Here is a 67389-nt window from a genome sequence, read left to right on the forward strand (position 1 = left end):
TCTACCTCTTACTCTAAAAAATAAATAAAAATACTTTAAAAAGACAAAAAATAAAAAACCGGGTATGGTGGCACACACCTTTAATCCCAGCACTAAGGAGGCAGAGGAAGGAGGAATCTCTGTGAGCTTGAGGCCATCCTGAGACTACACAGTGAGTTCCAGGTCAGCCTAGTGTGAAATCCTACCCCAGAAAACCAAAAAATAAACAAACATAGGCAAATTAGACTTTATAATCCCTCTTGAGATCTTTACCTTTTGAAGTAGAAACAAGGTGAGACAAAGGACGTGGAAAACTCATGTATGCAGACTATGTGAAAGATGGGAATTCCAGCTACTGGTGTAGGATGATGAAGAAATTTTCAACATAGGACTGAGGTTGAGGTTCTTGGTGGCCTTGCTGTCATTCACTCTTCAGTATGCTTAAGGACTGAGCAGGAGCCTAAGCCGTAACCACATCCTGTGATCTGATTTGTGCTCACATCAGACCACCATGACCGAGTTTCACGTCTGATAATGTCATACCAGGTTCTGCCCAACGGCCACATGTTGCGCCAGTATTCAGTATTCAGATCCAATCCTGTGTCTTCACTTTCACCTCTCCATGACCCCTTGGCCACAGCCTGATATCCAGACCTATAGTGCACTGCATGTTGGGGTCCAGGTGCAGGAATTAGAGAGATGCTGCAAAAGTACCACAGACAGGCACCAAGAAGCAAAGCCTCAACCAACTAGCACAGTGCCAAGTCTGCAGCAGCAGGGACCCAACCCACCCAATACAAAGGTACCCATGATGAACCAGGCCATACAGAGTACCTCGCCAGGCATGGTAAAACCAGCCCTTGGGAGCCTCCCAACTTTTTTGGTTTTTCAAGGTAGGTAGGGTCTTGCTCTACCCCAGGCTGACCTGGAATTCACTCAGTAGTCTCAGGGTGGCATTGAACTCATGGCGATTCTCCTACCTCTGCCTCCCAAGTGCTGGGATTAAAGGTGTATACCACCATACCACCACACCCAGCTCCTGCTCTATATTCTTGAGGAATGCAGGTAGTGTTCAAACTAAAGCAGAGAGGCTTAAGATCAGGAAGAGGGTCCCCTCCCCGCAGCACCTTCCTATTCCAACAAGTCCTCTCTGATCAGCCCCAAGCTGCTCCAGTGCCTGTACCATTCACCTCGTGCTACTGGATTGACTTGCACCTTATTATGTGGGACACAGAAAGAGTGGGATGACAAGGCAGGAGACAAGCTCCAGAAAGCACGTAGTACTGGGAAGTTCAAAACCCAGAGGAAGCTGAGTGAGGTATCGCCCTCTGGAGGCAGAGGTAGGAGGAGCCCTGTGAGTTAGAGGCCAGTTTGGGACTACACAGTGAGTTATAGGTTAACTTGGACTAGAGTGAGATCCTACCTTGAAAAAAAACAAAAACAAAAACCAAAGCCGGGCATGGTGCCACACACCTTTAATCCCAGCACTTGGGAGGCAAAGGTAGAAGGACCGCAGTGAGTTCGAGGCTACCCTGAGATTACATAGTGAATTCCACGTCAGCCTGGGCTAGTGAGACCCGACTTCAGGAAGAAAACAAAACAAAACCCAGAGGTAAGAAGTTGTGATATTATTACCTCTCCTCAGACCAGAGTACTTTCTGGACGTCTATCACATACACACACGTGCTAGATGATGGAGAAGGGTGGGGAGGTAGCCACAGTATGTTGTGGGTCAGCCACTAAGTCTGCTTATTTATTATTTATTTTTAAAATATATTTAAACAGCAGCAATCACTTCCAAAATGCAAAAAAAAAAAACAATTACAATTCTTAGAATAAAATTATAACGTTTATAATGCAGGTGAGAAAGAACTGAAGGTACAATTGAGAATCAAACACGCAGCACTGGAGGCAGCTGGAAAGGCCCACTAGTCCAGGAACTAAGCTGACAAGAGGTCACAATTTGTGTAGTTCTCACCCCCAAATCATACCCTCCAACTTCCCATTGACCGAGCCAGTATCCTCTGGGTTAGAGAAGGAAAAGCAGCAGAGATGGCCCTCTGCAGGGGATCCCCCAAACCCAAGTCCCTCCATCAGCCAGGGACCTGCTAATCGACCTCCTCCATGTTGCTGTAGGTGGGGGCTGGGCGGTCCACAGGGGGGGCGAAGCGTTCAGGGGCTGTCCGCGTGGGGGCCACCTCGGGGGCCTGGCCAGGGCCTAGTCCCTGCAACAGAATATGAGGACAGGGGTTGGGGGCTGCCCACCATGCCTCCTGGCATCCCGGGGGTGCTGGCTCAGAGCCCCGGCACCCAAGGGAGGGCCCCAAGGCAGGCGCAGACAGCAGCGGCGTTGAGACAGAGAGACAAGGTCGGGCCTGAATACTTGCTTTATTAACGCTTTACATACAGGAAGTAGCTCCAGCAGAGCTGAGCCCCAGGCCAGGGGAAGAGCAGCAAGAGAACAGACAGCTGGATGGATACCCACACTGGGATGCTCTGCCCCTGCAGAGGACAGTCCCCCCCATCTCCCACCAGATGCATACACTGAGGCCCAAAACCCACAGCTGTTCCCCACCACACAGGCAGGCAGGTGGGCCAGCTCACAGCAGGTGCCTGCAGGTGAGCTCATCTCCAGCGACTCTGAGATACCAGAGGATAGAATACGTTGAGTACAAGGGCCACCAAAGCTGCCACAGTGCCCAGGACAAAGTACCGGAGGCAGCCCTCGTCTGGTGTGGTAGGGCCACGTGGCGGGGGGCCCACCCAGTCTTGGGGCCCCCAAGGACCCAGAGGCCCAGGCCCCTCAGGCACCAGCTCCTCCTCGGCCTCGAGCTCCTGCCAAATCCGGGAAGCCTACGGTATGCGGAAACGGCCATCAGCACCCAGAGGATGGGGAGGCCCCAGTGTCCTTGAGACCCCTAACCATGACAGTCCCACCAGGGTGACTGGGGCTAAGACCCTGAATTCTTTTGATCAAGCAGCAGAGAAGTAGGTAGGTGGCCAGTACCAGCGTTGTCTAAACTAAGAGCATCAAATTGTAAGAATCTTGACTTCCTTTGGCCTCAAGACAGCTTTGCATTCACACGTAGCTTCTCAAGGAGAGGAGTAGGAAGTTTCATGGTCAGTATTATCAGTCCAGAACTCCCACAGGAGGAGGAGAAGCCAACCAAACTCAACAAAATCTCCTCCTGAGGGACTGCCCATATCCAAATCTGACCACTGTGTTATGAAGTCTCTCTCTGAACCTGACCAAGGCCTCAAGGAGGCAGAGAGGGGAGAAAGGAGGCAGCTAGTCTGGAAAAGTGATGTGACTGTGCCCAGCACGTGAAGCTAATGGCACACCATGTCAGTAAAAGAGACAGAAGACCCTGAAGGCTCATTGAAGAGGGTTGCTCACCTCAGAGAGTGTGACAGCCACTCAAGACTGCATCCAACCTTGACAGGCCTATGTTGAGTACATACCATTAACATGGGGATGATCAAAAATGAGGCTGACATGAGGAACATGTAGGCCAAAGCTGGGAGAGGTTAAGAATAATCTGATCACAGCACAATGCCTGGTGAGGTTCAGAGTAGTTGCTTAACGTGTGCTTTTGTGCACATCAGTGGCAACATGTTGGTAATATGTATATCTCTGACAGTGTCCCCGGAGCTCCCAGGCCGCCCCTGGCTGTGGTTCTAATGTCAGGAAACCCTGAGTACAATTTCTATGAGTCCCAAGGCTTGAAGAGACTATGACTAGAGGAAAGAAAGCTGTGTGCTCCAATCTTACCCCCCATTAGTGTGCAAGATCTCCCCCATGCCTCACCTGGCTGGCAGCAGCCTCAGCTGCAGGGCCTAGGTCTGGGCGGTGCTCAGAGTGACTTGCCCTGGGGGGCCTCTCCACAGGAGAGTTCCTCCGGCGGTAGAAGAGTACATAGGCATAACGTGTCACGACCTGGCTCTCGTCTACCATTGTCACCGTGCTGTCATCAAACAAGCGCCAGCCTATAGCAGGGTGGGAAGAGTATGAACACAGCCTGTACCACCATCCCTACCACCTATCCTGCTGGCTGTGTGTGCCCTCACCCACGTCACTGCGCTGGCTGCTGCGATCATTGGGCAGGCGTGCACAGGCAGTATAGTGGCCGCCGATCATGCCTCCGTAGTGGTTGATGACAGCATACAAGTCATAGCTAGGCAGCTGCTCCTCTTTCTGACCAATGCAGAATTTGCTCAGGTCCAGGTTCCTACAGTCCCCGTCAGGGAAGGGGGAGGCAAGTCAGTCAACAGGAACCAGGGATGCCCCATGGCCCCCATACCCGGCCCACAGTCATCAGGGTCCACTGCTCACCGGACAGGGAACTCCACCAAGTCATTGATCTTGTCACGCCATATGAAACTACGAAAGGAGAAGCGCTTGAGCTGCACGATGAGCACATTTGGTAAGCGCCACAACAGCAGCTGCTTGGAGGCTTCACGGTGCTGCTTGCACTGCGGGCAGTACCTGGCAGGGGACAGAAGAGGGGTCAGGACCAGCAAGCTTTTCCTTCACCTTGCCCCTCTACTTGCCTGTTGCCCTGTCCTCACCAGGCCTCCTCAGGTGCCAGCACCTCAGGTCGTGTAAAGAGGTTGAGGCACTGGTCCAGGGTAAAGTGGCCAGCACGGGCAGCTTCACCAGCAGAGCCTGGGTCCTCAGCACATTCTAGCTCCTTGGAGGCTACCAACACAAACTCCTGCAGGCGCTCATTGTTCCGCCACACCAGAGCCAGCCTACAGTCATCACCCAGATCCAATGGGGTCTCCCCTAGAAATGAACAGGGGCAGTGGTGATACAGCTGTGGAGAGCAACCAGCCCAGCCCAAGCCAAGTCTTCCCACAGTCTCAGACACCTTTATCCTCAAGCCGCTGCTCTCGGTTAGATGCGTCAATTTTATAGATGAGAAACTGAGGCGTGTGGGCATTCAAGGCTTCACTTGGGTGTTGGTACCCAGGCACAGCAGCTAAGAAAAAAACAGTTAAAGCTTTCCTGCCCACCAAGGCCTACACAACATTCTCCAATCTCTCACCACAACCCCCAGAGCCATTCAGCATATCTTACCTTCAGGTCGGGACATCCTCTCACCAGTAGGCAAGGAGCCACCCTCAGCAGGCCCACTGGCCAGCAGCTCGGAAGAAATTCCACTGGTGCTGGGCACAGGGCCCCGATCAGGAGCTGTCCACACCCGAGGAGTGCCTGTGTCCCCCTCAGCCACAGGTGTTGCCAACTGGAACTCAGAAGGCTGAATAGGGTCCCTCTCACTATCCCCAGCCTCCAAGGAGCTAGTGGAAAGGAGTGTGGTACAGCCAGGGCTCTGGGACTCCAAGGTCATGCGGCCAGGCTGGAAGGGTGGCTGGAATACACTCACAGAGTACCTGGCAACAGACAGCAAGACAAGAAACGTTCTGACTGGTCCAGCACCTAAGCACTTATGCTTTCTACCCACCTCATCTAGTCCAACCTCTGAGCACCTACCGGGCATAACCCTCCAGCAGCTGAGTGAGACGAGCGTAAGTGAGGCGTGAGGCAGGTACACTGACCAGGAAGGGGTAGCCAATGTTCTCAGGGCGGCAGAGGCCCTTATGGTCAGGCCAGTGGGTTTTCTGACAAAACCTGTAGGGAAGGACAAGATGAGAACAAGATCTTAGCCCCACCTTCTAGGAATACACACTGGGGACTAGTCTGAGACCCTGGGAACCCCTGCTTCCCTCAGGGCCTGATAAACTCAGGTATCAGTGGAGGGGCTTAAAACATGTGCCTTTTGGGCTGGAGAGATGGTTTAGTGGTTAAGGCACTTGCCTGAAAAGCCTAAGGACCCAGGTTCAATTTCCTAGTACCCATGTAAAGCCAGATGTACAAGGTGGGTGGCACATGCATATGGAGTTTATTTGCAGGGGCTAAAGGCCCTGGCACACCCATTCTCTCTCTTTACCTGCCTCTTTCTTTCTCTCAAATAAATATATATATTTTTTTAATGTGCCTTTCTGTGCAGAGGAAAGTAGGATGGCAAGAGGAATAAATGGGAGGGAGAGCCATGGGGATTCTCACTGGTTGCAGTAGCCCACACGGTAGCAACGGGTACAGCGCTTCAGTTTTTCATCCTCTGACTGCTGCTTCCGCTGGCAGGCTGCACACTTGGAGATGGGGATGCTGGGTACCTGGGGGCGCTATGGTGGGTCGTCTCGTTCAGCAAAGCCAAGCAGGTGACCAGTCCCCACCAGGGCCCGATGGCATCAAATTGGCTCCCACTCACCTGTTGCACCTCTAGTACCACTACCCGCTCCTTAGCCAACTCTGGAGACAGCAACTCAAAGCATAGGAGCATGTCAGATGGGGACACGGTGTCCAGTGAATGAGAGGGCAGGAACACACGGTGGAAGCGATTCTTAATTACCTGGGACAAAAAAAAAAAAAAAACAGAAAGATGCCATGTGAGGGAGGATAAACCCTTTCACTGTCCCTAAGCACAGAGAGGCTTGGTCTCAAGGTCTATCTATGGGAACAAAACCAGGATTGTGGACCAAATGAGGAATATGCCTGTAGTGGGCCTGGCCTCAGTGCCCAATGGCAGAAGGTGCATCAGAGTGCCCCCAAGTCAAGTCCTGAGCATGTGTCAACCAGCCTTACATACTAAGATCCACTATACCATCTTAACTAGCAATGGCCTGTTAAGGCTTTAAGATGTTATCAGGAAGAAGCCACCTCCCTACCCTTGCCCTTGAGACAAATGACACTGCTGAGTTCAAGGCTAGGAACTTTCAGGGAAAGCTAACATGCAGATATGAGATGAAAACAGCCAACAGTAGGATGGAGGAAGAACAAGACCAAACTGTGACAGTCCTGCACCAAAAGCTCCTAATCCACAGAGGGGAGAAAGGCAGTTAGGATCCACCCTCAAAGTAGTAGTTTTAAACCCTGATATGGCTGAGAACTGAGATCACTGTGTTGCATAACCCAATGCCTGATTTTAATAATGTTTCAAATGAAAGCATAACAGCTGGGCTGGAGATGGCTTAGCCGTCAAAGGTGCTTACTTGCAATGTCTGACAACCTGGGTTCAATTCCCCAGGATCCACATAAAGCCAGATGCAGATGCACAAAGTAGCACATGCATTTGGAATTCCATATTCAGTGGCAAGAGGCCCTGGTGTGCCCATTCTCCCCCCCCCCAAAAAAAAACATTAAAAAAATATTTTGGGCTGGAGAGACGGCTTGGAAGTTAAGATGTTTGCATGAAAAGCCAAAGGACCCCTGTTCAATTCCCCAGGACCCAAATAAGCCAGATGCACAAGGGGACACATGCATCTGGAGTTCATATGCAGTGGCTGGATGCCCTAGCATGCCCATTTTCTCTCTCTCTCAAATAAATAATTAAAATATATTTTAAAAAACAGCTCCAGGGGGCTGGAGAGATGGCTTAACGGTTAAGCGCTTGCCTGTGAAGCCTAAGGACCCCGGTTCGAGGCTCGGTTCCCCAGGTCCCACGTTAGCCAGATGCACAAGGGGGCGCACGCGTCTGGAGTTCGTTAGCAGAGGCTGGAAGCCCTGGTGAGCCCATTCTCTCTCTCTCCCTCTATCTGTCTTTCTCTCTGTGTCTGTCTCTCTCAAACAAATAAATAAAAAATTAAAAAAAAAAAAAAAAAACAGCTCCAGGGCTGGAGAGATGGCTTAGTGATTAAGCGCTTGCCTGTGAAGCCTAAGGACCCTGGTTCAAGGCTCGATTCCCCAGGACCCACATTAGCCAGATGCACAAGGTGGCACACGCATCTGGAGTTCGTTTGCAGTGGCTGGAGGCCCTGGCTCGCCCATTCTCTCTCTCTCTCTGCCTCTGTCTGTCTCTCTCAAATAAATAAATAAACAAAAAAAATTAAAAAAAAAACAAAACAGCTCCAGGCCTGGTGGCACACACCTTTAACCCCAGTACTAGGGAGACAGAAGCACTTGAGGGACAGAGGTAGAAAGATCACCGTGAGTTTGAGGCCAGCCTGAGACTACACAGTGAATTCCAGGTCAGCCTGCATCACAGCATCTGTGTTTATGACGTTCCACTTGTATTTACATGTATGTGTACAGATGTCAATGGCTGTACATGTCTGCCTGTGTATAAGTAGAGACATGTGGCCACATATGTTAACAGCTTGGGAAAGATAACTATACCTCAGTTAAGCGCAGGTTCTCGGGCTTCACATGGACGCTCTGAGAGATAGAATCCAAAACTTCACTCGCACTGGAGTTCTCCTTGCTAACACTCACCAGGAACTGGGGCAACAAGGGAATCAAGTGAGTGGAGGATGTAAGCCAGGCTCTCTGAGACAGCCCAGAGGGGAGGGGCTTACTCCTCACCTTAATGGGCTTGCTGTGGGGTTCTCGGGCAAAATAAAAGACAGGGAGAACTTTTTGCTTTTGTGGCAAGGGCACTGGTAGATAAAGGAACGGGTCAAAAGTGATAGAGACCTGTGGATGCAGAGGAAGCACTAAGGTGATTGGTCACACAGGGACAAGATGCTCATGCCTGAAAACCTAATCATACCCTCTGATGGTTCTCAGGGCTTCACAGTCAATCAGTAAACACTAGATGAGAGGCTGAGGTAGGAGGGTCACTTTGAGTTCAAGGCCAGCCTGGGCCTAGAGTAAGAGTTCCAGGTCAGCCTAGATTAGAGACCCTACCTTAAAAAAAAAAAAAAAAAAGAAAACAGAGCTGGAGGGATTGCTTAGTGGTTAAGGCGTTTGCTTGCAAAGTCAAAGGAACCAGGTTCGACTCCCCAGGACCCACATAAGCCATTTGTACATGGTGGCACATACTTCTGGAGTCCATTTGCAGCGGCTGAAGGCCCTGGCACATCCATTCTCTCTCTATCTGCCTCTTTCTCTTTCTCTCAAAAAAAAAAAAAAAAAAGTTTAAAAATAACAAAACTGAAAACAAGGCAGGGCATGGTGGTAACACACCTTTAATCCTAGCACTCAGCAGGCAGAGGTAGGAGGATCACTGTGAGACTACATAATGAATTTCAGGTCAGCCTGGGCTAACATGAGACCCTGTCTCGAAAAACCAAAAAAAAAAAAAAAAAAAAAAAAAAGGAAAACAGAAAGAGAGAGATGGGTAGTGTGGTGTTGGTAGCACACACCTTTAATCCCAGCACTAGGGTGGTAGAGGTTGGTGGATCGCTGTGAGTTCGAGGCCACCCTGAGGCTACATAGTAAATTCTAGGTCACCCTGGGCTAGAGTGAGACCTTACTTGGAAAAATCAAAAGAGAAAAAAAGAAAACAGGTATGATGGCATATGCCTTTAATCCCAGCACTTGAGAGGCAGAGGTAGGAGGATCACCTTAAGTTTGGAGCCAGCCTAGAGCTACAGAGTGAGTTCCAGGTCAACCTGGGCTAGACTGAGTCCCTGCCTCAAAGAAAAAACAAAAAGAAAAGAAAGACAGAAATGAGTAAATAAAATAAATTGGGAGGCCTAGGTAGGAGGATCACCATGGTTTGGGTCACTCTGAAATTACAGAGTGAATTCCAGGTCAGTCTGGGCTAGAGCAAGATCCTACCTCAAAAAAAAAAAGAAGAAGAAGAAGGGCTGAAGAGATGGCTCAGCGGTTAAGGCACTTGCCTGCCTGCCTGCCTGTGAAGCCTAAGGACTCAGGTTCCATTCCCCAGTACCCACATAAAGCCAGATGCATAAAGTAGCACATTCATCTGGAGTTCACTTGCAGTGGCTGGAGGCCCTGGCCTCTGTCTGCCTCTCTTTTCTCTCTCTCTGTTTGCAAATAAATAAATAAAAATATAAAAAAAAGGAAAACAAAAAAACCAAAACCCACTAGATAGAACAGGAGGGCTCATCAGGAAAGAACAATCCCGTTTTCTGGCAGCTTAAACACTTTCCCAATTGTCCCTTCATCTGTATCCCACATGCCTTTCAATCTTACCTACAATGCTGACACAACCTTATCTTTGCCACACACCTGATTTCAGTCAGGAAGCTTAGTCTGCCTGACCTCCTCAGCCCACAGAGGAACCTAAGACCTCCCTGCCAGATTCCTTGTCCAAATTCTGTCCTGAAGTCTCTATAAATGCTCATTCTTCTAAATCTAAGCCAACAGGGGAACTCTTTCCAGGGGAGCCCACCATACCTTGGAACACACAGGGCACACCAGCTTTGATTTGTATTGGCCCTGAAAGAGGTCCACAATGAAAGAGTCGTTCCTCATCTTGTGCCGCTGCCAGGCCTCCTCAGCCACCACCTGAAAGAGAGAGTAGTGAGAACTGAGGAGACTAAGGGCTAGGACACGCAAGACCCCTACCTTATGCCCCTCACCTTCGACTAACCTCATCAGGCCGTCCGTCTGAGTCCACGGTCTCTGTGTAGGGTTTGTTCTGGATCCGATTTAGGTCTTCATGCAGCCCATCCAACAGGAATGCCATGAACTCCTGTGCGTCATGCTGTGCATAGCCTGTGAACTGGCTGGCCTTACTGGCCACAATGGCCTACATATAGGGGCCAAGTGTTAGTGAGAAATCTTAGCACCTACTGGACACTCAGTTGGCTGGCCCGCCCCACCCTCTCCAGGCAAGAGCGGGAATAGTCACAGATCACCTTCAACTTGGAAGGCTGAAAGGCATGGTGAGTGCCCTTCCACAGGGCCCGAAGCAACACAGCAAAGCCGATGGCCAGACGCCCACCAGTCCCCAACGGGTTATTGTAGTTGATTTCAGCCTCAAAGGATCGGTCTAGAAACAACAGCCAAGCAGAGGTGTGAGGGCAAAGGCATCCCTTCTGCCTATACCCCAGACTCCTGTCCCTAACCTCACCATGGAAGAAGTCCCGAAGTTCCCGAGTGTTGGACAGAGACTGTATGACACTGTTCATGAAGCAGGTGTTGCCTAAATTGACAAGGCCAGTGAAGCCTGGCAGACACACCTTCTTCTCTTCTTCCTCTTCCTCCTCCACACTGTCTCCACTCACAGGACTATGGGGCATTGGAGGTACCATACACGTGGGCTTGGGCTATGGGAGCAAAGGAAGCATGAGAGAGCAGTCCTTATACTCCAGCCTCCCATTCTTGGTCCTTCCCAATCCAGGATTCTCACTGAGGCCAGGTGTGGCTCTGGCTTCGGGGTTACATGTTCCAAGGGGGTGCGGGCCACTACACCATCCAAGCCTGTGTCCTCAGATCGGGCCTTAGGTTTTTCCTTCTCCACAGCCCTGGCTTCCTCTTGGCCTGAAAGGGGGTGGGGAGCACCTCCTGGAGGGGTTGAATCCAGAGGGGTTGGACCTGTCGGCACGGCAACCTTTGCACCACCCACTGCACCTTAAAAAGGGGGAACGAGAGGGCTGGTGGTTAGCAGCATGTGGCAAGGGCAGGGGTCCTGATCATGCAGGGCTCGGCAATGAAGGGAGCTCGTGTGCAGACCTCGTGTAGCTGGGGCCTCCAGGCCCCCCCAGCGCTGACTCTGCCGTTTCCTAAGGCAGATATCAATGCGGGAAGCCGTAAAACAGAAGGTGCACTGCTCTGGCTCAATCAGGTTCCTGTGGGAAAAAGCTGAGCTCAGGGCCTTAGGTAGAGGAGGTATCAGGCTCAACAGGCCACAGAGATGAAAACCCAGGTAGGACCAACACAGCGGTGGGGCCAGGCACCACCCACCTGAGCTTCACCTGCCAACGGAAGATGGTATGGGGCCCACAGCCCGGATGCAGCCTCAGAAAATTTCCATCCCTGCAAAGGCAGAGCAGGGAAGGAAGGACAAAAGAACATGAAAATACACATCCCATTTGAGGGAAACTGCCTGTCTCAGCCTCAGCCCACCCACCCACCTACCCACCTGGTCTGGAAGATGAGCGTGAAGTCCTGCTCACGGAAAAGTACTCGAGAGGTGTCCCTGCGGATCTCCTTCACATACACGTGCACCACCACTGAATCCGGCCCCTTCTCATATGAGTCATTCTTGACAAATGCCAGGTTCACCATGGACTCAGGTTCTATGTTGAGACCATGGATCAGTGCCACCCAGGACAGATTCCAACACATTGCTATGCTACTCCCTAACCTCCCATCACCCTATAATCCAACTAGTACTTTGCAAGGCCACCCGCAGTACCACCTTTACCATCCACCAGGGCTGCAGCATCTGCCCCCACTGCCATCTCCTCTTTAGCATGCTCGTCTTTCCCAGGGTCTCTATTCCGAATGATGGATGGGGAGACTGGATCATTCCTGGAGGACACTGCCTTCTCTCCTGTCAAAAGGGCTAAATTCTTCTCTGAACCCAAGAGACAGGTTTGGGTGTTCAATGGTGGTACACGGAGCTGTTCCTCAGCCTCAACCTATTCATGGTAAGATTGTGGGCAGAATCAGCCTGGTTCTGGCACCCACTCCAATCCACACCCCTCTCCCCATCTCCAAATACCCAGACATCTAGCTCTCACCTGGGTGGCAGAGTCAGTCAGGAAGGGTGGGGCATCGCCCTGGGGTCCAGGACCATCTCTGGACCCTTCCCCCTCTGGCCCTCTCCGGAGATGCACAGCCCTTTTGGCGCTGGGCCCTGCCTGGGCCCCAGGGCCAGCCCCTGAGCCTACCTCACCACGGCCCTGGGCCCGCTTCTGGTTCCGGGCCTCCTGCTTAGCTCTGCGGGGCTCAGGGCCTGGTTCCAGGGCAATGGGAGACAGCTCTTGCCCATTCTCCTGGCATCGCAACCCTGGCACCAGCTCTTGGTTCCCTAGAGGTTTCTTCTGCAAAAGACACAACAGTTAGGCCCTGTTGACTACACTCGATATTTTCCACCCTACCCTGTACTGAACTTACCAGAAGAGAGGGCCATGTGAGCAGAGGTACCTTCTTGGGCAATGACAACTGTAAAAGACCTCCTTTGCGGGACTGCACTTTGGTGCAAGAACTTTCTATTTCAGCATATAAGACTCCACCCCACTGCCGACCATCTAAAGAGAAAACAGCAGCAGCGGGCTGAAGTGGAGCATATAAGAGAATTCAAATGGAATGGCTGTGCTCTGTCTGATCAGCTGACCTACCTGGAAGCCTCACCACACAGTCTGTGTCTGTAAAAGCAGCGTCTACCTCCTCTGGCCGCAGAGCACCTGCTCCCACTCGTAGCTTGACGATCACCTCATCTGCACTCTGCCTCCAATCAAGCAACAATTCTACAGGGGGAGTGGCAAGGAGATGACAAGGGTCTGCTGATGGGGTTAAGCAGGTAAGAGAAACCCAGCCCTGCTGGTACTGTTCCATAGGGAAGATACATCCCTCATGTTCCTCCCCCTCCTTGGCACTTGAAGGCCCCATCAGTACTCACCCTCTTTGGTCTGTTCCTCTCGCGGAGTAGATGCTGACCCTGACAATAAAAGAAAGAACAGAGACAGGGACAATGATGGAGGACCAGCTTCTAAGACCTTACGACCTAAAACACTATCTTCTGGATCCCAGCCAAATAACCCAGGGCTCCAAATTGAGGCTCTGCCCAACCTGCCAGGGGTCTTTCTCTTAGCATCAGACCAAGACCCAGGGAGGAGGAAAGCAGTCATCTCCCAACCTCCAACCTGCATGCCCAGAAGGTGGGGAAGAGGAGGCCATGGGCACTCTGGAAATGCCACTCCCACCTCTCCTAGGATCTCCATCCTTGCTCTCCTGGTTTGCACGATCCTTCTGCTTCTTCTTACTAGTGGCCTCCTCCAGTCCTGGCGGCCCTCTCCTTGGGCCTGTGGTACTAGCCCCACCAGACATCTTGAGCCGCTTGGTCGACAGCCAGAGTGTCCCAGGGTCGGCAACAGTGTCTGGGTCAGGGCTGCGGCGCTTTCTTCCTGGCCCGGCTATCTTGGCAACTCTTTGTGACCAAATCCTCCAGTAAGGAACCAACAAGCCTATTGAGAAAGGGACCAACGATCACTTCCAAGACCCAACAGTTTGCTCCCTGGCTATTGACAGAGCTCAGCAACTCAGGACACACTTAACCCTAACGGGCACCATCTCTTCACCACCTCGAGTAGCTCTGAATACTCTGAGGCTATTCTGCAAAGGGAAAAAATAATTCATGCAGCAACAGCCACTTCAGGTGAAACCTTCAGTACACCTGTAATGCAGCCTCAAAGCTGGAAGCCTCACTAAGGAAGTGCCAAGCCAAGGCGGTGATGGCTTGGGCCCAGGATCCTCCTCTGGGTCGAAGCCATGACTCCAGCCCACAGGGCTGAAACTCTGAGCTGGGAGCTCCCTCTTCCTTCACTCTCGCTGGCTGCTTAGTCACCACCAGACAAGTGAAGGTGGAGGAGTAAAGCAGGAGAGGCGGTCCGTCAAGGAGCCCGAGAGCAGCCAGGCACTGTAGCTGAAAATAGGCCCAAGTCAGGGTGCTGCCACTGTTCAGAAAAGGTCCTTAGGTCCATCCCGCACGGTGATGGACATCCAGTTAAAAACTGGACCAGACATCATCATCACCCTCCTTCCCGGTCCCTTCCCTCATCAGCTCTGAGCCACACAGAGACCCTTCTACTCAGTTTCCCACAGCTGTGCCTGTGGATTACGGGTTTCGCCACCCAAAATGAAGTTCTCCAAAAAAAAAAAAAAAAAAAAAAAAACCAGACACAACGCTAAATCAAACTCAGCTTGGAACTGGGAGCGGAGGAGATATCGACTAGTCTGTGTTCCCCTGGGGAGGGGGGCGGGTGAGGGAAGCGGTAACATACGCTTCTACAGGTCAGATGTGGCACTGGTGGGCAAGATTATTTAACGTCGGCCTGTCTGCACGGCCGAGGAGAGAACATGGTTCTCCTCGCACCCGGGCACCTAATCGCCCGCAGGTCGCCTCCCTCCCTCCCCTCCACCCCATGTTCCCAGGACGATCAAGTGGCAAAGGGATTGTCTGTCTACACACACCCATCTGATCTGTGCAGAATTAGTGATCACAGACCAGCGGCCCAGCCGGGGCTGCTACCCGGCTCCAGCCACCCGATCCCAGGCCCGCCAACTCCTCCTCCAGGAAGCTCGCCGCTAGTCAGTCTTGAGAGAAAGGGAAAGAGAGAGAGAGGGAAGGAGGCCTGCCACGGCGGTAGCACAACCGCTCGGCCGGCATTAGGTGGGCCCAGCTCGCCGCGGGGGCTCGAGGTGTCGGGGCTGGGCACGGCCCGTGACCTTGAACAGGCCGCCCCGGGCCAGCGCCGAGGCCTTCCTGCAGCGGCTGAAAACCGGCGACTTACGGTCAGCCCCACTCACCGAGCGAGACCGCCGCCGCCGCCGGCCCTCTTCGGGCCCTGGCAACCCGCTCTCGATTCCGGTTCCGGCGTCAGGTCGGTTCCGGTTCCGGCGCGCCCCTCCCCCCCACCCGCCCCGGCCGCCGTCACCGCCGCCGCCGCCGCCGCCGCCGCTATCGCCGCTTGTTTTGTTTCGACTTCTAGTTACGGCCTGCGGGAGGCGGGGCGCCGAGCTCGTGACGCACTTCCGGCGGGAGCGGGGCCCACGGTTGATTGACAGCCGCGGGGGCGGGGCGGGCCGCAGCCAAAGGGAAGGGGGTAATATGGCTTTGATGGAGCCCCGCTGGAGACAATGTGGGAAGGTCGCCCGGTCCCAAATCAAAGTGCAGACGAGAGTGGAGGTTCACACTGGTTTTATTGGGAGCCTTTACAGGCCACGAACTTTTTAAATGTGCGGGCAGACATGCGTGCGGAGCAGTGCTGGGGATAACAGGGCCTTAGGCCCCTGGACTGGAGAGTGGTCACTGGCAGGTGTTGTAGATCTGGACCTGCAGGTTAATGGCCTGAAGCACACTGCGCATCCTGGCTTCCAGCCCATCGAGCTGGGCTGCCTTGCCCTCTAATGCACGTTCGTTCTCTTCATAGGTGCCCTCCAGTTCTAAGAGACGTAGAGAATCAGCTTAAGAGGTCTTTCTCTCACAGTCCCTCCTCTGGCTCCCCACCCACCACTCTCCTCACCCTGTAGCCTCTGCAGCTTGTCCTGTGCCGCCTGCAACAGGCGCCGCGCTTCATCCCGCAATTGTTCTGCCCTTTCTTGGGCAGCTAGCACACCCTGGGCCTTGCGCTCAGCCAAGGCCCTGACGGTTTGGTACTTGTCACCCACTGGTCCCTGCAGCAGCTGCAGATATAGAATGGGCAGGGGCAGTATGCTAGCCCAATGGGGGCCAAAATCACGCTACCCCAAGCATCTCCGTCCGGCTAGGCCCCAACCCACCTTCTCTGCCTCCCTGGCACGGCTCTGGGCACTGTCTGCTGTTTCTTCAGCTGTAGAAGCTGCCAAGCTGTTTCCTGCGCGTTTCAGTTTCAGAGCCTCCAGGAGAGCATCCAGTTGCTGAGCCCGCTCACCTGCAGAACTCAGTGCCTGCTCTGCACCTGCCATCCTCTCCTGTACCTGCCACAGGTGGGTCCAGAGTTAAACAAATCTCTGGTGCATATGCATAACCTTGCCTCACAGATGACCTCGGGAGAACACACCTGGTGCAGGGTCTTCTCTGTGTCCTGGGTATCCACCACCGCTCCCTGGATGGCACCTTGGGCAGCACCTTGTGCCCGCTGGGCCTCCTCTAGTGCCACCTGTACTGTCTCTGCCTTCTGTTTCTCACTCTCTGCCCGGCTCCTGGGGAAAAGTGGGGATCAGGGACTACAGCTATCATGACCAGGTTGTCAGGGATTGAGACCAAGGTTGGGGTCAGACCGTGCCCGCTGTGCATCCTGTAGAAGTTGTTCAGCTTGACGCACATCCCCCATAGTACGCGCCAGGATTGTGTCCACGTCTGCCAGGCTCCGGACCCGTTCTGCAATTGCACTTGCTAGATGCTGGATCTGCTCAGGTGAGGCTGGGATGGAAAGTTCTAGCACCCGTGTGGCCACCATCTCAATGCTATCAGGATCAGCTCCTTCCTCTATAGAGACACAGGCAAGTGTTTAAGGACAGATTCCCCAGCATGAGCATGGGGACATAATCTTGGGGTGTAGACTCTCAGATTGAACATGGAATAGGAGTTTGTTAATAGGCATAAGGATATAACCAAAGAACAGGGACTATAAAAGGGGCACAGACTCAGGCACACAGACCGGACAAGGACTCGGGGGCCAGACATAGGATCATAAACTCAAGTCTATTGCAGACCCTGAGAGCAAAGTACAAACCTAGGAAGACACAAAGACACGGGGGAAACAACCACATGGCTTGGGCCACATGGGAGGCTCACGGCTGAGGAAGTCCTTCACATTCTGGATAAGTTCTCGAAGCTCCTGATTGGCCTGTTCCACTTGTCCCCTAGAAGCATTAGCCTTGTCTAGGGCTGCCTGGGCCCGCTGCTGTGCCTCTTCTGCCTGCCGACGAGTCTCAGCCACTTGGCTGAGGATGCCACCACCTTCTACCAGTGCCCGTTGCAGCTCTGCCTGTGTGTGCCGGGCTCGGACCAACGCTAGGTCTGCTGTGGCTGCTGCCCCACTGCAACCGAGGCCACCACAACGAGGCTGCCCATCCTCATCCCGACAGCCGGCACCCCCACAAGGGCTGGTGGCACAGGGGGCGTCCCCAGGGGCCCCACACACCTGCCAGGCACAAAACAAGTCAGGACCTTGTGGGAAGAATATCGACACCCACCTGTCCCACCCCACACTTGCACCTCACCAGTTCATTTATGCCTGTCAGGCTCAGAGTGTGGGTATGTGCAGAGAGCTGGCCCAGTGCCTGCTGGTTAGCCAGGTGTTTGCGGTTGAAGTCTTCCCTCTGGGCATCCATCAGCATTTCTGTCCGATGTCGGGTATCTGCTGAATTGCTCACAAGGCTGGGCACTGCCAGAGTGGAGGTGTTGGCACGACGTTCTGCCTCTGCAGACTGGCTGTGGGCCTGGCGGATGCTATCATAGGCACCTAAGTTGGGCAGAGGCAGTGAGTCACCTGAAGATTGGCCCTAGCCCACCTGCCTCGTTAGCCAACTCACCCAGGAAATTGGAATGCTTGAGCAGGTCCAGATGCTGATCAAGCTGCCTCAGGGTGAGATTAAGCGCAAGGCCGTCTCGCTCCAGGCCACTGAGTGCATGGTTGGCATTGAAGTTCTCATCCTGCACATCTGTCAGCTGTGCCTCCAACTGAGTCAGGTGCTCAGTGGCCTTCCCAATGTCACGCCTATATCAACAGGGGGGGTGTGTTTAGGGAGAAGCTACAGTCTTGGTCCACTGGGCTTTTGCCCCATTCCACTATGTATCCCTTCCATACCTCAGGTCCTCTGTGGCCTCCACAAGCTTTGCAGTGGAGGCAGCTGAGGCATTGCGGGCACCCACAACGTTCTGCACCATGCCCAGCTTTTCCTGCAAGCGCCGAAAGTCACTCTCAAAAGCACCCAGCACACCCGTCTGCTGCAACTCCTGCGCCCACTGCTCCAGGCGCCGTGTACGGGCAGCCAAGTCCTGTACCACACGGTCCCAGTCCCCGAAGCACGCATGGCAGGGGTAGCAGGCGGGAAAGACGCCTGAGAAGCCACGGGCACACTGGTCACAGCGTACGCCAGACACGCCTGGGCGGCAGCTACAATGGCCCGTGTGGCGGTGACACTGAGGTGTGTCTATTCCTCGAGGGTCACAATCACAGGCTGCGGGAAAGGAAAGACCACAATGTTAGGGTCCCTGTGGGGCTTACTGAGAAGTCCTCCATCAACCCGATCCCTCGAGCTTTCTTACCACGGCACTGCAACCCAGGGTCTCCCCAGTGGAGCTCTTCACACTCAGAACAAGTCCGTCCACCGAAGCCAGCACGGCAGTAGCACTGCCCAGTGAACTGGGGCACAAACAGAGCGGGGCTCAGAGCCTCTACCAAAGGCCAAGCCCTTCAAGCAGCCAGCCTCGTTTACTCGGGGATCTCCAGGGGTTTCATACCTCATTGCAGGTAGGGCCCCTAGCCCGGCTTGGGTGGCAGGCACAAGGCTGGCAGCCACGACCACTGGTGAGATTCCAAAAGTTGGGGGCACAACGGTCACAACTAAGGCCTTGGACATTAGGGAGGCATGGGCACTGCCCGCTGCTTGGGTCACAGTGACACTGGTCAGTTGATGGGCACTGTTGGGGATCGGTTCCCAGAAGATTACAGGTGCAGCCTAGACCAGCCAGGAAGGACCAAAAATAAATAAATAAATAAATAAATAAATAAATAAATATAAAATAAAATGGAATCCAAGCAGTAGAGCCCACCCCAGCCATCTCCTCCAATAACCGTACTCACGGTGACAGCTTTGTCGGGCAGCTTGCCCATGGAAGCCAGGCTTGCAGTGGCCACAGTGGGGGCCCTCCGTGTGGTGTAAACAACGCAGACACTGCCCCGTGTGGGGATCACAGGCATTAGGGTCCGTGGGGTCAATGTTCCCACTGCATTCACACAGCTGGCACCTGCCACCTGGCTTTGATGGGTCCCCAAAGTGTCCAGGGGCACAAGCTTCACACCGCAGCCCTGCCCACAGTGAAGGGGATTTGATGAGTGCTTAAGTTCGCCCACTTCACTTGGACCCCAAACCTACCCCGTACCCACCCACCTGTGTAGCCTGCTCGGCAGTGACACACGATCTGCTGGGAGTACCCATCCCGATGGCAAGAAGTGGCAAAGTGTCGCTGGCTCCCAGGGCCTTCAGGACAGGGACAGGGCCGGCACTGGCCTCCGTAGGGCAGCCGTGGGTCTCCATGAAAACCAGCCATGCAACTGCAGGGAAGTGAAGGCAGACGTTTATCATGCCCTGGCAGCCTGGGCCGCCACTGCCCCCTCACACGCACCAACCCACCCACAGCTGTTCCAGCCTCACCTTTCGCAGTGCTCACCCCCTGTGTGATCCCGGCATCCCAGGCAAGCGCCACTGTGGGGGTCACATTCATCCGCACGCCCATTGCAGACACATGGCCGGCAGCTAGGGAATCCCCACTGGCCACGCTGACAGCGATCGCAGCGAAGCCCAAAGGCACCAGTTCGGCAGGGACACTGCCCACTAGTCCCCTCGCACAGACCGCTGAGTGACCCCTCAGGGCTACACTGGCAGGCTGGGGACAAGGTAGAGAGACTGAGCTGAAGGAGTCGCGGTCTGAGTGGGGTCAGGATGGGAAGGTCGGACAACGAAAGAGAACGGCAAGTGACCCCAGGGGTGAGACTATGAAGTCCAAGGCAGAGGGTGAAGCAGAACCAGGGGAAAATGTGGTGGAAAGAAAAAAAGAATAAGAGAAAGCAAGGGGTTCTTGCAAATACCTTGACAGCCTGCGGGTCCGAAGCCATAGTAGCCAGTGGCACAGCGATCACAGCGGCGTCCAACCACTCCAGGTTTGCAAAGGCACTGGCCACCGTGAGGGTTACACTCAGAGCTCAGCGAGCCTTGGGGATCACACTGACATGCTACGGGGAGAAGAGAAAGCCAACTCAGGCCGGGCTCCCGCCTGTGGCCCGCATGACAATCCACGTCACAAGTACTCACGCAAGGCACCATTGTAGATCACGGAGGACAGGCTGATGAGAAGAGGGGCACAGGCCTCGGATGGAGGGGTCTTACTGGGCATCAGACCTTCCTCATGGCAGCGATAGCGTTCAAAGGTGGCACGGCGCTCCAAAGAGGCAGCATCACCCCCACTAAACATCTCTAGCACCAGGACCCGGGGCAGTAACACCAGCTGGAGGGATGAACGAGAGGGCAGCTCACACAGGGGGCCCTGCCATGGGCCTGCCGTTTCTGCCTCAGGTCACTCTAACCACCATCCCCGTAGACTCCACCCCATAGGGCCTTGTCACATTGGCTGATGTGGACAGGAGAGACTTGTTCACCGAGTCAATGAGCAGTCCAGATCCAGTGTAGGGGGTCCCAGGCTGAGCACCTCCCCCTGTCCGCACCAGCTTCAGATGCAGCTGATAGGATAGGCCAGGCTCAAGGCAGACAGGTCTGGGAAATATCAAAAACCTGGGGGAACAGGGAACAAGTAGATGTCACCCAGGGACACTGTACCCACCATCCTGAGCCTTTCACATCTCATTCACAGCCACCAAATCACTAGCCAAGGCGTAGCAACAGCTGGGTCAGGCTGGGCTAAGGCGGAGGCGACAGGCTGGGTCAGGCCAGGTTTGGTAAAACCGATAGACAGCTGATGACAACCTGACAGAGAATCTGTACAGAAGATTCCAATAAATGTGGCTCTGTGGATTCATATACCATCAGACTAGTACCACTAGAATCATAGAGCCTCGGAACCCCATAGCATTTCTCTGGTGTTAGAACTTATCAGTTTTTCTTTTTATTTCTTTTTTTCTTTCATGGTAGGATCTCATTCTAGACCAGGCTGACCTGGAATTCACTATGTACTTTTAGGGTAGCCTTTTTTTTTTTTCCCCCGAGGTAGGGTCTTACTCTACCTTAGGCTGATCTGGAATTCATTATGTAATCTCAGGGTAGCCTTGAACTCACAGAGATCCTCCTACCTCTACCTCCCTGGTGCTGGGATTAAAGGTGTGCACTACCACACCGGCTGCTTTTTTTTTTTTTTAAGACAGGGTCTCATGTAGCCCAGGCTGACTCTGAACCTACTGTGTAGCTGAGGATGACCGTGATCTTCTGATCTTCTCAAGTACTGGGATTACAGGCATGTGCTACCACACCCAATTATAGGGTGCTATAGATTGAATCCAGGGTTGCTTTTTGTTTGTTTGTTTTGGGGTTTTTTTTGTTGTTTTTTGTTTCCTGTTTTTTTATTTTTCCAAAGTAAGGTCTTTTTTTGTTTTTTTGAGATAGGGTCTCACTTTAGCCCAGGCTGACCTGGAATTCACTATGTAGTCTCAAGGTAGCCTCAAACTCACAGCGATTCTCCTAACCTCTGCTTCCACAGTGCTGGCTGGGATTAAAGGCATACACAACCACACCTGGCTGGGGATTTTTGTTGTTGTTGTTGGGGGGGGTTGTTTTGTGTTTTGTGGGGGGTTTTTTTGTTGTTATTTACAAGGTAGGGTCTCACAGTAGCTCAGGCTGACCTGGAATTCACTATGTAATCTCAGGGTGGCCTTGAACTCATGGCAGTCCTCCTACCTCTGCCTCCTAAGTGCTGGGACTAAAGGTGTTTGCCACCACACCTGGCCTGAGTTTGGTTTTTTGAGATAGGGTCTCACTCTAGCCTAGGCTGACCTAGAACTCAAGATGTAGTCCCAGGCTGGCCTCAAAAGTTTGTATTTGAAGGAGGGTCAGTTTCATTGTAGCCCAGGCTGGTCTCAAACTCAACGGTGATTTTTTTTTTCTTTTTTTTTTTTTTGGTGGGGGTAGGGTCTCACTCTTCTAGGCTGACCTGGAATTCACTATGTAGTCTCAGGGTGGCCTCAAACTCATAAGGATCCTCCTACCTCTGCCTCTCAAGTGCTGGGATTAGGGCAGCACCATCATGCCCAGCTCACATGGTAATTCTTTTTATCTCAGCCTCCTCAGTGCTGGGGTTAAGGGTGTGCAAAACTATGTTCAGCTCCAAATTTTATTTATTTATTTATTTATTTTTTATTTTTATTTTTTTTTTTTTTTTGAGGTAAGGTCTCACTCTAGCCCAGGCTGACCTGGAATTCACAGTCTCAAGGTGGCCTCTTTAATCCTAGACCTTGGGGAGGTAGAGTTAGGAGGACTGCCATAAATTTGAGGCCACCAGCCAGGCGTGGTGGCGCACGCCTTTAATCCCAGCATTCGGGAGGCAGAGGTAGGAGGATTGCCGTGATTTCGAGGTCACCCTGAGACTTCATAGTGAATTCCAGTTCAGCCTGAGCTAGAGAGAGACCCTACCTCAAAAAAAAAAAAAAAGTTAAGGCCACCCTGAGACTACACAGTGAATTTAAGGTCAGCCTGGATTAGAGTGAGACTCTACCTCATAGGGAAAAAAAAAAGAGAGAGGGAGAGAGAGAGGGAGAGAACCGGCGTGGTGGTGTACGCCTTTAATCCCAGCACTCGGGAGGCAGAGGTAGGAGGATTGCTATGAGTCTGAGGACAGCCTGAGACTACATAGTGAATTCTAAGTCAGCATGGGCTACAACAAGACCCTACCTGGCGGGGGGTGGGGGATTATTTTACTTTACTGGGCCAAAGAGATGACTTAGCAATTAAGGTGCTTGCCTGAAAAGCCACGGGACCCAGGTTTGATTCCCCAGGACCCACATAAACTCAGGTGCATAAGATAGCAAAAATGTCTGGAATTTATTTGCAGTGGCTAAAGACCCTGGCATGACCATTCTCTCTCTATCTGCCTCTTTCTTTCTCTCTCAAAATCGGCAAAAAAAACAGAAAGAAATAACAGATGAATGAGCAGTGGAGTCTTCCAGACATCGTGCATCGTGCAGGGAATGTAGAGAGCTGGCCTCACCGCCTCCCACCATGCTGATGCTGCCGTCAGTATCCTCACCTGCTGTCTGATTGCAGCATTCCTTGGATTCGGTCATCCTTGGGCAGGACATGCCCACATGGACTGTGGGCAGACACAGGCCCTGGACGATGCACAGTCAGTTCCACCTCTGCCCATTGCTCAGGGACCTAGGGGAAGAGGATGATGGAGGAGGAGATGCTCCCATACCTGGAGAGGCCCCACCCTAGGCCAGCTGTCAGAGGGTCAAACCTGGGGCTCTAAGCGCAGTAGCAGGTCATAGTCCATGGCCTTTGGCAGAGAGGTCACCAGGAACTCCAGCTCCTGACCTTCCCGCAGCCGTACAAAGCCTGAACCAGTCCAGGATGAAGTCTCCCCAGTGGTTACCAGGCGCTCCACCACATCCAGCACCTGGGAGGCAATCCAGCCAGGGATGAGAACTCAGGTGAAGAACTGCCTCTTCTGCCACAGCCAGTCTCAAATATAATTTTTCCTACTAAGACCTAACCGAAGAATGTATAGCACCCCTACTCCTATAAAGCACTTCCCACAAACAAACCCTCCTCTCTAGCCATTCTACATACACACACACACACACACACACACACACACACACACACACACACACAATATTTGTTTTTGTTGTTGTTAACACATGTAATTTTGTTGTTGTTGTTTTTCCAAGATAGGATCTCACTGTAGCCCAGGCTGATCTGGAACTCACTCTGTAGTCCCCAGGCTGGCCTCAAACTCACAGTGATCCTCCTACCTCTGCTTCCCAACTGCTGGGATTAAAGGTATGTGCCACCACACCCGCCTCTACACATATATTTTGGGTGCTCCCACCTGCCCACGGGCATCCTCAGCCTCCCAAGTTAAATGGTCTAGAAAGGGCCGGAAGTAGCCAGGTTGCACTTGCTCACAGCGTCGCCCAACCATATGCTGGCGGCAGTGGCACTGACCCGTGGACTCGTCACACCTAAGGAATGTTGTGGTTACTCAAGGAAAACCACTTTTTTCTGCCCAAGACCTTTTCCTACCCCCCTCCCACCCCGAAACAACCTCTACAGCACTCACTGAGGGTCCAAGGCACCACCCACATCGCAGTCACAGGGACGGCAGCCCAGCAGGTCATGGCTCAGGCCCCAGTGGCCAGGCTAGGGAAAAGAGGTTGCTTGGAACTAGAAACAGCTCCCCCTTACCACCATCAGGGAACCCCCAATCACACTCCCAGCCTCCACCACCCACTGGTGAACACGTATATACCCTTGGCCTCTCAGACTATAGACTTCTCAGCCAGAATTGAACCCTAGGTTTTCAGCACCCACCCATGGGGGCATAAACCCCAACCATGGACTCTAAGGACAAGTTCAGGATCTCAAAACCCTAGCTCCCTCCAGTCGCACCAGGCAGCGGTCACAGCTCTGTCCAGTCACCAGACGCTTGCAGAAACAGGTTCCACTGTTGGAGTCACAGGGGGTGCCCCCAGGCACTGTGCCCCGGGAATTACACTGGCAACCTGCAGGAAAAGAGGTCCGTTAGCATTCTGGGGTGTGGAGGTGCCTAGATTCAGCTGTGGCAGGAGTAAGATGGTCAGCACAGGAGGTATGGTAGGAGGCACGTACGCCGGCATCCTAGAGGGTCACTGGCACTGAGCCCAAAGAAGCCATCACGGCACTGCTGGCAGCGAGCACCCATCACGTGTTCTTTGCAGCGACACTGGCCTGAAACCAGCCCCAGCACAGGGTCGTCATGGGAATCACAGCGGCCACCATCTTGGGAACCCATAGGGTCACAGTCACAGGCTGAAAGCAAGAAGAGACGCATAGTTACCCTAATCCACATGGCCTAGCCTTAACCCTTTCCTAAGCCTCCTCCCGTTCCTAGTGGGATTCCACCCCAACCACCATGTGAATTCCCTGCAACCTAGACCATAATCCGCCTCCCCACTTCCTGCCTCATGATCAGCTTTCCCTCCCACAAGCCCAATCCCAGCCTCACGGCGGCACACGGCTGGATCCCGCAAGTCCTTGGTTGGGTCACGGTAGAAGAAGGGCCGGCATAGCTCACAGTGGCGCCCAGCCGTGTTGTGCTGACATCCATCACACACGCCTCCACTCACGTTGCCGGATGCCAGGTACACAGCCATGTCGAAGTGACAGCTGTGAGTGTGCCCGTGACACTCGCACTCTGGGAAGAAAGTAAAGGCCACTTGAGGGACAAACTAGATCTTGAGGGTAAGGGACCCTAGTACTACCTTAGATCCATGCCACAGACCCAGAATGTGTGGGTGACAGCTTAAGGACTTCAAGGCCTCACCATCATATAGGACTGATGCCCAGAGCAGATTATAAAGGAGGGTTTTCTAAGAATGTGAGGGCAATCTGGCTGCCACATCTGTCACCCCGCTGATTGCCAGGGTTGATTTGGCTGATCTAGGCGGGTGTCCCCTTCCTCCCTCGCGGCTCCATGTGTGTACCTCCCAAAGCTGTGCACTTGGTCGAAGAGGACGACCTTCCCCAAATAGAGGAGGCTCAACGGTGTACCAGTAGCTGTGCTCCCCTGCTAGAACCTCCAAACAGGCTCTCAAGGAGGGGTGAAAGGGTCGCCAAGGATGTCAAAGCCTGGATACACTTTGGATATACAGCCTAGGTGTTAAGAGCTTGACCAACTAGTTCTTGGTTCTATTCAGGGCACAGCCAGGCTGCCACAAATTAAAAAAAAAAAAAAAAATTTCGAGGTAGGGTCTCACCCTAGCTCAGGCTGACCTGAAATTCACTGTATTGTCACTGTATTGTCTCAGGGTGGCCTCGAACTCACAGAGATCCTCCTGCCTCTACCTCCCAAGTGCTGGGATTAAAGGCATGCACCATCACGCCTGGCTTTGTTTTTTTTATTATTTTTAAAGATTTTATTTTTATTTATTTATTTATTGCAGACAGAGAGAGAGAGAGAGAGAGAGGGAGGGAGAGAGAGGGAGAATGGGCACGCCAGGGCCTCTAGCCACTGCAAATGAACTCCAGATGCGTACGCCATCATGTGCATCTGGCTTACATGGGACCTGGAGAATCGAACCAGGGTCCTTAAGCTTTGCAGATATGGGGCCTTAACTGCTTAGCCATCCCTCCAGCCCTGTCTCCCGCCCCCAGACTGCAAAATTTTGAAGCTACAGGGGGTCAAGGTCTCACTCACTCCGACAGGCATGACTGTGGCCATCCTCAGCTGGATGCCAGGGCAGGTCATGATAGAAATCTTGACACTGCTCACAGTTGAGGCCACGAGTGTTATGCTTGCAGATACAAGCCCCATGCACCTGTAGAAGAAGGCAGGCAGGTTGTCAGCACCGTCCAGCCACGCCCACCCCCGTTCCTAGCCCCAGCCCAGCTATGTGAAGTCTCTCACCATGCCCTCGGCGTGAGCTGGCGCCCCTGGGGCGGGGGCACATTGGGAGGCATGTCCATAGCAGAAGCAGTTGCCACGCACAACCAGCTCATAGAGGGCATAATAGTACTTTTCTCGGATCTCCCGCCGGGGGTCAAGCAGGTTGTCGCCCAGAGTGTGAAGCCGAGTCAGGTTCACCCGTAGGTTGGTGATCTTCAACAGGTCTGAGCGGGGCAGAAGCGGTGAGTCCCACTGGCAAGGCAAGCCCTCACTGTTCCATACCCACCCAGGGGCTGCAGCTGCCAAAGGTCACCTTGGGAGACCTCCCGTCTATCACTACCCGAGCTAAACTGGGCTTGGCATCTGCCCTAGGAAGCACCCAAAATAGTTACTGAGGCCCCAAATAGTCCCCATCCGGACACTTTGGGATTGTGCCAGGCTCAATGGGTGGAGCACTCACTCTGAATCCGTGAGCTGTAGGGGTCTGGGATGGGGATGGCAGGGTCCAGCACACGATAGATGACCTGGCAAGACAGAGAATCCATAAGACACTGGACCTTCTTGCCCCAGGCCCTTCATCCCACTCCCTTCCTCCACCCAGACCTCAGCCCTCACCTCGCCTTCAGTGGACGGCTCGATTTCCGAGTAGCGGGACTCACAGACTACATCGTCCCAGTGCCGTGGTGGGGCCAGGGGGACTCCCGGGAAGTCAGCCGCACAGTCATAGGAGAAGTATCGATACACGTGCCAGGTGCGGCCAAAGTCTGCAGACCGTTCCACCAGCATGGCCGCAGGACGAAATGTCTGAGTAGGGGAGGGGCAGGGACATGGCTAATCCACAGCCACCAAGACCTGCCCCCCCCAGACCAAGCGACTAAGAACCCCCCAATCAGCCTGAGATTGCAAACAGCTCACAGACAGATGGGAGTGACAGTGAAGGCCAGTCAATGTCCAGATCAGGGAGGGGGAGCCACCTCTAATGGGTCCACTCAAGTATGATGAGGCGTAGGGAGATAGCATCTGACCCAGACTGATGTTGGGGCAGCAGAAGAGCATATGTAAAGACCTAAACCAGGCATGGTGGGGCACGCCTTTAATCCCAGCACTTGGGAGGCAGAGGTAGAAGGATCTTAGTGAGTTTGAGGTCACCGGAGACTACATAGTGAATTGCAGGTCAGCCTGGGCTAGAGTGAGACCCTACCTCAAAAAAGGGGGGGGGGCAGCTGGAGAGATAGCTTAGCGGTTAAGGTGCTTGCCTGCAAAGCCAAAGGACCTAGGTTTGATTCCCCAGGACCCACGTAAGCCAGATGCACAAAGTAGTGCATGCATCTGGAGTTCACTTGCAGTGGCTGGAAGCCCTGGTGTGCCCATTCGCTCTCTCGCTCTCCCTCTCTCAAATAAATTAAGAAATATAGAGAAAGCCAGGTGTGGTGGCACACGCCTTTAATCCCAGCACTCGGGAGGCAGAGGTAGGAGGATCGCCATGAGTTCAAGGCTGCCCTGAGACTATGTAGTGAATTCCAGGTCAGCCTGGGCTAGAGTGAGGCCCTACCTCGAAAAACCAAAATAATAATAATAACAATAATTTTTTTTAAAGACAGAAAAGTGTACAGCAATGGAAGGCATAGGGGAGGGATAGAAGACGCACAACAGATAACTTGGAGAAGCTATCAAGAGCCAGGACCCTGTCCAGGGGCAATGGGGACCAAAACACAAAACAGGGCACTTCAGATGAGTTCTCAGACATGCTGGCACCTTGAAAGTCATAATGAGGTGGGTGAAATGGAATTCAGCTTCTAAATCCAGCTGGATGGTGACCTTGGAGATACCTGTGGTAGGAATCAGGGGTCAAGGACCAGAGGCCGCGGGTGGGCAGACCCTGCTCTCCCCATGACCCGCACTAACAGCCTCACCATTCTCCGACTGCCACCAGGCTGTCCGGCGCTGCGGCGCAAAGCTGGTGACTACGTTCTGGATGCGATGACTATTCGGGTTGTCTCGAGCAGAGAAGGGGCGCCGGGAGTCACACAAGAAGCACTTCTTCTCATCCTGGGTTCGGTAAAGGTTAGGCTCCGTGCCTCAACCAGTACCCACCCCACCCTGACCCAGCCTCCCTCCCTGGTCCCCAGCAGCACCTGCAGATGACTGACGATGCAGTACGGTTGGGGGCTGTGTAGGCCACAGGTAGATGAGGCAGTCAGTCTGTCAGCACGGCCCACCAACAGGTCACCTGTGGCTGGGTAGCAGCTTCCCCGAGAACAGCCAGGCACATCCAGGGTCAGGGCTTGAGCCAGTGTGACAGCCAGCACTGGGGGGGGCAGTGGATCAACCAGTTCTGCCAGGCTGCTAATAGGATGATCCTGACCGACCCATGTGCCCCCCCCACCACACACACACACCTTCTTGGACCTACCATCACATCCCACAACCCCGGGCCTCACCAGGCCCCCTCACCATTTAGAAGCAGGCCCAGCGGAAGATCCCAAGGCACAGGGTGTCCCTGCCAGCCCCTCCCTCGTTCCCTGGAGGCCAGCTCCATCCTGAAGAGACGGGAAAACAGAAATAAGAAGAGATGATGGGGCTCCAGGGGTTCCTCCCTTTGGGGTCTGTGCTGACCTTGACTGCATAGGTCCTTGGCTAGTTTCCCTCCAGGCCCTCAGTCCAACCCAGGGTCCCTGCACCAACTTAGTCTGCCGACTTTGAGCAAAGTTGGGAAGTGGGGCAGGAAGGAAAGCATGGAGCGGATCCTAGGCAGGAGTTCAACAAGATAAAGCCCACAATGCCACCCAACCCCTGCCCTCTGGAAACAAGGAACTAGACAGCTAGACACTGGTCACTTCACTCACAAATCTTTTTTTTTTTTTTCCTTGTTTAGTTTAGTTTTTCTAATTTTGAGGTAGAGTCTCATTGTAGCTCAGGCTGACCTGTAACTTACTCTGTTACCCCAAGTTAGTCTTTTTTTTTTTTTTTTTTTTTTTTTTTTTTGGTTTTTCAAGGTAGGGTCTCACTCTAGCCCAGGCTGACCTGGAATTCACTATGTAGTCTCAGGGTGGCCTCAGGCTCACAGAGATCTTCTTACCTCTTGCCTCCCAAATGCTGGGGTTAAAGGCATGTGCCACCATGCCTGGCCGCATTCACTTTATAATGCCCAGATTTATGCAGAGGCCAGGGGAAGATGAGAAGTTGGGGGAATAGCAGAAGCAAATGAGAGGTTTCTGATTTAAAATAATAATAATTTTATTTTTTGCAAGCAGAGAGTGAGAGAGTGATGATAATGGGTATGCCAAGACTAGTGCCACTACAAATGAACACATGTACTACTCTGTGCATCTGGCTTTATGTGAGCACTGGGGAATCAAACCCAGGCCTTGAGGCTTTGCAAGCAAATGCCTTTGACTGCTGAGCCATCTCTCCAGCAGCCTGGTTTCTGATTTTTAAGAACTGGAATGCAGACCCTAAGAAGCGTATAGCTTTTCTTTTTGAGGTAGGGTCTCACTCTAGCCCAGGTTGGCTTGGAATTCACTATGCAGCATTGGGATAGCCTTGAACTCATGGTGTTTCTCCTACCTCTGCCTCTCCAGTGCTGGGATTAAAAGCATGTGCCACCACACCCAGCTTAGTTTATACCTTTTGTCCCTGGCAAAACTCATCCATTCCAGGGTTCCAACATCACCAGGAAGATAGGCATGGTGAAAGCTGAGTCCATTGTGGGGGCTCACTTCTTTAATCTCAGCACTTGGGAGGTTGAGGTAGGAGTTCAAGGCTACAACAGAGTGAGTTCCAGGTCAGTTTAGGTCATAGTGAGACTCTTCCTCAAAAAAACAAAAGAAGAGCCAAGCCGGGCATGGTGGTGCATGCCTTTAATCCCAGCACTCGGGAGGCAGAGGTAGGAGGATCGCCATGAGTTTGAAACTACCCTGAGACTCCATAGTGAATTTCAGGTCAGCCTGGGCTAGAGTGAGACCCTACCTTGAAAAACAAACAAAAAAAAAAAAAGAAAAGAAAAGAAAAGAAAAGAAAAGAAAAGAAAAGAAAAGAAAAGAAAAGAAGAAATGAAGAATAGAGGAAGGAGCCTGGAGAGATGTCTTAGCAGTTAAGGCATTTGTCTGCAAAGCCAAAGGACCTAGGTTTGGTTCCCCAGGAACCACGTAAGCCAAATGCACAAGGGGGCGCACACACTGGAGTGCGTTTATAGTGGCTGGAGCCCTGGCGCACCCATTCTCTCTCTTTCTCCCTAATAAATAAATAGATGATATATATTTTTTTAATAAAAGAACAGAGGGGGCTGGAGGAATGGCTTAGCAATAAAGGCGTTTGCCTGCAAAGCCAAAGGACCCAGGTTCAATTCCCCAGGACCCACGTTAGCCAGATGCACAAGGGGAAGCATGTGTCTGGAGCTCATCTGCAGTGGCTGGAGGCCCTGGCACGCCCATTCTCTCACTCTCTCTACCTCTTTCTCTGGCATATAAATATATAAATAAGTAAAATATTAAAAAAAAAAAAAAAGAACAGAGGGAGGGATAGAAGGAAGAGAGGGAGGAAAGATGCAGGCTAGGCACCGTGGGGCACACTTTTAACCCCAGCACTCGGGAGGCAGAGGTAGGAGGATCGCTGTGAGTTCCAGGCCAGCCTGAGACTACATAGTGAATTCCAGGTCAGCCTGGGATAGAGTGAAACCCTACCTTGAACACCCCCCCCCCAATAAAAAAAGAAAGATAGATAGAAGCCTGGCGTGGTGGCATATGCCTTTAATCCAGCACTGGGAACAGGCAGAGGTAGGAAGATTGCCAAGAGTCCGAGGCCAGCCTGGGGCTACAGAGTTCCAGGTCAGCCTGGGCGAGAGCGAGACCCTACCTCGAAACACCAAAGAGAGAGAGAGAGAGAAGAGAGAAGAGAGATGGGTGCACACCAGAAGTCCCCTACTCAGGGCTGGAGCTTTAGGATAGGGTACACCCCCTAGGGAGGGATGAGGAAGACCACACCCTGCCTCCGAGGCGCAACCCTGGGGAGATCCGCTGCCCATCAACCACTACAACAAGCCGGCTTCGAGGACTGCTGCTGCAGTTCCCCTGAAGAAAACGGGGTTCGGGGAGGGCAGACAGTAGATGAGCGCACAGCGAGTGAATCCGGATCTTGTGGCCAGGCGTCCGCTCCGGACCTTCCAGTCCTCCCCGCGGCCCCGGAGCCCAGGCTTGGAATGCGCGCACCCCGCGAGGCGCGCGCCCCACCCAGACCCCTGGGACCACTGACGGAAGAGGGAGGCTCCGCGGAGTCCCGGGTTCCGACGCCGCTGCGAATGAGCTGTTCGGGGCCAGGCCGAGTACTGGAAGCTTGCAGCAGGCGCCTGGGGGAAAGCCGATAGTTCTTCACCAGGAAAAGAAATAAAAATAAATAAATAAAAATAAAAATAAACATCGAGCTTCACAAAGAAGTATGGGGGCAGGGCAATCTGCGGGACTTTCTCTTCTGTCATTGGAGCGGAGTCTATCTACAGTCACCTGGAGGGTCACATATGTGTAACCTTGGGGTGTGTGGGGGGGGGGGCGACTCTGGGATACTAGAGGTGACGACTCAGAATTTTATTTTATTTATTTATTTATTGTTGATGCTCCAACCCAGGGTCTTGCTGGAGTCCAGGCTGACCTGCAATTCACTATGTAATCTCAGGGTGGCCTTGAACTCAAGGCCATTCTCCGATCCTCCTATCCACGTCTGCCTCCTTAGTGCTGGGCTTAAAGATAGATGTGCACTCCTGGCTTTTTTGTTTTGTTTTGTTTTGTTTTTAAGTAGGGTCTCACTCTGCCCCAGGCTGACCTAGAATTCACTCTGTATTCTCAGGGTGGCCTCGAACTCACAGTGATCCTCTTACCTCTGCCTCCTGAGTGCTCAATTAAAGGCGCGAACCATGTCACCAACACTCCTTGCTTGTTTTTTAAAAATAGAGTCTTGTGTGGTGGGGCGGGGGGGAGAGGGAGGGAATTACCATGGGATTTTTTTTTATAATCATGGAAAATGTTAATAAAAATTAAAAAAAATTTAAACTGGAAAAAAATATATATAGTCCTGTTTATTTATTTGAGAGAAAATGAGAGAGCATGAGCTAGTGCACCAGGGCTTCTTGCTGCTGCAAACTAACTGCAGACACATGTGCCAGTTTGTGCACCTGGCTTTAACTGGCTACTTAGCAGATCAAACCCAGGCCAGAGGTTTTGCAAGCAAGTGCCTTTAACTTCTGTGCCACCTCTTCAGACCCAGTCTCAGATTTATTATTAATTTATTTATCTATTTTGTTTTTTCAAGGTAGGGTCTCACTCTAGCCCACGCTGACCTGGAATTCACTATGTAGTCTCAGGGTGGCCTCAAACTAACGGAGATCCTCCTACATCTGCCTCTCCAACACGTCTGGAGTTCGTCTGCAGTGGCTGGAGGACCTGGCGCGCCTATTCTCTCTCTATATATATATCTGTCTCTTTCTCTCTGTCTGTTATTCTCAAATAAATAAAAATTAAACAAAAAAAATTAAAAAAAAAATTTAAAACAGAGACATACCCAGCATAGGCCAGCCCCAGCCCAAACCCCACTTCTCACTTTATCTTTTATTTTATTTATTTGTTAGAAAGAGAAAGAGAGAGAGGCAGATAGAGAAAGAAAATGGGAACACCAGGGCCTCCAGCCGCTGCAAATGAACTCCAGATGCATGTGCCCCCTAGTGCATCTGGCTTACGTGGGTCCTGGAGAGTAGAATCAGGATCCTTTGGGTTTGGAGCAGGCAAGCACCTTAACCGCTAAACCATCTCTCCAGCCTGGCTCTTACATTCTTTCCACCACCTCTTCTGCAATGGACCCTGAGTCTTGGAGGGTGTGTTAGAGATGTTTCAGTGCTGAGCACTCCTTTGTCACTTATTCTCAACACTATGATGCCTTCTGAGTCATCCCAGAGGTCACTGCCATTTAAAAAGAGAAGCTTCTCTAACCAAAAATGAGAGTAGCCTTAATATATGGATGTGAACATTAAGAAAAGTACTTACCAGAGCCGGGCTTGGTGGCACACTTCTTTAATCTCAGCCCTTGGGAGGCAAAGGTGGGAGGACTGCGATGAGTTCAAGGCCATCCTGAGACTAGATAACTAATTCCAGGTCAGCCTGGACCAAAGTGAGACCCTATCTCAAAACAAACAAAAAAAAGTGCTGACCAGGCAGTTTGCTGAGCATAATATGTGCATTTAGCCAGACACCAGCAGGTGTTACACCCTAGGGCTCATGACTCATCAGTTTTCAGTATTAGACATGTACTCCCTCCTATGGAGCAGGCCTCCAGTCCAATTAGAGAGCAGTTGATTTCCCCCATAACAGACATGCCACTATTGCACCTGTTGGCTCCTTTGGCCTGGCTGGCCAAACTTAAGCCTGCAGTGTCCACTGTTGGTTATCTCCATTGATGACTTCCCTCTCTCCCATAGAACTTCATGCAGCGTAGCTTTTTTCAGCTTTCTGTCAGCTAGTCTACATGGAGGAAGTTTTCAGCTCCAAAAGATTTCTCAGTGACCTTGCAGTCCAAGCATGTGGCACTCTCCACTTTGTTTTTTTTTTTTAAAGTAAGGTCTCACTCTGGCACAAGCTGACCTGGAATTCACTATGTAGCCCCAGGGTGGCCTTGAACTCACAGCGATCCTCCTACCTCTGCTGCCCAAAATGGCTGGGATTAAAGGCGTGTGCCATCAAAGTCAGATATGTGCCAACAGAACACAATGGTATCATGGTTTGAGGAGGCCAAGGAAGGTTCTCTCTTGGTAGTCCTCAAGATTCCTTGGCTTGTGCCCAGCAAGCTGCATCTAGGCATTCCTTCACGACCACAGTAGGCTCTGTGAAAGTGGGTGCTGAGTCCAAAACGAGAAGCAATTCAGGCCACTGTGAGAAGACTTCAGAGCCGATAGATGCTGTAGAGAAGACCGCAGTGCCTGAGCAACAGTGACTTGTGACGCTCAAGCAGGCTCTAGGAGGTGAAGGGCAAGTCTTCCGAGCTGTCCTGTCAGCACCGTCTTTGCTGTCACCCCCACAATCACTGCCAGCTAGGCTCTCCTACTGACAGGCCTCTTCAGAGCCAGGAAGTGGGCTGCCCCAAGTTTCCTGGTTGTCCCTGGAGCCCAGAACCACGTATTTGCCCTTCTCCAGCACCCGATGCCCTCTCAGCTCATTTGCCATCTGAGAGAGAGCCCACTTCATGGCATAAGCATCGTCCCCATCTGCATAGTATTTGGGTTTCACTTCATGGAACTGGAAGTTGAGGGTATTAGAATAAAGGTGCAACGCTGCTCAGTTGCTCTTCCTGACATGCAGGGACACGTATTTGGCGCTAAAGTTCTCAATCATGGCCCATGAGACCTGGGCCAAGCCAAGGCGCCTGTGTGAGCATTTCACAGCCAGGGAAGTGACACGTCCATGCGGGACATCATCAGGATCCTCCTCCATTTTGGCCAGGACATAGCCCACAATCTTGCCGTCCTCATCCTCAGTGATGTAGGAGAGCCAGGACCACACGAGGCTGTGGTAGAAATAGTCCTTCATCTGGTAGTTCTTGGGAAGGCAGAGGAGGTCGCAATGCTGCATGTCCATCAGGTCTTCAGTCTGAGCACTGTGGATGTTCATGGCAGTGGTCATCCTGTCATGACTGCAGAGAACCAGAGAGGATGCCACGGAGCACAAGCCACACCAACACACCAACGTTTGCTTTAAAACAGCTGGCATATCCAAACAGGGCTCATAAGAGATGAGGAAGATCTCCCGCTATCTTCCATTTCTTTTCAGCGATGCTGTACAGAACCTCGTCCATCTTCAGACAGGTGGGGTCCCAGTTCTGCCCTAACCGAATGACAACCACAAAGTCCTCTTCAGAAAGAATGGCCTGGTCTACCTGCCAGCCATTGGGCAGATGCGGGAGTATGTAAGACATCCTGCTCGGGCCTGTGCGGCTTAGCCTACCTACCTCATGCAGATCCCTGCGCCCCCTCGGCTGGGATCCCGTAAACACTTGACCGCCCAGCAGAACCTCCCTGGGCATGTGTGCTGACGCCTCTATTGTTTCTTTAATTAATTATATTTTTTATTTGCAAGCGCAGAGAGAAAGAATGGATGCACCAGGGCCTCCAGCAGCTGCAAAGTTCTATAACTTAGCCATTGAGCCATCTCTTTAACCCTGAAATATTTCTATTTATTCAGAAGCAGTGAGAGATAGAAAGAAGAACAGAGAGAATGAGTATGTCAGGGCCTCCAGCAGCTGCAAACAAACTCCGGACACATGCACCACCTTGTGCATCTGGATTATGTGGATACTGGGGAATCCAACCTGGATCCTTAGGCTTTGCAGAGAAGCGCCTTAACCACTAAACCATCTGTCCAGCCCCAGGAGTCTAAAATTTCATCATGAATGAAAAAATAAACTTCTAGCTGGGCATGATGGCGTATGCCTTTAATCCCAGCACTCAGGAGGCAGAGGTAGGAGGATGGCCATGAGCTTAAGGCCACCTTGAGACTACATAGTGAATTCCAGGTTAGCCTAAGCTGGAGTAAGACCCTACCTCGAAAAACCAAAATAAAATAAAATAAAATAAAAAATTAAAATAAACTTCTAGGCTGGGAAGATGATTCAGCAGTTAAAGGTGCCTGCTTGAAAAGCCTATAGACCCATGTCTAATTCTCTAGTATGCATGTAAAGTGAGATGCTGAAAGTAAGAGGCCCCAGTGTGCTGTTCTCTCTGTCTCTCTTCTCTATTTGCAAATATATATATATATATAAGAATTAACCTCCTTAAATCCTGCCCCACACTATTATTTTATATATATAATATACATATATACTTAAATGAATGACAGAGAGAACAAAAGGGCCAACCAGGACTTCCTACAACTGCAAACAAACCAGATGCATGCTCCACACATTGCATCTGGCTTTCTGTGGGTACTGGGGAATTGAACCCAGGCCTTCAGCTTTGCAAGGAAGCATCTATAACTGCTGAGCCATTTCTCTAGCCTCCACAGTCTTTTACTTTTTGAGATAGGGTCTCACTCTAGCCCAGGCTGACCTGGAGCAATCCTCCTACCTCTGCCTCCCAAGTGCTGGGATTAAAGGCATGCGCTAACACGCCCAGGCAATATGGGTGCGTAGGGCCACTAAGCCTCTCTCCAGACCTCTGTGACCCTATTTTAACTGTTCTACAATATGATATTCCATGTTGGAATTTCCCTCTTGCTTTGGATATTGTTTCAATTATTTTGGCAGCTAACAAGGTCTTGGCATTGGGAATCAAAGGGTCTTGTCTACTTATGTACATGGAGCAAAGTCATCTAGAAAAGTTGCTCTGAGTTGAGCATGGTGGCACACGCCTTTAATCCTAGCACTCAGGAAGCAGAGGTAAGAGAATCACCATGAGTTCGAGGCCACCCTGAGACTACATAGTGAATTCCAGGTCAGCCTGGCCTAGAGTGAAACTCCAACCCCCCCTCCAAAAAAAAAAAGGAAAAAAGAAAGACAGAAAGGAAGGAAGGAAAGAAAGGAAAGAAAGAGCCGGGGTGTGGTGGCAAACACCTTTAATCCCAGCATTTGGGAGGAAGAGTAGGAGGATCGCCTTGAGTTTGAGGCCACCCTGAGACTACATAGTGAATTCCAGGTCAGCCTAGGGTAGAGTGAGACCCTACCTGGGGGTTGGGGGAGAAAGAAAGAAAAGAAAACAAAGGGGAAAGTGAGGGGAGGGAGGGAATTACCATGGGGCATTGTTTACAGTTATGGAAGGTGTCAATAAAAAAGAAAAGAAAAAAGAAAATTTGCTCTGAGGACATCAGATGAGCAAGGGCTGGGCAGAACACTGATTGACGGGCCTGCTAGTCATATATACATATATATCATATATATAATTATATATATATATATTGCTTATTTATTAAGAGAGAGTGGGTGCACCAGGGCCTCTGCAAATGAACTCCAGACACATGTGCCCCCTTGTGCATCTGGCTTACATGGGTCCTGGAGAATCAAACCGGGATCCTTTGGCTTTGCAAGCAAACACCTTAACCACTAAACCCTCTCTCCAGCCCCTGCCTTTTTATATTTTATATTTATTTCTTTGAGAGAAAGAGAAAGAGGTAGAGAGTGAGAAAGAGAAAACAGGCACACCAGGACCTACAGACACTGCAAACGAACTCCAGATGTCCTGCACCACCTGTGCATCTGGCTTATGTGGGTCCTGGGGAATCAAACCTTGGTCATTTGGCTTTGCAAGCAAGTGCCTTAACTGCTAAGCCATCTCTCCAGTCTCCTGCTAGTCTTTAAATTCCAAGAAATTAGACGTCACAGAACCACTCCTAGCCACCAGCCAACACCATTTACCCATAAACCTGACTCCCGTACATAGCGAATTCCAGGGTGTGCTCCAGCACTTAGGAGCAGAGGTAGGAGAATCACCATGAGTTTGAGGCCACTCTGAGACTACATAGTGAATTCCAGGTCAGCCTGAGACCCCACCTTGAAAAAAAAAAAACATTAAAAAGCAGTGGGCAGCCACAGAGATGCAGATAAAGATCCTTCTGTACAGAACACCTAAGGGAGCAGAGGCAGAGAGAGGGCAAGGTAAACTCTCAATTCTTGCCACTTTGCCCCAACCCCCTCACAAGACAGCAGATCAGCATGTCACTGCTCAGAGCCTAGGCCTCTGGCTGAGGGACAGAGTGGCTGGCTGGAGGGAGGGCGGGAAATCTGAAGAAGGCCAGGGACCTGTGGTAGTGGTGTAATGTGTTCATATACTAGGACACCTGTGGTAGGACAGGGTGAGGGCAATGCTTGAATGCTTCTGTGTCTGAGGCTAAAAGTGAGGGGACAAAGAGTTTGTGATGTTCAAAAGCAAGGAAGTAAGATAGCTCATTGTCAACATTGCCAATTTAGAATCACCATGGAAACTTCTGGGTGTGCCTATGATGATGTTTCCAGAAAGGTTTAAGTGAGGAAGGAAGACCCACGCTGAATCTGAGTGGCTCTGTTTTATGGGCTGTGTGGTTCCAGACTGAATAAAGCGAGTGAGCTAAGCAACAAAATTCCTCTCTGCTTCCTCACTGTGGACACAATGTGACCAGCTGCCCCATGTTCCTGCCTTCCCCCATGAATGGACTTCTTGAATCATGAGCCAAAATAAGCTCTTCTTGAACTCATGGTTGCCAGGTGTTTCATCAGAGCAACAAGAAAAGTAACAAACACCAAGGGGAGAAAGTTATTTCTTGGACTGAGTCTTCCTTCAAGCTTGTTTGCTATGAAACACTTTTTTTTTTTGTTTTGTAATTTTATTTATTTGAGAGAGCCAGAGAGAAAAAGGCAGGGAGTCCTTGGGAATCAAACCTGGGTCCTTTAGCTTTGCAGACAAGTGCCTTAACCGCTGAGTCATCTCTCCAGCCCGATGTTCTATCTTGACCTACTCTGATTTGTCCTTGGCCTTGAACACTGAGCCTTTAGGAGCCAAGGAATATGAAACCATAACATCTCCTGACCTAATCATCAGCCCTAGCTCAGTCAGCATTTGCCCACAGGGAGGAGCTTTGGAAATGAAAGTGGCTGGGTGTGGTGGTGTGGTTCATACCTATAATCCCAGCACTCAAAATCACCTCTGAGTTTAAGACCGACACTAGGTCACAGAGTGAGTTACAAATCAGCAGAGACTAAAGTGAGACTCCCCCCCACCAAAAAAAAAAAAAGGAAGGTGGGGTAAGTAGTTAAATGGTATAGTTCCAGGTCAGCCTGAGCTAAAGACCCTGCCCTGAAAAACAAACAAATGAAAAAAAAAAAAAAAAAAAAGCCGGGCATGGTGGCATACACCTTTAATCCCAGCACATGGAAGGCAGAAGTAGGAGGATCACTGTGAGTCCGAGGCCACCCTGAGACTACATAGTAAATTCCAGGTCAGCCTGGACCAGAGTGAGACCCTACCTCAAAAAAACAAAAAAAAAAAAAAAAGAAAGAAAGAAAGAAAAGAAGTTTCAAGAGGCTGTCTGGAGAGATGGCCTAGCAGTTCAGTTACTTGCCTGCAAAGCCAAAGGACCCGTGTTCAGTTCCTCAGTACCCACGTAGGCCAGACACACAAGGTGGTGTACATGTCTGGAGTTCATTTGCAGCGGATGGAGGCCCTGGTGTGCCCATCCTCCCTCTCTTTCTATAACTGCCTCTTTCTCTCTCACAAATAAATAAATAAATAATAATTTTTGAAATAAAGATGCAACAGAAAAATTGGTACAGTCCTACCTAGAGACAAAAACATTTGTAGCAAGGTCACAGGAATGAGTCGCAGGGACTTGAACCTAGAGGTCACATCTGCAGGTTAAGGCACAGGGGATTCAGATTGCTAAGAAGATTGCTGTGGGATAGATAGGGAGTGTAGTATGAGGACAGTGATTGGAAACAGAGCAAGGAAGACCTGGGGTGGACGCACAACCTGAGTTACTCATGCTGGAAGCCATTAGGTTTAGTGGGGTTCAGGCCACAGTAACCAAGCTGGCTACAGTGCCCAGAGAGGAGGCCATGGGTATCATTTATGTGGATCTCACAACCCCCCCTACTGGGCCACAGTCTGAATAAGTGATCACAGGTTAAAAATGGAATTAGGGCCGGGTGTGGTGGTGCACGCCTTTAATCCCAGCACTCGGGAGGCAGAGGTAGGAGGATTGGTGTGAGTTCAAGGCCACCATGAGAGGACAGAGTGCATTCCAGGTCAGCCTGGACTACTGTGGAGACCCTACCTCAAAAAACCAAAGGGGGGAAAAAAAGAATGGAATTAGGGGCTGGAGAAATGGCTAAGTGGTTAAGGCACTTGCCTGCGAAGCCAAAGGACCCAGGTTTGATTCCCCAGGACCCGTGTAAGCCAGATGCACAAGGGGGCACATGCATCTGGGGCTTGTTTGCAGTGGCTAGAGGTCCTGGCATGTTCATTTTCTATCTCTCTCTGCTTGCAAATAAATTAATTTTATAAAAGGAATGGAATTAGGGGCTGGAGAAATGGCTAAGTGGTTAAGGTACTTGCTTGCTAAGCCTAAGGACCCAGGTTTGATTCCCCAGTACCCTTGTAAGCCAGATGCACAAAGGTGGCACATGTCTGGAGTTAGTTTGCAGTGGCTAGAGGCCCCAGCATGCTCATTCTCCCTATATGTCTGCCTCCCTCTCTCTTTCTAATAAATAAATAGAATAAATATTTTTAAAAAGAATGGCTGGGCGTGGTGGTGCATGCCTTTAATCCCAGCACTCGGGAGGCAGAAGTAGGAGGATCACCATGGGTTCGAGGCCACCCTGAGAGTACATAGTGAATTCCAAGTCAGCCTGGGCTATAGTGAGACCCTACCTCAAACCTTTCCCTATCCCCCCACCCAGAAAAGCAACATCAGTGTATTGTGAGAGCTCAGAATGGCCAAGTTCGTAGTACCTAAAAAGTGTCCAGGGCTGGGGAGATGGCTTAGGCACTTGCCTGCAAAACCAAAGGACCCAGGTTCAATTTCCCAGGACCCACATAAACCAGATGCACAAGGTGGCACATGCACCTGCAGTTTGTTTGCAGTGGCTAAAGGCCCTGGTGAGCCCATTCTATCTGTCTCTTAAGTCTCTCTTGCAAATATGTATTTTTTTAAAAAGTGCCATTCTCTCCTGTTACTACTGTCCACCTTATGTGGGTCAGGGAGCTTCCCCTCAAGCCTGTAAGCCAAAATAAACCTATTTTTCCCACCACCAAAAATAAATAAATAAAAATTAAAAAAAGTGCTGGACGAGTTGGCACACACCTTTTATACCAGCACTCGGGAGGCATAGTTAGGAGGATAGCTGTGAGATTGAGGCTACCCTGAGACTGCATAGTGAATTCCAGGTCAGCCTGGGCTAGAGTGAGATCCTACCTAGAAATAAATAAATAAAGTGTCCAGTACATGTACAGAAAAGGCTAGGTTAGGGTTTGTCCTGCTCTGATACCCTCCTAGCTTGGCTCTACCAGCTCCGGTTATGTACTTTGAAGTCTGTAAAAAAGTGTTTTCTCCGTTCCCACCCTACAAGGAAGGAGTCACATCCAGAGATACCTAAGTTCAGAGACAAAGACAATGAGGTCAGGGTAGAATCAAGAGGGGAGGGAAATGACCATGACAGTAGTGACAGTTTCCCATGAGAGGGAGTTCCGAAGGGCACAGGAAAGGACATGAAGGGATCACAATGGGGAGCAGGAGTGAAGCACTCTAAAGGGGCCCCATAGAAGGAAGATAGGAAACAGATGGAGATGGTTTCCCACAGACATAAGCACTGCAAACAGAGATGGGTGGCAACCGCAGAGACAGTAAAGGGTGGTGCATGCCTTCAATCACAGCACTTGGGAGGTAGAGGTAGGAGGATTGCCCATGAGTTCGAGGTCACCCTGAGAGTTGTAGTGAATCCCAGGTCAGCCTGGGCTACAGCGAGGCCCTACCTCAAAAAACAAACAAACAAAAAGGACCTTGATGAGGCAGTTAGGAAGGGACCCAGGAGAACTGAACTGGCTAGTTTATCAGTCCCAACCACCACCGAACACCTTCAGGCAAGACCTCACTTCCCCCAATAGCTGGTTCAGTCCTGACACCCCAAGGGCACAGGATTGGCTGTGGGAATGGTCACCCCAAATCTCTGGGTTTAGAACCCTCCACTGGCTCCTTTCAGGACTCTGAAAACCACTCATGAGGCACAAGCACGTTTTAGCCTCTGGTTTCACCCCAGGGTCAAACACCTTCCTCTCGGTGGGCCTAATCTCATCTTCGGTGGAAGACTGAATGTCTGGGTAATACTGGTAATATATGAAGTCACTGATCCTGTGGTCAAGGTGGGGGAGCAGGAAAAGAAAATCCCCTAAGAGGCCTGAAGAGTTGTGGGCAAAGTATAGATAATACATGTGCCAGAAGTGGCAGAGCTGCTGGCTGAAATGTCTGGGAACAAGAAAGGGTTTTTGGGTTACCAGGGGCAAATACTATTGGTGACCCCGAAAGTGTGGCCTAAGGACAGCACTTGTTGAGCAAGCCTTCAGGTTGGGGCACTGTGATCCATGAAAGTCATGACAGAATGGATTAAAGGAACAAGACATTCTTAGGCCCAGCTGGATACCCCCAATCTCTGAAGCCATTAAGGATTAGTCAGAACGAGCAGGTGTTGATCCCACTCCCACAAATGGGCAAGGAAACACCCTCATTATCTTCTGCCTGCCGCCAGGTCTTGTTGCTACCACAGCCATTCTGGAAAAGCACATTATCAATGTCATGGTTCCCCCCCCCCCCCCGAGGTATAGAATTCACTATGTAGTCTCAGGCTGGCTTTGAACTCATAGTGATCCTCCAATCTGTTTCTGGAGTTCTGTGATTAACGGCGTGTGCAACCACGCCAGACTCCCTGGTCTTGAGAGTCACAGACACAATTCTCAGACAGCTGAAGGAAATGCCCAAGATTAAGGCAGGAGGTGCGTGGTCAGCCTCCTCAGCACTTCATAGCATAGGCTGGCTGCTCCCTTAAGGCCCCAGCAAAACCCAGACGCTCACAGGATTTAACCTGTCCAAGACACCACAAAGATGTTGTCTCTACAACTTCAAACCCGCTTCCCCGGAACCCTCAACTTACACAGTAAAGGAGCACTTGAGGCCAGGGTGACAGCTTGAAGGCTCTGGCCACAGACTACCAAGTTGCCAGCGGTTGGGTAGCAAGTGCATTTGAGCAGCCACATGAGAAAACTTTCTGGATTGGCAAGAAGCTCAGCTTGGGAGGGCCAGTGTAGGAGTCGAGATCCTTAGGGATACCCTCTGCCTCACCATATCACTTGTTCCTTCTCCAGCTAGCTCTTGGTGAGAGGCAACCCCTTTTCCATTGGTGGCAACAGCAACAGAACTTGGAAAGCTGAAAGAAAACCAAACTTGCCAGAAGTCCTGGGCACTACCCTGGGGCACTGGGAGCTGAAACCATGCCTGACAGCTCCAAGCTGCCTTGCCCTTGAGTTGAGTGCCCCTTAGTTCTCTCTTCAGACCCACACTGTGTATGAAAGCCGACTCCCAAGGGTAAGCAACAGGCAGGGCTACCACATCTGGAAGCAGAGGAATTCCCAGAGCTTGTAGAGCCCTGGGAGGATGCACGCAGGAATGTTAAGGGGATCTACCAGACGCTGAAGGGAGAGGGGGGAACCATTAGCATGGCGCTGAGGTGTGCTGTGCAGGGCAGGCGGTTGGCACTAGTGCTGCCCAGGCAAATCCAGAAGATGAGATTTGATTCGCAAATGCTGTATCCCATCCCTAACACTAAAAAGGCTGTTCCTAGAGCTGGGCGTGGTGGCGCACACCTTTAATCCCAGCACTTGGGAGGCAGAGGTAGGAGGATCACGAGTTTGGGGCCACCCTAAGACTGCATAATGAATTCCAGGTCAGCCTGGGCTAGAGTGAGACCCTACCTTGGAAGTGAGGAAAAAAAAAAAAGGCTGTTCCTCAACATTTCTGAGCAAAGAGTCCTTTTCTCCACATACCCCAGTCATAACCACTCAGCCTGAACCAGATGGACAGGAAGCTGCTTTTACTCAGGGCCCAACCACCTTTCAAGACATGTGTCAACAACATCCAAAACAAAACATACAGGCTGTGTTTGGGGGCAAGATGAGACTGGACTTCGTTGTGGTGGTTTTTTTGGGGGGGGGATTTCTTGAGGTAGGATTTCACTCTAGTCCAGGCTGGCCTTGAACTTCGTGATCCTCCTACATCTGCTGGAATGAAAGGAGTACACCATTCGACCAACTTGATGGGGTTGGATTTTGGAGAGTAGAGCACTTGCAATCCAGTCAGAAAGCACTGCTGATGAGACAGAGGTCCTCTGGATCCATTAGCATTGGCACTCTACCCGATGAAGGAGAAAATGCTCTGGTCAGTGAAGGTAGCTTTTTGGTTCATTCAAAGCTGAGCCCCTGGCTACCAAGTGGGAAAGTTGAGACTGGTCAATTTTAGCAAAAGGAGAGGCACCTTTAACCCTTTTAAGCCTGCCCTACCCAGCCACCCAACAAAACCAGGAACAGCCCTAAGATTTCAGCCCCAACTTGCTAAAAAGACAAGGCCAAGCAGGGCACGGTGGCACACGCCTTTAATCCTAACACTCAGGAGGCACAGGCAGGAGAACTGCTGTGAGTTTGAGGCCAGCCTGGGAACTACAGAATGTTCCAGGTTAGCGTGGGCTAGAATGAGACCCTACCTTGGAAAAGAAAACAAAGAAACAAACAAAAGACAGGCCAGACTGTTTGCTTGGCCCCCAGAGAGTAGTACCAGAAAGGCTCTCTTCCTTGACCTAAAAACCTGCTGGCTGCAAGGTTTCCCACTGAGCTGCCCACAGTCCTGAATGGGTCCTATCTGGATAAAAACTGGGGCAAGCAACCCAGAGAGAGATGTTTTACCTTAGAGTGGCTCCATCCCTGCTCTCTGGATCTCTCTCACATCCATAGAGGCCAGTGTCTGAATCTCCCCTCATCTCTCGAAAGGCCCAGGAGCTGAACCTTCCCACAGACACCTTATCATTCAAATTAACGACCTGATCCAGGCTACCAGAACCCTCTGCCTGTGTCTGTCCCTGGGGGCACTTTTGCCATACACAAGCTGGCCTATCAGCAGCCATACATAATAAAAATAAAAAACTCATGTAGGATGAGCAAGGAGACTGGAAGGTGGAAAGGTATAAAACATGATAAATGGAACAGCAGACATACAACTTGAAGAACAAGTCACAGTGCATTGTGCCATGAGAACACCCTTCCCACTACCCACCCATCCCAAATCCTTCAGTTTTCAAAAGGAGGCTGGTGGCCACAAGGGCCCTGGAGAGGTGCCCAGTGTCCTCAGAGCTGCAGAATCCAGGAGCGGGCCACACACTGTGCCACAGGCCACACGCACAGACAGCTCAAATGTTTTCCCCGACATTGCCATATGAAGGAATCAGGATGTTGAGTATGGCAGCAACGGCTGGAGCCATACGACTGGAGACAGGTTCACATGGAGGACCCGTTGGGCCCACAGTCGAACCTCATCATCTGAGGACTTCCTATCTACCTTTATAGCTTGGAACTTCTGAAGCTTTGCTCTTCCAGGCCCTAGCCTCGCCTTAGAATGGGGCCCAAGCCGTGTTCTCTTCTTTGGGGGAAGATCTTTTGCCTCCTCCACTTTTTTTCTTTTCTGTCCCACCATCACAGAATGGGCTTTCTGGCCTTTCCTTGCAGTCCTGGCCCTGACAGATCCCTTTGGCGTGCCCCTGGACTGGGTCCGAGTTGCCTTGGCCTTGATGACCTTGGCTTTAGCCTTGGTCTTGGCCTGTGCTGCCCTGGCCTTGGCTCTGGCCCGTGCTGCTTTGGCCTTGGCCCTAGCCCGTGCTACCTTGGCCTTGGCCTTGGCCTGTGTTGCCCTGGCCTTGCTTTGTGCTGCCTTGGCTTGTGTTCGAGCCATGCTGGCACAGGCACGAGCAGCTTTGGTGAGTGTTCGAGCTGCCTTGGCCTGGACTGTTTTGGTGCCTAGGACAGTGCCCCCTTTCATTCGTAGGCCACTGAGGGATCCAGTGGCCCTGTAAGTCTTGTTCTGGGACCCAGTGCCTCGCTGGGGTCCAGCCCCAGGCCCTTTGGTAGTCAGACACTTGAGGCCCTTGTTTGTGGTTTTTCTGGGAGCTTTGGGCTGGGAGTTCCCTGAACCCTTCCTCCGTTTCAGGGTAGAGTCTGCAAGTGACAGCGGCAGTGGCTGTGCCTTGTGCTTAGCACCCAAGCAAGGAGTCTTGAGTGGAACCAGTGCCTCGAGGACAACAGAGAGCCGCATGGCAGGATAGACACCTGGATAGAGGTGGGCAGGGAAGCCCACTGTTGTACCACTGGTGTGGCTGGCACTTGACTGTTTCAAGGAGTTCAGCAGCAGGTTGGTGGTAGCATGCTTGGCAAGGGCTGATGTAGACCCACTGGCCAGCCTGCCAGACAGTGGCATGGGGAGCAGCGTGGCCCGGCCTGCGGGCAGAGACATGGCAGTTTGGGGAGCACTGGCTGGGGGTGACGTAGCAGCTGGGTTGGTGGCGCGAGCCTGGAGCTTCGTCTGGCTCGGAGGGCTGGCGGTGCATGACATATAGCCATAGACGTCACCACTGCGTAGGATGGTGGGTTGGAAGCCATCATCTCGCAGGCCTTGGAGGAAAGCCACGAGCTGGGCCTCCGTGGCACTGAGATCCTGGCTCATGGGATTAAAGACAAGCAGTGCCTCTTCCAGGGCCTTCTTCCCTGCCGTGGAGATGCGTGACCAGGAATGCACAGCTTTCTCCTCCACATGCTGCACTACCACGCTCATGGCATTAGGCACTGCAGGTCTGCCTGGGTATCCAAAAACCAGCACTTGGCACCTCCGAAGCAAGAAGAAAAGAATAGATAAGAATGGTACCAAGATACGGAGCTAGAGCATGTAGACAGGGCAGTCAGGGCCCCTACTCTATGACGGAGGGATCTGGCCAGGGTAGCTCACTCCCTAGAGTGAAACCTCTCTCATCTATTGACCTCCTGCCATGTTGAGTCATCTATGAAATTGGCTTTTTACTTTTTTTTTAAACAATTATTTATGAGAGAATGGACACAACAGGGCCTCTAGCCACTGCAAATGATCTCGATGCATGTGCCACCATGTGCATATGGCTTACGTGGGTACTGAGGAATTGAACCTGGGGCCCTAGGCTTTGCAAGCAAGCACCTTAACTGCTAAGCCATCTTCCCAGCCTTTATTTTGAGGCAGGGTCTCACTCTAGCCCAGGATCACCTGGAACTCACTCTGTAACCCCAGGCTGGCCTCAAACTCATAGTAATCCACCTACCTCTGTCTCCCAGAGTGCTGGCACGAAAGGTGTGCACCACCACTCCCAGCTAAAACTTGACACTTCCTTTAGGACCTATGATCAGAAGTTCTTCAGAGGCTCCCAGTCTACTGCTTGGCTCCTCAGAAGACTTAAAACCAATGACCATGACTGGCTCAAACCTCTCACTTTAATTCAATTGTGTTTTTTTTCTTTTTTGGAGACAGAGTCTTGTTTAGCCCAGGCTGGCCTATAATTTCTCCCTTTCTCCCAAGGTAGGGTCTCCCTCTAGCCCAGGCTGCCCTGGAATTCATTATGTAGTCTCAGACTGGCCTCAAGCTCATGGTGACCCTCCTACCTCTGCCTCCCGAGTGCTGGGATTCAAGGCATGTGCCACCACGCTCAGCTGGCCTGTCATTTCTGATCCTCATGCTTCCATCTCCCAAGTGCTGAGATTACAGGTATGTGCCTCCACTCCAAGGTGCCTTTTTCTTTGGTCAAGGTGTCACTATGTAGTCCAGCCTGACCACAAATTCCCAGTATGCTGTATCAACCTAAGGTCTGAGGTTATAGGTGTGTACCACCATGTTTAGCTCAATTCTGTGTTTTTATTTATCTTTATGAGATGGAGTCTTGCTATGTTACCAACCTAGCCTTGAACTAGAAGACTCAAATGATCCTTCCACATCAGCTTCCCAGTTACCTGGGATTGCAAGAGGACTATACCACTGTGCCTGGGCTTACTTTCTGAAACCCAGTATCTAGTAGGCTCAGCCCTGGAAATACAAAAATACCCCTGCTCTCAAGAAGTCCAGTCCTGAAGTCACAACCAAATCATCATTGAGGTTCCCAGGAACATATCTTGTCACTGAACTCAGTTTGCCAAAAGGTTAGGGAAGGATTCCAGAGAGGTAGCACATCCACCTAGATGAATGATGAATAAACAAGGACCAGGTGCAAATGGAGCAAAAAAAGCCAACAGCCATGCAGTGGTTCTTCAGTGAAAAAGAGCAAAGAACATCTGGTGTGGAGTCTGGGGTCATGACTTGGAAGTCTAGCAGGAAAATCAAATTAGGGGCAGAGGAACGAAGTGCTATGAATCAAGGCCAAAGAGTCTGTCCAGAGTCACAGCTCATGTCCAAACCCATCTCAGTTGCTCCATCTGCCAGTGTTTCAGTGTAGAGGGTGGATGGATGCTCTCCCTGCCCACCAGACAGGTTCTGACCTCAAGGTCCACTCCAATGTACAATTCTTAGCTCTAGAATCATGGACTTCATTCAACCCCAGGGAAAGAGCCACTCTTCAACAAAACAAAAATCTACTAATAAGAGTAGGAAGTGCAAATGACATCTCTAAGCAAGCAGAGGGGGGTCTCAGGTATCCAGACCAAAGAACCCAGGCTGGAAAGATGGCTTAGTGCGTGCCTCCAAAGCCTTAACGACCCAGGTTGGATTCCCCAGTACCCAAATACAGCCAGATGAAAAGTGGCACATGCATATGGAGTTCCTGGCCCACCCAGTCTCTGCTTGCACATAAATAAAAAAAGAGCCCATGGTCTGAAGACAAGGTGAGAGACAAAGGCTCCAACCAGCTGTCCTAAACCTCACAGGGTTGCAGACCGCAGCACAGCACAGATGCAGTTGTCTGGAACACTCAAGCTGCCCCAAGCTTCTTTGAAGAACCTCAGGCAATAGTCTAGAACCCCACCCAGAATCTGAAGACATCTAAAGGCAAGAGTTAGCACCCCAGCTGCCCTGGAGCTTTATTAAAAGATCAGCTGGGATCAAGAAGGTCCCTGGGGTCCTGAGGCCCGTCTGGGCTGCTTCTTTGCACAGCCCTAATGGAGCAGATGCAGTTTTCAGAATCCCCGGGAGAAAGTGCCCTGGGGCTCTTTGTTTGGAAACATTCACAGATCCTCAGGTGTCTGAGGCACTTCCCCTCCCCGGAGGATGCTCTCCAAGCACAATCCTTGCACATGACTTTAGTTTCTTTTTATTTATTTATTTTTGAGGTGTAGCGGGGGGGGGGGGATATAATTCCTAGGGCTGTGAAGCGTAGAATAGGGAGGGACCTATTTCCCACCCCCCAACCACCGGCGCAAATATTGGGGGGGGGGGAATGACCTAGGGGTTTCTTTGCCTAGGTCGATCTTGAGCCTTTGGGTGGGGGAGGGAGAGGAATGGGTCTTCTTGGCTTTCAAGAAGCTTCGGAAACAGGCTGCCAAGCCAGGCCACTGACTTGCCTTCACCCATGCCTCTGGGGCCAGCAGAACTTGACCGGAGACTGGGCGCGGGAGAGGTGCCATCCAGGCAGGCGGACCGGGGTCGGGGGTGGGGTGGGGGAGACAGATCGGGGCCCTCGGGCCAGGGAGACCGCGTCGCTGGCAGCCGAAAGGCGCTGGGGGAAGCGGTGGTCACGGCGGCAGCGACAAGTGTGCAGGGCGGCCCGTGCAAGCCCGACTGGGACGGCGCAGCCCCAGGGTGGGGTCGCTGGGTGGGGGTGGGGGCGTCTCGGCCGAGCCGGTGTGTGAGTGTGCGGGGGCGGGGGGGGCGCTGGGGAGAATGCGGGTCCGGGAAGATTCGGCTGCCCGGCCCCTCTGCCCTGCCGCCTCGCGGGCCGCCACTCCGCAGCACCGCTAGGCCCGCGGCTCCAACCTACCGGCGCCGCCGCGGGGACCCAAGACGCACCTCTGCGCCGCCTCCGCCGCTCCAACATGGCCGCCTGCTGGGCGCCGGAAGTGCTGAGCGCTTCCGCTTCCGGGACCTGGCCCACCCTGGTGACCTTTGACCCCAAGACCCCCCCCTCTAAAAAAAAGTCTGGGGTGGGGTGGGACAGATTGGGTACCAGGGTGGGCTGCCTGGAGGTGGTGGCCACGACAAAAACCTCTCCAAAACCCATGCGGTCCAGTGTGGAGCCCAGCTAAAAGTGGATGTGGGGGCCATCTGACCTTGTCTCTGAAGGGAGACCTCCTGGAGGTGTAGTGCAATGGTAGTAACATCTGGGAGTTGTCCCCTGGCAAAGCCCAGGCCATTCTTCACATCAAGGCCAGCAGAGGGTGACAGAAGAGTGCCCCTGACAGAGAGGGTCTCCAGGCAGCCCCTTTGTTTCGCTGCAAGACTACCTCCTCTGATAGCCATAGTCTTCCTTCTTCCTGAGAATGGGGCCTGTGGCATATCGCATGAAAGCTGCTGTGTGCTCGTGAGCACATGTGTTACACAGAAGCCTGAGAGTAGTCAATGGCCAGTCGGTTAGCCACGGTTCTGCCAGAGCAGATCCAAGTACACTTACCCAGGCATGTGTTTACAGAGGCAGTGGAGAGATCCGGGCCCAGCCCTAGCCCCTCAATGGCACAGACTCCTACCTTGAGTCTTAACAGGACCCTGAATCCCTGACCTACGGCATAGGAGATTATAAATTTTACCATCAGCACCATGTACACAACAGAGGGCGATTACAGAATCCATTGCCACAGTAGCACCCAATTAGAGGGTACAAGCCAAAAATTAACCCTATGAATCTGAGGCTTTAGATGAAGGGTCAAAATGGTCTCCATAGCTCTGACCAAAGGCCCCTCTTGCTTGTCAGAGGCCCCCTCAGTTCAGGTTGGGAATCACCACATGAGCCCTGGTCTCATGGATGAGGTAGGGAGGGCATTTGTACCATTGCAACTCGTTTTCTGATCCTCACAATGGTGCCGTCAACGGTGGCTGGATGCTTTGTTCAGGGCCTGGGTACTGGTCTTCCTGCCCTCCCATATGATCCCAAGATTCTCTAGCTGTTCTTTTTGGGCCTAGATTAAGAGGTCTAGGCACCTTAATGGTAAGTGTCCATTCTACTCAGCAATGCCACAGGCTTCATTTGATGCCCCATAGTTTCTCAGACCTGAGCACTCATGGGAGAATTTCTCAATGTCTTCAGAGATAGACAAGCAGGAACCACAAAATCTCCTGTAATTCTGGAGTCAGTGTTTCTAACCCCTTGTCTTGGTAGAGAGAAGGAAAGGGTGGTAGGATCCAGGACCTCATGGATTACAATCAAGAAGTCCCAACTTGGTATTTCCAATTCCCAACTGTAGATGAGGCTCTCTACCTCTGACCTTGTCCATAGTTGAGGATCAGAATTTATGGTTCACTCACGAACTTTTTAAAAAAAATTATTTGTTTACTTTTTATTTTTTTAAGGTAGAGTCTCATTCTAGCCCAAGCTGACCTGGAATTCACTGTAGTTCCAAGTTGGCCTCAAACTCACAGTGATCTTCCTACCTCTATCTCCCGAGTACTGGGATTAAAGGCATGTGCCACCATGTCAGGACTCTCATTTTAAACCTAATTTTCTCTCTTGTTGTCTTTTTTTTTTTTTCTTCCTGTGGTAGGGTCTCGCTCTAGCTCAGGGTGGCCTTGAACTCATGGCAATCCTCCTACCTCTGCCTCCTGAGTGCTGGGATTAAAGGCGTGTGCAACCATACCCAGCTGTCTTGTCTTTCACAGCCAGTAATATTGGCCCCTTTTGTGTAAATGGGCCATGACTATGAAACAGAGGCCAATTTCATGAGCAGGCAAAGTTTGACCCCTAGGTACAGCCTTAGTCCAGGCATGTCCTGGACAGCAAATTCTTCTCTGAAAATTGCAAGGCCAGAGATAGGGGTGGAGAGGCAAGGGGAATAGAAAACCAAGAAAAACAGGCCCAGCCTGTCTATGTCTTTTGTAGACATGGGAACTGAAGCAATGGCAGGAGTTAGAAGAAGTGAGGTTAATGGATACCAAACCATCTATAGTTGAGCTGACCCTTCCATTTTCTGGTGCTCAGTAAGCCCCAGATGGAACTCTCATCAGAGCCCAGTTTGACTTCACCTGGACTTTGGAGGATGCTAACCCTACAGGCTAATACAAATCAAACAGGATGAGGCAGACAGAGAATGCAAGATAATCCGAAGAATCCAACACCCTTGCTCTTCATTTGGTATCCTATGTTCTCCTAAATGAACTTGATTTACATCCACCTGAGCAGACAGACATGATGGAGATCCAGATGTGAGTGAAGGCCATAGCTTGGGAAAGATATCCCCCAATAGGTACTGTGTCTGCCAGATTGAGAAGCAAGAGTTAGGAAAAAAAAAAAAAGTCTTTGGAACTGGGGATCGGACCCATGGCCCCATGCATACTAGGCAACTAAGTGACCTGTCACAGAGCTATACTCAGCCCCATGGTTCGAGACAGGATCTGATAAACTTCTAGTGCCACACCTTGAGCCACTCTCTAGAGAACATGAGAAAAAGCTCCTGCAAAAGTGGTAAGCCATTGCTGGCTTCGGCAGCACATATACTAAAATTGGAACGATACAGAGAAGATTAGCATGGCCCCTGCACAAGGATGACACGCAAATTCGTGAAGCGTTCCATATTTTTGATAGAGATAGGATGAGAATGGGCATGCCAAGGCCTCCAACTATTGCAAACAAACTTGAGATGCATGCACCAACTTGTGCATCTGTCTTATGTGGATCCTGGGGAATTGAACCATGGTCCTTTGTTTTTGTAGGCAAGCACCTTAACTGCTAAGCCGTTTCTCCAGCCTTGGAAAATATTTTTGATGGAAACCTTTATTTTTTCTTTGTCCCTCCTTACCTCTTTCCTTCCCTCCCTTCCCCTTTGCCTTTTCTTTATTGAGATAAAGTCAATAAAATTGAGTCCAACAAGCCTGTTGAATTTGCTGTGTATTCCAGGCTGGTCTTAATCTTGTAATTAAGTGCCTCACCAAGTGCTGGAATTAATAGGTCTTTTAATCATGTCCGGCCTGATGGAACAATTTCTAAATGTTGCTAGTGTTGTTTTCTCCAACTATTTCTATAACAATTTGTTTTGAAAATGTTGTTAGTGTGTTTGTAAATTGAATTGGTAAATTTCAAGAGATTTAAACATTTTTGACATTGCAAAAAAAAAAAAGAAAAAGAAAAAAAAAGTGGTAAGCCAAGCAGCAGAAAGAATCCAAAGTGTCAGAGGGTGACTCTTTGAAAAGGTCTGCGAGATCTCAGTCAAGACAAGGACCACAGAGACCCTCTGCTGTGAGCTTTATCGTACTCCTTGGTGGGTTTAAAAAGGCAGTTCTAGGGAAGAAGTGGCAGTAGACTGAGGTGGCAGATAACAAGTCAGTGGAACTTGGGAGAACGACTTCAAGAATTTCAAGGGTAGGGCTGGAGAGATGGCTTAGCAGTTAAGGTGCTTGCCTGCAAAGCCTAAGAACACATGTTCGAATCTCCAGGTCCCATGTGTCCAGATGCTTAGTGATGCAAGTATGCAATGTTGTATGTGTGCACAAGAGGACTCATGTGTTTGGAGTTTGTTCACAGTGGCTGAAAGACCCTGGTGTGCCCATTCTCTCTCTCTCTCTCTCAAAAATAAAAAAAATAATTTTTTTTTTTAAAGCCAGTTGTGAAGCTGGGCATGGTGGTGCATGCCTTTATTCCCAGCACTCAGGAGGCAGAGGTAGGAGGATTACCTTGAGTTCGAGGCCACCCTGAGACAACATAGTGAATTCCAGATCAGCCTAAGCTAGAGTGAGACCCTACCTCAAAACACCAAAATAATAATAATAATAATAATAATAATAATAATAATATTTAGAGGGTAAAAAGGCAACTACAGGAACTTGGGTGATGGGAAATAGCTAAAAGCAGACTGCTTTGTACATGGCCAACTGCTGGAAAAGAAAGAGATTTAGAGGAAAGGGAACAGTGGTAAATGAAGGTGTTGGCCGGACAGTGTGAGCGCCTTGTTGGGAGAGGCACCAGAATAAACTGGGGGTGAAGTGGAAGGGGATGGTAGAAGCCTTCTTGTCAGCATCCAGGCCCTTTGTAACTAGCCTTGCTTGCCACCACCACTTCTGTGAATGCCCTGAGAGTCCAGAATGGAATGATTTGAAGGTTTTGTTTTTTTTTTTTTTTTAAGATAGGGTCTCACTCTAGCCCAGGCTGATCTGGAATTCACTATGTAGTATCAGGGTGTACCTCAAGCTCACGGCGATCCTCCTACCTTTGCCTCCCAAGTGCTGGTATTAAAGGCGTGCACCACCACTCCTGGCTTTTTTTTTTTTTTTTTGAGGCAGGGTCTCGTTCTAGCCCAAGCTGAGCTATAGTCTCAGGGTGGCCTCGAACTTGCGGTGATCCTCCTACCTCTGCTTCCCAAGTGCTGGGACTAAAGCCCAGCTGAAGGCTCTTCTTTCATCCATCCACATTCTGAGCAGACTAGATGTCAGGCAAGCCAGGGCATTAATGTCCCCCAGGAAGCAGCTCTCCATACAATTGATGGGGGATTTGAGAATGAGTACCTTCCATGACAGCAATAATGTGCAGCCTGCTTCCCAGAGCACTCAGCAGCAGGATGTGGTCCCAGCTGCCCCAGTGGTACCGTGCTAGATGACACCTCCTTTTTCACTGGCTGCGATCCCTGTCTCCTTGCTACTCCTCTGCTGGTGCTTTCTGGCTTCACCTCCCACACTAACTATACGCACTTGTGTCTTTGTCTCCGGATCTGCTTTGGGGAAATTAAGACACTGAAAACATGAAAGGGGAACAAGGCAGCGAGCAAAGATAACTTGCCAAAGAGCTGTTCCCTCGGGTGACCCGGCTGACTTGTAAAGTGTGTCCCCAACTGGAAGACTTGGCTCCTACTCTGCTCAGAAGATAGGCTTGAATCTGTGGTAGGTGGGTCTTGGCAAGGCCAATTTGCTCTCTCGCTTGACCCTAGTCCTAGTGGACTTTCATCTTGGGGGTGTGGTGGGGGATCCACTGTAGCCCCCAGTCTCAGGACTTACAGGATTAAACCAGAGCTCATCTGGCTGCCCCCTTGGCCTCTGGCTCCTTTAAACTCATCCTCTGCTCAGAGCTAACCAAGAATAACCCAGCTTCCCTGCAGAAAGTCCTGATAATTCCTGAGGCCATCATGGCTTGTTTCTAACCCCCCTGCTGGTCTCAATAAAGCTTTGCACAATAGCTTTGCTTTGTGTGCTGGGTAGGGCAAGGCCGCCGGCCTCCCCGCCCACTGGACAGAGGCTCAGGCCACCGCCCTGAATGGCCTCCAGGGGGCGCCGTCGCGAAGCCTGTGGTTGGGTACCACTAAGCTCAGGGGCGATGGACCGGCTTCGGGCCCTGGAGCACCCCAGGTTCCACTGGCTGATATCCAGGCCCCACGCACGAAGGCTGGGCTCCGCTCGGCGCGGACCCCTGCAGGATCCATGTTGTGTCGCTGCCTCATTTCTAACCACCGCCCGAGGTCGGACCCTAAATCCTGGCAGGCCCAGTGTCCATATATGGTTCGTTTGTCTGTTCGTGTGTGTGTGTGTGTGACCGTGGGTTGGTCGGTGCATCCCTCCTCGGACCCTGGCATGTGCAGAGTTAAGGCGGGAGGAGGTTTCCCCGAGTCTGGGGAGGGGGGAGCGAGGGGCGGACCTGGTCCAGCCCCGCCCCACGCCGGAGCGGTGCTGGATCCCCCGCCAGAGCCGGGCTTCAGCCCTAGCCAGGAGCCGGCGTCAGCGGAGGCGGAACGGCGGACCCCCGTGCCCCGGAGACACACCAGAGACTCGGCGGGCCGGTGAGTCCCACGGGAGCCGCAATCGGGGGAAGTTTGAGGCATCAGACACAGAGCCCTAAGCTACTAGCCAGACCCGCCTCTCCTCTTTGAACTGGAAGTTTGGGGCCAGGAGGCCCTCCTGCCAGGTCCAGGTACTGGGAGTGGAGCCCTCCGCTGCAAAGGGGAGGCTGAAGAACTTGAAGGGTGTCTCTAGAGACTCAGAAGCCCAGAGGCTTATTGCTACAAGGAAAAGCCCTGGCCTCTGGAACCCTAGAGTCTTGTACTCTTGAGGTGTCCCCGCCCCCTCCCCAGGCGGGGAGCCTTGCTGACATAGGTCTGCCTCTGCCTCCACCTCCGGGAATGAACCTTACAGGGAGTATGGAACTAACACTGGGTCCTCCCCTCAAACCCTCACTGAGTTCTACACACCCCAGGTTCTAGTCTGGCCTTTTGCTGGTAGGAATGGTTGAACCCTGTGGAATGGGACACTCCTTGTAAGGACAGCAGGAGGGGGTCCCTAATGGTAGGATCTGAGGTTGTCCAAGGCACACACAAAGCCAGTATTCCAATGATTCAGGACTCCTGTCTTGTAGAACCAAGGTAAGGTTTGTTGCGGGGAAAGGAAGGGCAGTGAGGTGGGGTGTACTATTCCAGTTGTTTTACCATCACCTAGACCCAGATATCAAGTTGCTAGGTGTTAGCTGTTCAGGCAGGAGGTGGGGAAAAACCGTCATTATCTCCCCCCATAGGAAGTGGAGAAGTTGAGAGCATCTGGGGGTCTGTCTTCCCACTTTAGGAAGACCTCCACAGTGGCATGCTAGTCAGAGGGGGTGGGTCCTGCAACCTACTTTCCCACCACTGACTCAGGGTCTTCCCTGCCCTCAGGTACAGACAGCTCACGTTTCCCGAGGGTCTGGAGAGTGACCTTGACCCTTTGTTTTCCCTCTCTCCTCCAGGTGAAGGCACCGTCAGACATTCCCTTATATCCCTGCAGATTCAAGATGGGGCCCCATCGTGTCCCCCCAGTGAAGCCTGCAGCTTAAGCAGATAGCATGGCTTGCTCCTGCCAGTGAACGGCATGGCTGCAGGAGGTGGCCGGGCCTTTGCTTGGCAGGTGTTCCCCCCTATGCCCACTTGCAGGGTATATGCAACGGTGGCACACCAGGATGGACACCTGCTGGTGCTGGGGGGCTGTGGCCGGGCTGGGTTACCCCTGGACACAGCTGAGACACTGGACATGGCCTCACACACATGGCTAGCATTGGCACCTCTGCCCACTGCCAGAGCTGGTGCAGCTGCTGTGGTTCTGGGTAAGCAGGTGTTAGTGGTGGGCGGTGTGGATGAGGCCCAGAGCCCCGTAGCCGCCGTGGAAGCCTTTCTAGTCGACGAGGGCCGCTGGGAGCGCCGGGCCACCCTCCCTCAAGCAGCCATGGGGGTTGCAACTGTGGAAAGAGGTGAGTGGCCTACCGAGGAAGGTTCCTTCAGGTGCCCCAACACCCTTCCCTTTCTTCTCCCCTAACATTGTCCCGTCCCCTCAGAGAATGGATAAGTGCCACCCTGGACATGACTTTGCCTCTGTATACTTTCCTATCTAGCACTGAGCTAGCTTTCATGACTTGCTGTGAGCTGCCTTTTCTGGGCTGTGAACTGGGAGTCAGGGAGCCAGACTGGTCCCCAGAATGATGGCAGCCCACCCTGTGCCATTCTTCCTTAGAGACAGTGTGTGGGGGGTGTGTGGTCTAATGGCTCTCAAGGTTATAAATAGTCTGGGGAGGGGGAGGGGAGCAAGGCCTTTGGCTCTGAGCCCAGCCAGTGCTTAAGTGCTTAGAACTCCCCCCTCCCAACCACACACACATCAGGAATCCTGATGTGGACAAAGGCCAAGCAGACCTGGTGATGGTTGCCATGGAAGTCCCCAGCTGTGTGGCATATCACCCAAAGGCCTCTAGACATGCCCCCAGCTGACTCTGAGATGCTGAGAGAATGCAACAACCTGCTCTAGTGAAAGGGCATGGTTTGGAGTGTTGTGGCTGGCACCTCTATCCTAAACATGCCCAAGCTCTTCTCCCAGCCCCAAGCCCTCCCCTAGCTGATCCCCAAAGTACTTTCCCCAGACTGAGCTTCGTGCTGAACAGATCTCCTTACACCATCTGCCCCTGGCTTAAGCCACCCCTCCCCTACACCCAGAAGAAGGGCCCCCACCTTGTGGCCTCCAGGTCTGACCACCCGTCCAGGCCAGCATGCTTGGATGCCAGACTTGGTTGCCATAGCGTCTCCAGGGAGACCGAGCTGGATTATAATTAGATCGGTTGCCTCCTGCTCTTCACTTGGAGGGGCCCAGGCCAAAGCTGGAATCCAAACTCCCCTAGCACCCACTCCTGATGAGCAACAGGGTTCAGACAGACACATGGGTGTCCACCCCTGGGCCTGATCAGAGCAGCCGTCAGAGTGGGGTCATGCTGGCCAGGCTGGGGTGCAGTCTGAACTACTTTTTTTTCTGTGCAGATGGTATGGTGTATGCTCTGGGGGGAATGGGCCCTGACACGGCCCCCCAGGCCCAGGTACGGGTGTATGAGCCCCGCCGGGACTGCTGGCTTTCCTTACCCTCCATGCCCACACCCTGCTATGGGGCCTCCACCTTCCTGCACGGGAACAAGATCTATGTCCTGGGTAAGTGCTGGGGGATGCGGGAAAAGGGCTCAAGAGTCCAAAAATCTCTGTGTCCATGGGTTGGCCACGGTTAGAAATCGGTCTCAGTCTGAGATGTCAGGACTTGAAAGGCTTTGTTGGGGTAGTCCAGGCTTATTCTGATGGTTCTGGTGGGGATTGGAAGCTCAGATCCAGTGCCAAAGGGTCTCTTGGGGTCTCATGAATGTGCCTGGAGTAGATGTGTACACAGCTAGGGAGGGCCGCTGGGGTAGAGAAATAGGCAACCTAAGAGAAGAGCCTACGTAGCCTTCTGAGCTCCCTACCAAATGCCTCGATTTCCTTTACAGGGGGTCGCCAGGGCAAGCTCCCAGTGACCGCTTTTGAAGCCTTTGATCTGGAGACTCGTACCTGGACCCGACACCCAAGCCTACCCAGCCGCCGGGCCTTTGCTGGTTGTGCTATGGCTGAAGGCAGCGTCTTTAGCCTGGGTGGCCTGCAGCAGCCTGGGCCCCACAATTTCTACTCCCGCCCACATTTTGTCAACACTGTGGAGATGTTTGACTTGGAGCATGGTGAGCAGTGACTGTCCTGAGCTGTCCTACTCTCCATGGGATTGGAGGGCATTGTATGTACGTGTGTCTAGATGTGACCTCACCTCTCTTGCAGGATCCTGGACCAAGTTGCCTCGAAGCCTGCGCATGAGGGATAAAAGGGCTGACTTTGTGGTTGGCTCCCTTGGGGGCCACATCGTGGCTATTGGGGGCCTTGGTAAGTCTTTATGGAGCTAGGGGAAAGAAGGGTGCACAAGACAGGAGAGAGCATCCCCCCCAGTGGGAGAACCCTTTTTTCTAGACTCTCTAGGGATTAGGATTTTGGTGAGTTCTGTTTTCTCTCTCTGTAAAGCAGACAATTGCAATCTGCTTGGCTCAGCTATAAGGGTGCCCCCCCCCCCCAGTGCCTGACACCAGCAGTGGCCTAGGAGACAGAAGCAATTGGCAATTGAACATGTAACGAAGTGGACCGTTCAAATGAATGAACAAATGATCAGCTTGGGCACTGAAGGGAAGAGCACTGATCTTTCCCATCCTGGAGTGATACCTACAGAGCCGTAGGTTTTCTGGGTGAAATTCCCAAAAGGTCCCGAAGCCCCTTACCACTGCGCTGTCTTATTTTCTTTCTTCAGGAAACCAGCCCTGCCCGCTGGGCTCTGTGGAAAGTTTCAGTCTGTCCCGGCGACGCTGGGAGGCACTGCCCACCATGCCCACAGCCCGCTGCTCCTGCTCCAGCCTACAGGCTGGGCCACGGCTGTTTGTGATCGGGGGTGTGGCTCAGGGCCCCAGTCAAGCTGTGGAAGCACTGTGTCTGTGTGATGGAGTCTGAAGGCCCCCGTGGGACCTATGTGCTGGAGCAGCTCAGTTCGGAAACAGCTGTCTGGCTCCTTTGGCTGCTGAGGGAGCTCCCCGTGGCGCTATGGGATGAGGGAGGCACAGGGACAAGCGCTTGAGTCACACCGCCTTGGGGACTTGGATTAGGGGAGCCTTCAGCATAGGACATGCATATGCTCACACTTACCTTTACTCCCATCCATTCACAAAACCATCACTAGCTCTACCCAGGCCCTAGAACATACTAGGCCCTCTGTCAACTGGGACGTGGAGAGAGATGAGAGAGCTGGCCTTACACTCTACAGGATAAGCACCAACTAAGAGTTGGCCAAGCCCACTCCAGTGGCCATTCCTGAAAATCCTAGCTTCTAGCCTGCCTTGAGGGTCCCTGTAAGACCCCCAAAGTGTTCAGAGAGGGTGGGAGACACAGCGGGGAACGGAGGAAGGAGAGAATGCCAGAGGGCAACATGAATACTGGCTTTGGCCCTTCTACACTGATGGTTGTATGACCTTGGGCAAGTCATTTCACCTCTCTGTGCCTCAGCATCCTCTGTAAATGGGGATCTCTGAAACCTTCCTGCCCTACCTACCTCACAGGGCTGTTGTGAGGACCCAGAGAGTTTGGATGTAGAAGTAAAACCGGCTAAAATTGGTTGTGTGACTGCTACGTGACTATTGCCATGTTACCTTCTCTCCCCTTTAGAAGCCTGAACTCTCCCAAGGGGACTCCTGGGTCTAGGATTTGCACCCGAAGTGACCTAGTGTCTCCGTCCCACCTAACCTCAGTTTTGCCTCAGGTGACATGAAATGACCACCTTTTTGTACTACTCTGGGCTCACAAGGCCTAGCAGTAAGCAGGATACCACTGCCCATGGGCCTCTGAGACATCTTGTGCTGCAAGGACAGACAGGCTGCTGGGTCACCTGTCTTTATTTAATGTGTGGGACCAGTTTAGACACTCAGAAACTCTTGGGTGAAGGTAATGCTGCAGTAGCTTGGGTCTTGGGATCCCTGGAAGGTCACTCAGTGTGTCAGTGACTGGCTCTTGGAGCCCTCCCTTGTAGCTAACACAGTGGCCACTTCGAGATGGTTGGCAGAAGTTGTGCTGGTATGTTGTGGTGTCGGCACAGTGAGGATGAACCTGCATAAACTGGACAAGGCGCTGGGGAAAGCAACTGAGTCCTGTGCCTGACTGGAAGTCAGTCTGGTAGGAAGATTTCAGCGGCTGCTGCTGGCTCAACTCCAGCTCACAGGGTGCCCAGCGCAGGAAGGTATGCCGCTGCCATAGGCGCTCCAGGTCTTTCCGTCTTCCAATGCCCTGCAGTAAGCAATAGGGACCCTTCTCAACGGTACAGGCCCTTGGGCCCACAGTCTTGGCACCAGGATTTCCTTGGGCCCTACCTAATCATCCCGAGTCTGCCTGGTGATGCCCAGACTGTGTCTGTACATGCCCCCGTGCCCTCGCCTTGTTGGTCTGTTTTCTGAGTGATGCCATCAATTCCAGCATGAAACCCCTATGAAGCCAGTGGCCCCAGGGCATGTGTACGTTGGGCAAGCAACCTAGGGAAATCAAGGAAGAGGTGCTTGCTTTTATCTAGGGGTGGACTGTTGCCCAGAGGAGGAAGGTTATGTTGGAAGTTGACACTCCTCTGGGTTCACAAATTTGGTCTTCTCCCCTCCACCCCATCACCTGCTCTATTCTCAACTTCAGACTAAGCTGGGAGACTCCTCCCTCCTCTCCTGCCTTCTTCCAGCACTCACTTTGTCGAAGCACGTGCGGTTGTCATGCTTGGAGAAGTAGTGTTGCTCGACTGGCTCCTTGAAAAACAGTGGGAAAGAAGCTGAAGGGAGGAGAAGTGCTAACCTGCTTCTTCAGATATCGCCTAAGGGCCCATAAGGGGTGGTGGAAAGCTGCCGAAGCCGTCACTCCTGACTTGCTAAATTACCAACAGTAGAAGAGGGCAAAGACGAATTCAAGCACTATCTCGGTTGGAGAGATAGCTCAGTGGCTAAGGCACTTGCCTACAAAGCCCAAGGACCCAGGTTTGATTAGCCCATATGCATGTAAAGCTAGATGCACTCGGTGGCACATGTGATTGGAGTTCCCTTGCAGTGGCTAGAGGCCCTGGTGCTCCCATTCTTTCTTTCTCTACTTGCCTCTTTCTCTCTCAAATAAATAAAAGCAAAACAGGGCTGGAGAGATGGCTTAGTGGTTGAGCACTTGCCTGTGAAGCCTAAGGACCCCGGTTCGAGGCTCAATTCCCCAGGACTTATGTTTGCCAGATGCACAAGGGGCCGCATGCATCTGGAGTTCGTTTGCAGTGGCTAGAGGCCCGGGCACTGCCCATTCTCTCTCTCTGCCTCTTTCTCTCTCTCTCTCTTTCTGTCACTCTCAAATATTTTTTTAAAGCATAACAATTATAATAATAAAGCAATATCTTACTTCTTGTGTATCTTGTCCTGGGACTTGCCTTGAAGCAGAAGCTTTGGGGCTATTGATGCAGGAGCAGACTGAGACATCTGCCCAGACATTCTGCCATCAGTGGGGGCCTTTAAGTTGCCTAGGAAGACTTCAGTCTTCTCCCTTCTTTCTACACTTGCTGATAGGCAGTGTATCCGTGTTCTGGGCCCTGAATGCCCTCTAAAAACAAAATCTTCTATCTGGGTGTGGTGGCGCACTCTTTTAATCTCACCACTCTGGAGGCAGAGGTAGGAGGATCACCATGAGTTCAGTATGTAGTTTCAGGCTGGCCTCAAACTTTCTAAGATCCTCCTGCCTCTGCCTTCCGAGTGCTGGGATAAAAGGTGTGTGCCACCATGCCTGGCTTCTTTCTTTGTAAAGTGTTTTTTTTTTTTTTGTTTTGTTTTGTTTTGTTTTTAAATTTAGTTGCAAGAAGAGAGCTAGAAGGAAGACAGACAGGGCATGTCAGGGCCTCTAGCTACCACAAACTCAAGATGCATGTGCCACTTTGTGCATTTGGCTTTATGTGGGCACAGGGGAATCAAACTTGAGTCATTATGCTTTGCAGGCAAGCATCTTAATTGCTATGCCATCCCTCCAGCCCTATTTCTTTCTTAAAATTTTTGTTTTTGATTTTGTTTTTTGTTTTTCAAGGCAAGGTCTCACTCTAGTCCAGGCTGACCTGGAATTTACTCTGTAGTCTCAGGGTGGCCTCGAACTCATGGTGATCCTCCTACCTCTGCCTCCCGAGTGCTGGGATTAAAGGCGTGCACCACCACGCCCAGCTACTTTCTTAAAATTTTTATTATTTATTTATTTATTTAAGAAAGAGAAAAAGGGAGAGAGAGAGAGAGAGAATTAGCATGCCAAGGCCTCTAGCCATTGCAAATGAACTCCAGACACAGGCGCCACCTTGTGCATCTGGCTTTATGTAGGTACTAGGGAATCAAATCTGGGTCCTTAGGTTTTGCAAGCAAGTGCCTTCACTGCTATGCCCTCTCTCCAGCCCCTGTTTTTCCTTTATTTATTTATTTATTTATTTATTTATTTATTTATTTATTTGAGAGTGACAGACAGAGAATGAGACACATAGAGAGAGAGAGAAAGAATGGACATGCCAGGGCTTCCAGCCACTGCAAAACAAACTCCAGATTCATGTGCCACCTTGTGCATCTTACTTACATGGGTCCTGAGGAATTGAACCTGAGTCCTTTGGCTCTGCAGGGAAGTGCTTGAACCACCAAGCCATCTCTCCAGGCCTTTTTTTTTTTTTTTTTGAGATAAGGTCTCACTCTCTAGCCCAGGCTGACCTGGGAATTCAGTATGTAGTCTCAGAGTGGCCTTGAACTCAGGGCAGTCCTCCTACCTCTACCTCCCGAGTGCTGGGATTAAAGGTGGGCGCCACCAAACCTGGCTGTTTCTCTCTTTTTTGTGTTTTGAGGCAGGATTTCATTCTGGCTCAGGCTAGCTTTGAAACCCTTCTACCTCAGTCTCCCAAGTGCTTGGATTAAAGGCATGAGCCACCATGTTGGGCTCTCTCTCTTTCTATAGTCTAAGTTGGTCTGGAACTCATTCTGTAGCCCAGGCCAGTCTTGAACTGGTGATCCTTCTGCCTCTGAGGCATCTGCCTCAGCTTCCCAAGCACTGGGACTGTAGGTATGAGACACCACACCTGGCTTTTCCTAGTATAAGCCACCTTTCTCTCACCTGAAGTATTTCAAGAGCATCCCACTTGGTGTCCAAGTTTTCAAGCTCCCCACTCCAGTCTATTGTCCTCTTAGCAGCCAGAAATTCTCTGAGCACATCAATCAGATGAAACATGTTTGCCAAGAATCCCCATACTTGTACCAATCAAAATCATCCTAGTGGTCTGAGACCCCTATGAGACAGATCCTTCCCTGTTGATTTTCCCTTCTGCCATACTGGTCTTCTCACTATTCCCCAAACATGCCAGACACTTCTTCCTTGGGCCTTTGAATTACCTGTTCCTTCTACTGGACATTCTATTTCCTTTCATCTCCCTCTTGGGAGGCTGTCTTTTAGCACTGTGCCAGTATCCCCATCTCCTCAACTCTGCATTTTCTACCTTCTAATTCCCAATTTTGTTTTGTGTGTGTGGTTTTTCATAGTGTTTCCAGGTAGGGTCTCTATCCCAAGATGACCTAGAACTCACTATGTAGTCTCAGAGTTGCCTCAAACTCATGGCAATCCTCCTACATCTGCCTCCTGAGTGCTGGGATTAAAAGTGTGCTCCACCACACCCAGGTCTAATTCTCCAGCCCTAATTCTTTTTTTTTCTTAATATTTTTTATTTATTTATTTGAGAGCGACAGAGAGAGAAAGAGGGAAAGAGAGACAGAGAAGGAAAGAATGGGCACACCAGGCCTTCCAGCCACTGCAAATGAACTCCAGATGCATGAGCCCCCTTGTGCATCTGACTAACATGAGTCCTGGGGAATCGAGCCTCAAACAGAGGTCCTTAGGCTTCACAGGCAAGCACTTAACCGCTAAGCCATCTCTCCAGCTCACCAGCCCTAATTCTTAATTATTATATTGTATGTTACCTATGATCTAATGCCTTCCATCAGAATATAAGCTCTTGATAGATAAAGGTTGTTGGCTGTCTCACTCACATCTTTAAAAAATTTTTTTAAAACATTATTATTATTGTTGTTGTTGTTGTCTTTCAAGGTAGGATCTTGCTGTTGTCCAAGCTGACCTGGAATTCACTATGGAGTTTCAGTGTGGCCTTGAACTCATGGTGATCCTCCAACCTCTGCCTCCCAGATGCTGGAATTAAAGGCATGTGCTACCACGCCCGGCTCTAAAGTGTGTGTGTGTGTATTTAATTTTTTTAATTTATTTGAGAGTGACGAGAGAGAGAATGGGCACACCAGGGCCTTCAGAACTCCAGATGCATGCACCACCTAGTGCATCTGGCTTATGTGTATACTGGGGAATTGAGCCTCGAACTGAGATTCTTAGGCTTCACAGGTAAGCACTTAAGCCCTAAAATATATATATTTTTAAAAGACATAGCTGGCCAGGCATGGTGGTGTACGCCTTTAATCCCAGCACTTGGGAATCAGAGGTAGGAGGATTGCTGTGAGTTTGAGGCCACTCTGAGACTCAGGTCAGCCTGAGCTAGAGTGAGACTCTACCTTTAAAAAAAAAAAAAAAGAAAAGAAAAGAAAAGAAAAACAAAACAAACAAACAAACAAAAAAGCCCTATATATGTATTATACATTTATTTATTTGAGAGCAAGAAAGAGCTTGGCTCCATTACAAATCCTTGATCTTGTTAGGACAAAACCTGTGATATGTCTTTAACAGTGTCCCCATTTGGAACCACCTGCCTTATATATAGCTGATGAGTCTCCAAGCAGCATGAAAACTGTGAAGATGGGAAGTTGGCCAGCATTACCTTTTATTCCTCATAAAGCAAGGTGAAACAGTGGGAACTAAAATCCCAAAGTCTTTGAGGATGGGGTATTAGTTCAGTGGTAAAGAATGGGCTTAGCATGTACAAGTCTCTATAGCCAGTCCCTAATGCACACATACCCTAAAATAAAAAATAAAAAAATTAAAAAAAACACTCAATGCTGTCTTTTTGGGAAAAAAAAAACATAGGAGAAAAATCTTCAGAATCTGCAGAATACTTCTTAGACTTGATAGTATAATCAAAAGCATAAAACAGGGCTGGAGAGATGGCTTAGCGGTTAAGGCATTTGCCTGCAAAGCCAAAGGACCCCAGTTAATTTCCTCAGGACCCATGTAAGCCAGATGCACAAGGTGACACAGGCCTCTGGAGTTCATTTGTAGTGGCTGGAGGCCCTGGTGCACCCATTCTCTCTCTCTCTTAGTCTCTTTCTCTCTCTTAAATAAATAAATAAATAATGGCTGGAGAGATGGCTTAGCAGTTAAGGTACTTGCCCGTGAAGTCTAAGGACCCATTTTCTACTCTCCAGATCCCACATTAGCTAGATGCACAAAGATGAGGCATGCACAAGGTCATACATGTCCACTATGTGGCACAAACATCTAGAGGTTGATTATAATGGTTGAGGCACTTGTGTGCCAATTCTCTCTCTCTCTCTCTCAAAATAAAATAGAATAAAATAAAGCATAAAACACAAAACATGCCAGATGTGGGGGCCCATACCTACAATCTCAGCACTTGGATGGTAGGGGCAGGCTAATCAAGAGTTCAAGGCCAGCAAGGCATATTGACACCTGCCTTTAATCCAAGCATGGATAGGCTGAAGTAAGATGATTGCCTTGAGTTTGAGGCCAAACTATAGAAAAGATTGCAGGTCAGCCTGGGCTAGAGTAAGACCCTGCTTCAAAAAGAGTTTAAGGCCATCCTCTATTCCATAGCCAGTTTAAGGCCAGCCCAGGCTATATAAAACCTTGTCTCAAAAAAAATTTTTTAAGCCAGGTGTGGTGGTGCACACTTTTTGTCCCAGCAATTGGAAGGCAGAAGTAGGATGATCACTGTGAATTCAAGGCCACCCTGATACTACATTGTTAATTCCAGGTCTGCCTAGGCTAGAGTGAAACCCTATGTCTTAAAAAACAAAAACCAAAAAAATGAATTAATTTTTAAAAAGTTGAAAAACTAAATTATTCCAGAATGTTTTAAAAATTTAAAGTGAGGGGCTGGAGAGATGGCTCAGCAGTTGAAATAGTTTGCTTGCAAAGCCCGCAGGTCCAGGTTGGATTCCCCAGTACCCATGTAAAGCCAGATGCACAAAGTGGCACATCCTTTTGGAGTTCATTTACAGTGGCAAG

At 51.1% G+C, this 67389-nt stretch overlaps 6 protein-coding genes, 1 non-coding gene and 1 pseudogene across 21 annotated transcripts in view; 2 read left to right on the forward strand and 6 right to left on the reverse strand.

Moving 5' to 3' along the window:
• Positions 1-1809: 1809 nt before the first annotated feature.
• Positions 1810-15297, reverse strand: Usp19 (ubiquitin specific peptidase 19). 11 transcript variants are annotated; one of them, XM_045136319.1, is made up of 27 exons: positions 15206-15297; positions 13603-13863; positions 13299-13337; positions 13018-13146; positions 12794-12927; positions 12568-12720; positions 12099-12315; positions 11814-11970; positions 11636-11707; positions 11405-11520; positions 11082-11296; positions 10803-10998; positions 10588-10721; positions 10320-10478; positions 10124-10234; positions 8342-8452; positions 8156-8257; positions 6252-6392; positions 6047-6165; positions 5474-5611; positions 5060-5373; positions 4851-4961; positions 4549-4765; positions 4313-4465; positions 4048-4208; positions 3788-3966; positions 1810-2204 (listed from the first exon to the last, which is right to left on the reverse strand). In XM_045136319.1, the coding sequence occupies exons 2-27, from the start codon at positions 13724-13726 to the stop codon at positions 2088-2090; spliced, it is 3819 nt and encodes a 1272-aa protein (XP_044992254.1). In that variant the 5' UTR covers positions 13727-13863; positions 15206-15297; the 3' UTR covers positions 1810-2087. The 11 variants fall into 11 exon arrangements, with proteins under 11 accessions (XP_044992254.1, XP_044992251.1, XP_044992249.1 ...); XM_045136316.1 differs by having other exon boundaries at positions 12418-12720; XM_045136314.1 differs by having other exon boundaries at positions 11082-11302; positions 12418-12720.
• A 282-nt stretch (positions 15298-15579) lies between these two features.
• Lamb2 (laminin subunit beta 2) lies at positions 15580-29406 on the reverse strand. The gene is made up of 33 exons (XM_004664228.2): positions 29310-29406; positions 29148-29233; positions 28829-29001; positions 28607-28742; positions 28449-28522; positions 27309-27497; positions 27154-27217; positions 26715-26917; positions 26505-26625; positions 25314-25502; positions 24938-25117; positions 24719-24831; positions 24390-24469; positions 24159-24291; positions 23565-23723; positions 23355-23482; positions 20761-20893; positions 20417-20609; positions 20194-20337; positions 19760-19991; positions 19496-19659; positions 19189-19413; positions 18846-19063; positions 18651-18747; positions 18190-18562; positions 17915-18099; positions 17603-17844; positions 17175-17523; positions 16658-16865; positions 16438-16579; positions 16178-16354; positions 15922-16081; positions 15580-15841 (listed from the first exon to the last, which is right to left on the reverse strand). The coding sequence occupies exons 1-33, from the start codon at positions 29318-29320 to the stop codon at positions 15705-15707; spliced, it is 5418 nt and encodes a 1805-aa protein (XP_004664285.2). The 5' UTR covers positions 29321-29406; the 3' UTR covers positions 15580-15704.
• A 4991-nt stretch (positions 29407-34397) lies between these two features.
• LOC101597528 lies at positions 34398-35428 on the reverse strand (annotated as a pseudogene).
• Positions 35429-35450: 22 nt separating this feature from the next.
• LOC101617544 (thioredoxin-like protein 4A) lies at positions 35451-35642 on the reverse strand. The gene has a single exon (XM_045136996.1). It carries the CDS (start codon positions 35640-35642, stop codon positions 35451-35453), a length of 192 nt encoding a protein of 63 aa, XP_044992931.1.
• Positions 35643-44252: 8610 nt separating this feature from the next.
• Positions 44253-50272, reverse strand: Ccdc71 (coiled-coil domain containing 71). 3 transcript variants are annotated; one of them, XR_006634008.1, is made up of 3 exons: positions 50199-50272; positions 45133-47099; positions 44253-44584 (listed from the first exon to the last, which is right to left on the reverse strand). XR_006634008.1 is itself a non-coding variant. In XM_045137030.1 (2 exons), exon 2 carries the CDS (start codon positions 47045-47047, stop codon positions 45668-45670), a length of 1380 nt encoding a protein of 459 aa, XP_044992965.1. In that variant the 5' UTR covers positions 47048-47099; positions 50199-50272; the 3' UTR covers positions 44253-45667. The 3 variants fall into 3 exon arrangements, 2 of the variants coding, with proteins under 2 accessions (XP_044992965.1, XP_044992966.1); XM_045137030.1 differs by having other exon boundaries at positions 44253-47099; XM_045137031.1 differs by having other exon boundaries at positions 44253-47099; positions 50228-50258.
• A 2566-nt stretch (positions 50273-52838) lies between these two features.
• LOC123455723 lies at positions 52839-52944 on the forward strand. The gene has a single exon (XR_006634098.1). It is a non-coding gene; the product is annotated as a U6 spliceosomal RNA (small nuclear RNA).
• A 2696-nt stretch (positions 52945-55640) lies between these two features.
• On the forward strand, positions 55641-60791 carry Klhdc8b (kelch domain containing 8B). Of its 3 annotated transcripts, none has more exons than XM_004664229.2 (6): positions 55641-55806; positions 57098-57557; positions 58609-58773; positions 59100-59324; positions 59419-59520; positions 59936-60791. In XM_004664229.2, the coding sequence occupies exons 2-6, from the start codon at positions 57182-57184 to the stop codon at positions 60130-60132; spliced, it is 1065 nt and encodes a 354-aa protein (XP_004664286.1). In that variant the 5' UTR covers positions 55641-55806; positions 57098-57181; the 3' UTR covers positions 60133-60791. The 3 variants fall into 3 exon arrangements, with proteins under 3 accessions (XP_004664286.1, XP_044993014.1, XP_044993015.1); XM_045137079.1 differs by lacking the exon at positions 55641-55806 and adding an exon at positions 56002-56124 and having other exon boundaries at positions 57060-57557; XM_045137080.1 differs by lacking the exon at positions 55641-55806 and adding an exon at positions 56002-56124 and having other exon boundaries at positions 57060-57413.
• Positions 60792-61056: 265 nt separating this feature from the next.
• C17H3orf84 (chromosome 17 C3orf84 homolog) overlaps positions 61057-67389 on the reverse strand; it is an 18418-nt gene continuing 12085 nt past the window's right edge. Inside the window, exons 3-4 of the mRNA XM_004664167.2 lie at positions 61899-61955; positions 61057-61476 (exon numbers count right to left, since the gene is read on the reverse strand). Coding sequence (XP_004664224.2) covers positions 61057-61476; positions 61899-61955 — 477 coding nt within the window. The remainder of the gene's footprint in view (positions 61477-61898; positions 61956-67389) is intronic.

The sequence above is a fragment of the Jaculus jaculus genome, chromosome 17 (genome assembly GCF_020740685.1).
Source record: "Jaculus jaculus isolate mJacJac1 chromosome 17, mJacJac1.mat.Y.cur, whole genome shotgun sequence".
Classification (NCBI taxonomy): Eukaryota; Metazoa; Chordata; class Mammalia; order Rodentia; family Dipodidae; genus Jaculus; species Jaculus jaculus.

What these genes read in the sequence shown, in the direction of transcription:
- Ccdc71 (XM_045137030.1), bottom strand. Translation starts at nt 47,047, where the DNA reads ATGAGCGTGGTAGTGCAGCATGTGGAGGAGAAAGCTGTGCATTCCTGG.
- Klhdc8b (XM_004664229.2), top strand. Translation starts at nt 57,182, where the DNA reads ATGGCTGCAGGAGGTGGCCGGGCCTTTGCTTGGCAGGTGTTCCCCCCT. An exon ending in GAACAAGATCTATGTCCTGG is followed by an intron (nt 58,774 to 59,099) that starts GTAAGTGCTGGG and finishes TTTCCTTTACAG; the next exon opens with GGGGTCGCCAGGGCAAGCTC. An exon ending in GATGTTTGACTTGGAGCATG is followed by an intron (nt 59,325 to 59,418) that starts GTGAGCAGTGAC and finishes CCTCTCTTGCAG; the next exon opens with GATCCTGGACCAAGTTGCCT.
- Lamb2 (XM_004664228.2), bottom strand. An exon ending in CAGCTCACGCCGAGGGCATG is followed by an intron (nt 26,626 to 26,714) that starts GTGAGAGACTTC and finishes CTTCTTCTACAG; the next exon opens with GTGCATGGGGCTTGTATCTG. An exon ending in ATGCTGCAATCAGACAGCAG is followed by an intron (nt 20,894 to 23,354) that starts GTGAGGATACTG and finishes CTGTTCCCCCAG; the next exon opens with GTTTTTGATATTTCCCAGAC.
- LOC101617544 (XM_045136996.1), bottom strand. Translation starts at nt 35,642, where the DNA reads ATGTCTTACATACTCCCGCATCTGCCCAATGGCTGGCAGGTAGACCAG.
- Usp19 (XM_045136309.1), bottom strand. Translation starts at nt 13,726, where the DNA reads ATGTCTGGTGGGGCTAGTACCACAGGCCCAAGGAGAGGGCCGCCAGGA. An exon ending in GGATGGAGATCCTAGGAGAG is followed by an intron (nt 13,338 to 13,602) that starts GTGGGAGTGGCA and finishes TTTTATTGTCAG; the next exon opens with GGTCAGCATCTACTCCGCGA. An exon ending in CTGAGGCTGCTGCCAGCCAG is followed by an intron (nt 2,833 to 3,787) that starts GTGAGGCATGGG and finishes CGCATACCGTAG; the next exon opens with GCTTCCCGGATTTGGCAGGA.